Source organism: Acomys minous (genome assembly GCF_964271855.1).
Source record: "Acomys minous genome assembly, chromosome: 17".
Taxonomy (NCBI): Eukaryota; Metazoa; Chordata; class Mammalia; order Rodentia; family Muridae; genus Acomys; species Acomys minous.
Window position 1 is genome coordinate 58,649,882 of NC_140500.1, and position 60,948 is coordinate 58,710,829.

The window sequence follows — 60,948 nt, forward strand, 5'->3', positions numbered from 1 at the left end:
CACACACAGACACCAACTTTTGTGCCTAGACACTTTTTTTGAGCTGTTTGGCCAGCAGAACTCAAAAGTGAAGGCTTGATCCTTTACTTCAATTCATCGCCCCAATTTCCTGGCCCTGAGAACACACTAGCTTCATGTCATAATCGCCCTCCTTAAGATAGAAGTCATCCCATGAAAGGACAGCTGCAGGAAGGAGGGCGACAGAGGAGGTTGGCAGCACAGGCTATGGTAAGTCTCACCGGGGAAGTCCTGTCCTTTCTCAGAGAACAGGCTCTTTCTAGATCCACATTTATGATGACCTTAAAGTCTTTTCCACGTGCCTTTTTCCATTATTACGCTGAAGAGAATGGGATCTGACTCTTGTCTCGAGCCCTTGCATGGCGTCCTGATTTCTGAACTACAGGGAAGATCCTAAGACAAAGAGCTCAGAGGCTGCTTTCTGCTAAAACAGGGACACATTGGCTCCCTTCCTTATGAGACCATCCAGTGTGTCTGTCTGTCAGTCCTCTGAACAGGAGTCCACATGACCTGAACTCTACTTGGAAAGTAAAGAGATGAACAGAAAAGGGAATCCTTGAGGGACTTGCAAGGGCGGGCAGCAGGCAGTGTGATCAGGGGAATGTGTTCAACCTTCTCCTTTACATTGAGGAAATGTCACTGTGAGATTACATATGTTGTTAGTTAATATACTCTAATACATGTTTTTAAATTGTGATAATGAAAGAAAATCAAAGTGGATTGAGATAAAGATTACAAGAATAAAAATGGGAGATTGTAAACAAAAACAAAAGTAACCACAATCAAACCTGAAACCAAGAAATGAGGAAATAAAAGCAAAAGCCAGATAACCAACAGCCTCCCAAGGAAACTCACTCTGCTGAGGTTCAAGGCTCTAGAAGTCCTAGTGGAGCTTAGAAGTATAGCGATTCGCCAACTCTCCAACCGTCCAAACAATCTACCCACAGCTCCCACAGTTAAAGGACAAAACCTAGCCCCAGTGAGTTCTATTTATAGCCAGGTATCCATCATTCCTCACAATGGCTCCTTGTGATGTCATGGCAAGAAAAGAACCAACCATGTCTCCGCACCAACCACACTGATCTCCTCAGTTTCTGCCTTAAAGGTAGCCCGCAAGTAGGGACCTGAGCCAGTTAGTTGTTCCCATTTTTCCTTGCTGCCTAGGACCCACTTCCTCCTGTAAGGCCCCACTCCCTAAGGTCCACACCCTCCCCACACTGTGCCAATGCTGGGGCCCAATGTTCAAACACATGATTGGGTGACATGTACCATCTAAAGCAACACGTTCCAAGGTGTTGTCCGTTAGTTGGATGTGGACACTGACCGGCACACGTTAGGGGTGGAGAGCGAGCTTCCCTTTCCACCTGCTCCCTAACACTAATGACTTTCTCCTTCCACAGCTCGTCATATAGACACTCAAGGACATCCATTCCCTTCTCAGGTTAAGGAGAAGTGCATGGTGGCCTTGGGCTGACCTTAGGATGCTGAGATGGCTACTCTGTTATCAGCGAGTACATTAGGAGGTGACTGGGGGGGTGGTTCCCAGCAGTCTACGGGGGTGACCCTAGCTGAGATTCCTAGCAATGGGGCATATGGAGCCTGAAATAGCCACCTCCTACACCAGACGGGACTTCCAGTGGAGGGAAAGGGACACCAACCCACCCACAAAGCCTTCAACCCCAAATTTGTCCTGCCTACTAGAATTGCAGGGAGGAAGATGGAGTATAGAGTGACGGATTGGCCAACCAATGCCTGGCCCAGCCTGAGACCCACCCCATGGGAGGAGCCAACTCCTCTCACTACTGACACTCTGCTATGCTTGCAGACAGCAGCCTAGCTTAACTGTCTTCTGAGGGCCTTCAACCAGCAGAAGAGGGAAACAGATGCAGATACCCAGAGCCAAACAACAGGCCATGCTCGGGGTCTCTTGTGGAAGAATGCAGGAAAGGATAGAGGGAGCTGGAGGGGTCAAGGACACCACAAGAAGACCTACCGAGTCAACTCACCTAGGCCCATGGGGGCTCACAGTGACTGAACCACCAACCCAAAGCATGCGAGGGCTGGACCTAGACCTCCTACATATATGTAGTAGAGGTGCATGCTTGTTCTTCCTGGGTGTCCCCTAACAAGTGAAGTGAGGGCTGTCTCTGACTCTGTAGCCTGCCTTTGGATCCCTTCCCCCTAAATGGGCTTCCATGTCTGGCCTCAGTGGGGGAGGATACACTTAGTCCTGCTGTGACTTGATGTACCAGGGTGGCTTGGTACCCATGGGGGACCCCCTTTCTCTGAGAAGAATGGGAAAGGGAGTGGGGTAGGTGGTGTGAGGGAGGGAATGGGCAGAGAGATGGGAGGGGCCTGTGATCAGGCTGTAAAATGAGTAAATAAAAAATGGATAATTCTTAACTCAGCATTAACTGAAGCCCAGGAGGTTGGGCGCACATGAGAGGGATTTTCCTTGCTTGAACTATTTGAAGTGGAGACTCACCCTAAATCTGGATCATTTGAGTCAGAAGATCCACCCTAATGAGCCACGGCTTCAGCTGGCAGCCTACATAGAGACACACAAGAAGGAATCTTGTGCTTTTCTGTCTGCTTGCCCTCCCTCTCACTGACCAGTTCCTGGATTCTCAGCCCTCTCCTAGCTGGTGTTAGCACCCACTCCTGGATTCCAGTGTGGACTGAAAACTGGTGGCTCTCTAGGACCTCCCTGGGATTCCAGCACCAGGATGGTGCTGCTGAGTCACCCAGTGTCTTAGTCATTGTCCTGTTGCTGTGAAGAGACTCTATGTGCACAGCAGTGCATAGAAGAGCAGAATTGAACTGAGGGCTGCTCACAGCTTCAGAGGGTGAGTGCATGATCATCATGGCAGGGAGCATGGCAGCAGGTATGCATGGCACTGGAGCAGGAGCTGAGAGCTTACATCTAGATCTGCAGGGGAAGGAGAGGCAGGGAGGGAGGGAGGGGCAGAGAGAGGGAGGGAGGAGAGAGAGACAGAGAGAGAGAGACAGAGAGAGAGAGAGAGAGAGAGAGAGAGAGAGAGAGAGAGAGAGAGAAAGAGAGAGAGAGAGAGAACGCACCTGGCCTGTACTTTTTGAAACCTCAATGCCCACCCCAGTAACAACATTCTGAACAAGGTCACTGTTACTAATCCTTCCTAAAGCCTAACTGGGAACCAAATACTCAAACTCAAAATATATGAGCCCCCAATGGGCGCCTGCAGTCTCATGCATATAATCCTTCTCAGTATCCCTGAAGAATTGAGTTAATATATTGAAAACGAGCAAGAAAAAGAATTGAGCAATGATGGCAAAGGCCCTTAATCCCAACCTGTGGGAGGCAGAGGCAGGTAGATCTCTGAGTTCAAGGCCAGCCTGGTCTGCAGAACAATCCAGGACAGCCAGGTCAACATGGAGGAAACCCTGTCTCGAAAGCACAACGACAAAAACAAAACAAAAAGGCAGCCTGGATTGTCTACACAGCAAATCATCCTTCTCGTGGCTGCAGGTGAAGGGGCTACACATTCCAAAGTCCATGCATTCCCCTAGCTTTTCTCACCTCCTCCCCAACATAAAGTCCTTCCAGCTGATGGGCTTCCTTCCACTGCACTAGTGATTCTCATAATCCTGCTATTTTGGCTACTCTGTATCTCTCTCTCTCTCTCTCTCTCTCTCTCTCTCTCTCTCTCTCTCTCTCTCTCTCTCTCTCTCTCTCTCTCTCTCTGTGTGTGTGTGTGTATGGGTGTCTGTTCTGTTCCTATTTCTATCCCAGACAGGTCAGTCTGTTGGCCATATTCAGTCTACTACTTCCTCTCTTTGGTCTGATCTCTCTCAGATGCCTCTGGATGTTCTCTCCCTACGGGTCAGTAAACAGTTTTCCCTTAACTGTATCATGTACTGGTCTGCATGTATGTATGCTGTACACCATGTGCATGCCTGGCGCCTGTGAAGGGCAGAGGAGAGTGCTCGACTCTGTGAGGCTAGAGTACAGATGGTTGGGAGCCATCATGTGGATTCTGGGACTTGCACCTGGGTTCTGTGCAAAAGCAGCAAGTGCACTTGACTGCAGAGCCATCTCTCCAGTCCCATTGCACTGGATGTTTCAATACAAGGTTTGGGGCCTCCCAGCACCCTGTGACTTACTAGTTTTAAATAGTAACGATTCTTTTCAGGCCAGTTGTGTTGGCACACACCTTTATTTTGTTTTATTTGTTTTTACTTTTTGCAATATTACCATTTGGTTTTTTCTTCCCTTTTTGAAGTAATTTGCTCAGATTACATCCCGATTGTTATCCCTCACTTGTATCTTCCCATTTCCCCCTCTCCCTTTTTCCTCTTATTCATGTCCCCTAGACATGTGACAGAAGGAAACCTCCTCCCCCACCATGTGGTGTCAGCCTATCAGGTCTCATCAGGATAGCCTAATTCCACTTCCTCTGCTTGCCACCAGGCCTCCCCAGCAAGGGGAAGTAGTCAACTAGGGGCACCAGAGTTCATGTCAGAGGCAGGTCCTGCTCTCCCCACAACCATGGAGAATGAGCTGTTCATTGGGAAGATAGGAATAGAGGGTCTAGGTTCACTGTGTGCATTGTCCTTGGTTGGCACAGGAGTTTGTGCAGCCCGCATGGGTCTCTATCTACAGCCTTGATGGTCTTCTTGTGGGGTTCCTGGAACCTCTGGGTCCTTCTGTCTCCCCATTCTTCCATAGCTATCTCACCTGGAGTCCAATAATCCCAGCACTCAGGAGGCAGAGGTAGGCTGATCACTGTGAGTTCAAGGCCATCCTTGTCTACAAAGAGAGTTCCAGGACAGCCAAGGCTACTACACAGAGTAACCCTGACATGAAAACCAAAAACAAACAAACAAACAAACAAACAACAACAACTTTTCAAATTTAATAGAAAAAAAGCATTTAGAGAGATATCAGAAGAAATGTCCAGTAGTCACCCTTGCCGTGAAAGAAGCTGACACATGACAGACACCCAACCTTTCAAGGAAGGAATCTCTGGGCTTGAGAGGTGGCTTAGAGGTTAAGAGCAGTAACAGCTCTTCAGGTGGTCCTCAGTTCAACTCTGGCAACCACATGGTGGTTCACAACATCTATAAGGAGATCTGATGCCCTCCTCTGGCGTGTAGATGTACATTCACATAGCCGTGCATATAATAAATAAATAAATAAATAAATAAATAAATAAATAGATCATTTTTTTAAAGAGAGGAATCTCTGAGCTCAGCAGTTTAGTGATGATTCAAAATATGAGATCAAGTTATAAGTAGAGTTGCTGTGTTCTTGATTGACAGGCAGCAGATCTTATTGTATTGCCCTGTGTCAGGGTTATCACACAGGAAGAGTTTAGCTGCTTAGTGAAGTGACAACACAAGTTGTAAGTAGATGACTCTGGTTGCCTTGATCCTGGGATGGTGGAAGGTGGGGAGGAGTGTGGCTAACACCTCTGTAGCTGCAGACCCAGCACTTACCGAGGAATTTCCATGTGTTCAGCATCTGGCTGCTCCCCTAGTAAACCGTCCTTTTGGGTTTTATGGAGGCTTTATCACATTGGTGTCATTCACTAAATCATTGTTTGCTAAAGATCAACTTGTCTTTAGCCTTTTGCCTCCTCCCCTGGGATTCGCTGAAAGTCCTGACTCTGATTTACCTGGAGCAGCACCATCCTGGAGGTACATGGGGCTGCCCGCCCTCAGGTAAGAAGCACACCAGAAGACACATCTCTACAGATTCTAGGAAATGGAGCAGTAATTAGAGCAGAGAAATATTTGGTAATTTCAGAAAGTACTTTGAATCTGTAGAAGGAAAAAGGGGCAGCCTTGAGAAGGTCAGATACTGGAAATGATGAGAAGATGAGCTGACTTCTCAACTTTTTCACAGTTTGACAAAATTCAGGAGGGGGATGCTTCCCCCCCCCCCCTTTTTAATCCCCTGTGTTTCGCAGTTTAGATGGATAAGTCCGAGATTCCAGGCGGTTTGTTAGAGGCGCAAAGTGCTGAGTGGAGCTTATAACTGTATGGGACAGAAGTCAGGCTGAGACAGAGAAAGGTTTCCCCCACATGGGAAGAGATTCTGAGGGAGGAATGGACTCTCCATATTCAAATCCTGGAGCTTTTGTCAGGCCACCACAGAGCCCAAGACAACAGGGGTGATGTCAGTGTGGCTGGAGACTCAGGGACCAGGCATAGCAGCAGGTGACATCACCACCCGGGAGACCCAGTGAGGTCAGACTCTAAGGAGGCCTCTTCATAGTCCCCAGCCATGGTGGAGCCGCAAACCCAGCAAGAAGGCGCAGAGTTCCCTTCAGGTTCAGCTTGTGTTCTTCCCAGTGCCTCCTGCCTGCACAGGTCCTTCCCAGTGTGTGAGGAGAGCCTGAAGAAAGGGGGTTGATGAAGCAGGAAGTCTAGACCTTGGGGAAAGACACATGTCCCTGTTTATTTGTCATCTCCTAAAGGAGCACCTCTGCCTAGAGGCTGTATGTGACTAAGTGACTGACTCTGGAGACCTGACTTGGGCCAACTGAGTTCACCAGCAACGCCCACTCCCAAGCCCCTCTTGCCCCTCCTACTCGCTCTCCTCCGTCCCCTACCCACACAGCTAACTTCAGGAAAGCAACTTGGGGAAGAAAAGATGTATCTGGCTTCTGCTTCCAGATCATTGTTTGTCATAGAAGGAAGCCAGGGTAGGAAAGCAAACCAACAAGGCAGGAACCTGGACCAGGGGCTGATGTAGAGGCCATGAAGAGTGTAGCTTACCAGCTTGCTCCTGACAGCTCGCTCAACCTGCTTGCTTACAGCACCCAGACCAGTAGCCCAGGGGTGGCATCAACCACAGTGGGCTTGGCCATCTCACACCAATCAGAAGAACATGCCCTACAGGTTTGTCTACAGCCCAGTCTTATGGAGGCATATTAGGTTCGCTCCTCTCAGAGGACTTTAGCTTGCCTCAAGATGACATAAAAGTAGCCTGCACACCCAGTTTTTGCCATAGGTCCTTTAAAGGCCTCTAGATGACTGAATTGACTTTACCTTATTTCCTGAATCCCCTCTGTGGGGGTTTGAACAGTTATGGGCTCCATGGAACTCATTCATTTGAATGCTGGGCCCAGAGGGAGTGGCACTATTTGGAAGTGTGGCCTTAGTGGAGTAGGTGTGGTCTTGTTGGAGGAAGTGCATCACGGTGGGGTGGGCTTTGAGGTCTCAGAAGCTCAAATCAGTCTTCTGCTGCTTGTGGATCAAGATGTGGAACCTTCAGCTCCTTCTCCAGCACCGTGCCTGCCCGCAGGCTGGCATGTTTTCTGCCATAACAGTAATGAAACAACAACCCGAAACTATAAGCGAGCTCCAATTAAATATTTTCCTTAATAAGAGTTGCTGTGGTCATGGCGTCTCCTCAGAGCAACAGAACACTGACTAAGACATCCTCCTACTCTACTGTAGCTCTGGCTTTGCTCTCTTTCTCCTGGCTTCCTGCAGCCTCCCTGTTTAAATGCCAACCTATCAAATTATAACAAACGCCTCTCTAAACTTCTTCCTCTGTGGTCCATAAGGTTCATAATTGGTAATTTTTTTTTGATCTAGGGTTTCTGTGCACCCCTGGCTGTCTTGGAATTCCTCAGTAGACCAGGTTGGTGTAACTCTCAGAGACCCAGCCTCTGCCTCCCTAGTGCTCAGATTAAAAGCTACCACTGCCTGGTTGTCAAGAAACAAGACAAGAATCTAGTAGAATCGACCCCAGGATCTGTGCTCTCAGCTCCTCTGCAGGAAAGGACAGAGCAGACCTAAGGGGTGAGACAGGAAAAATGTCACACAGGAGCTCCTGGGTTACCCAAGAGGCTGAGCCAAGAGGGAAACTGAGATCATAGGAAAAGACCCACAGACGGGGTGACTCTGGAGATGGAGGATAGAATGAACAGCAGCAAAGCAGCGTCAAGAGTAAAGGCTGAGGCTGGCCAGGTGGCTCAGCGGTTAAGAACATCCTCTGCTCTTGCAGAGGACCCCAGTAGGTCCCTCCAGCCACATGGGATGGCTCACAGCTGGCTGTGACATCAGCTCCCGGGAAAGAAGACTGGAAGGCTGCCATTGGATGCACTCTTAAGGTCATCTTGGCAATCTCGGGAGTGATTTTTTTTCTCTTATCACTGGATATTGAACAGTATTTTGGTCTGCTAAATGCACTATACCACCAAGTTATGACTCTCACTCATTATTTCTAATTCTTAAAGCTACCCAAGCTATTGGTGCAGGTGTTTGAGAATGATGACACTTTTCTCAACTCAGACGTGAAAGACTTAGGAAGCTCTACATTCGGTGGTCATTGCTTGGGGTCTCAAATCAACCTGTGAGGAATGGCTACCTGAGGTGTCTATTCACCAGCAGGGAGGAGGCTGGTCTCCAGTCTTTCTCAGCCTGGCAAGTGCTTATTACAGAGCCCTGGCTCCTCTCAGCACTTCTCACCCCCACCCTACCCCACCCCACACTCCAAACCTCTCCAGCCTGTGATCTTTGCTCCCCTTTCCCCACTCTCTGATGCCTACATAGTGCAGCCCTATGGCCTATGTGTTCTCTTGGTCCTCGGCGCCTTTCTTTGTCCCTTTGCTGTCTCTCCTTTTCCCTCTCTCTTCTCTTCCTCTCTAAGTCTCTCATCTTCTTCTCTCATGGCCCAGTTCAGTGAGCTGGCCGTGTCCAGTCTGGACTCTTGCAGATCTCTGGCTGTTCTCTCCCTCAGATCTACAATGAAAACCTCCTCCTCCACCAACCCTAGGAGCAGTGAGGTCACTTTCATTCAGTCACTAGAAGTGAGCCTGAGACAGGGACTCCTGAACTCGTTGATTCATGTGGATGAAGATTAAAGATGTCACCTGGAGTTAGGCAAAGTGAGTGCAAAGCCTTTGTTTGGTTGTTTGTTCATTTGTTTTGTTTTGTTTGTTTTGTTATTTTTCCAAGATGACTTCTCTTTGTAGCTTTGTCTGTTCTGGAACTTGTTCTGTAGACCAGGCTGGCCTTGAACCCATAGACATCCTCCTGCCTCTGCCTCTCAGGTGATGGGAGTAAAGGTGTGCACTGCTGCCTCAGCAGCCACCACCATTGCCTTGCTGGATTTTAATCCTATTTGGTATAAGTATATGCAGCAGCAGTGTCCTACCCAAACTGGCTAGTGGGAGGCCATGATGACAGAAAGCAAAGTCTACTAGATGCCATAACAGTTGTAGGGGGGACAGAATTAATGTGCAGATCCATAGGGAGACAGAAGAGAGAATGAGTGACCTGACAGTTTTGTGTTCCTGTGGGTAGATGTTTATAGCAGGTTCTGAGTGTTGGGAGTATTTGAGTGTTGTTTAGTAAGGTAAAACGTCTGCTCATGAACACACTGAGTACCCAGCAGGAGCAACCTGGGCAAGGCAAAAGGGTCAGTGCAGTGTTTTGTTTGTTTGTTTGCTTGTTCGTTTGTTTGTTTTATTGAACCTGACTTAAACTAGGGTCATTTGGAAAGAGGGAACCTTAATTTAGAAATTTCCTTCATCAGACTGATTGTAGAGAGCCCCCTTTGCCCCCCACTCTCTCTGGCTTTTTGAGACAGAGGTTTTCTGTGTAGTCTTGGCATTTCTGGATTCACTTTGTGGACCAGGCTGGCCTAGAACTCACAGAGATCCACCTGCCTTTGGTTCATGGAGTGCTGGGATTACAGGCATGGGCCAACATGCCCTGCTTCCTTTTCTTAATTAATGATTAGTGTGGTCTCAGAACCACCTGCAACTCCAGCTGTAGGGGTTCTGACAGTCTCTTCCAGCCTCTGCAGACACCTCCACACATGGGGCACATATACATACACACACTTACACATACAAAGGCACACACACACACACACACACACACACACACACACACACACACACCTACACATATAAATGAAATACATCTTTAAAATGAAGGAATTTATAAAAGGCAAATTAATTGTTTGAAATTTCCAGGTGTGTCTGACATTGCTGCCTGTTGGAGCAGTGGAAACTTTAAAGTGAAATACAAGTTCCCTCCAACTTACATTTTCATTCGCCACACTAATAAATGTCAGAGCAGGAGAGCGGGGAGAAGTGCTGGGAAATGCTGCCTACCCGACATGACAGGGCCATGGAACTGAACTCCCTGAAGCTGTACTAACCCACACACGATCAAGCCAACAGTATATACAGGTGGACATTGCAATAGGCAGCATGAAGTGGGCACTGTAGGTTATCCACAAAAGGGAAAAGGAGAGGATGGGAAGGGTGGAAGGGGGCAGGCTGGAAATGCCTGGGGGGCAACGAGGTAGTTGGGAGTGCATGTTATCAAGACCCATGGCTTATATGTATGAACTTGTCAGAGAATAAACAAGGCTAGTCTATTTAAGAAAGACAATGTAGTGGCACATATTTGGCAGAAGCAGGGAGTTCCTTATGAATTTGTGTCAGCTTGGGCTATAGAGTCAGATATTTATTTTATAATTTCTACAAATATGTAAAACATCATTTGTCTATGTATCTAGGACTGTACCTATCACCTATCTCTTTATGCATTTAGCCACATGGAGCTCAGGCTGGCCTTTGGCTTCATACAGAGTGGAGGGTGTCTTTGAACTCCTAATCCTCCTCCCCTACCTCCTGAATCCTGGGCTTAAGGCTTGTGGCAGCATCCACAGTGTGGTGGTGTGGAGGAGAATGGGCCCCAGAGCCTCATCTCTTTGAGTGCTTAGGCCTCAGGGAGTGAGTTGCACTGGGATGGCCTTGGAGTCTCAAAAAGCCCATTCTAAGCCCAGACTCTGTTTTCAAGGATGTAGAACTCAGCTACTTCTTCAGTAACATGACTGTATGCATACAGCCATGCTCCCCACCCTAATGATGGGCTACACCCCTTAAACTATAGGCAAGGACCAATTAATTGTTTTTTTTCTTTTTTAGAAGAGTTGCTGTGTTCAAGAGGTCTCCACAGCAATAGAACATTGACTAAGACACCCAGTTTCTGTGGTGACGGGAACTGCGTCCATGTGTTTATGCATCCTGGGTAGGTAAGACTCTACCAAATTAAGTACCTTCTAGTCCTGTCTTTATTTTAAACATTTTAAGTGAATCCTCCCACGTCTCTTTCTCTTTTTCTTTCTCACTCTCTTGTACTACAAAAGATTGAACTCAGGACTTCATGCTTATTAGGCAGTGTCCTACATCTGAGATAAATCCTAGCAACAATTAATTTGTTTAAGTTTGGCGTGGTGGCACAGGCCTTTTTAATGCCAGCACTCAGAGCAGAAGCACGTGGATCTCTGTGAGTTCATATCCAGTCTGGGCTACATAGGGAGTGTTGTGACATTGAAATCTACAGAGTAAAACCATGTCTCAAAAAGAAAAAGAAAGAAGGAGGAGGAGGAGGAGGAGGAGGAGGAGGAGGAGGAGGAGGAGGAGGTACCCCCTGGGTGTGTCTGTGGGGCATTATCCTGTTAGGTAAAGAGAGGGGAGACCCTGGGACTGCATAAGGAGGAAGGAGCTGGGCCCAGGCAGTCATCACTCTTGCCTGCTGGCTGCCCCCATGGCTGTAGGCACACTGTGAGCCCAGCCCCTGCTCTGTGACTCCCTGCCATGGCAGTCTAGAGCTCTGAGCCAAAACAAACCCGTTTCGCTTATTTTTGTCAGATGTTTTAGCAATATGAAAAGTAAGACACTGTGTGAAAATTCTGTGCTTCTCAAAAGTCCACTAATTTGATCTCTCCCCTAATTTGTGTGCTCTCTCTCTACTCCTCTCTCTCTCCTATCTCTCTCTCTCTCTCTCTCTCTCTCTCTCTCTCTCTCTCTCTCTCTCTCTCTCTCACACACACACACACACACACAGGGGAGGAGAGGAGAGGAGAGGGTGCTGTGAGCACCTGGGACCCACACGGGACCTCAGGTCCAAGCCCATTTTACGACACCATTCGAAGATTGTGTTTTTGACTTAGTTCTTGCTGTTGACATCCCTGGAGCTATACTACTGTTTTCTTATTTGAATGAGAGAGAAATCTGGAATGATTTGATACTGTCCCTGAACCACCCACAGTGTGCCCCTTGATGCCCCTGTGCTGTGCCTTGCGCCACATGCTGCATCTGATGTCAGCTCCTTGCTTCCGGAGACCCAGACAGAACCGAGAATCCAACAGGACTCCCCTAGAGCCTGTGCTGCCAATTGACTCCTGCGCAGGGGAGATTACTCGAGCTGAGGCAAGATGGCCTGTGAGGCAGCCATGGTTCACCCTGAGCCCAGCCAACAGCCAGGCAACCTGGCTCAAGGGAGCTTGAGACACCTAGTAAGATGCTGAGCCTGCGCAGGGTCTAAGTTCAAAAGCATCCCATTTGTCCTTGATCTACTAGGATTTCTCTACAGCACCCCATGCTGCCAATTGTTTTATCTTTTTCTTTCTTTCTTTTCTTCTCTTTTTTCCCCTTTTTCTTTTTACTACTTTTGTGCCATGACTTCCTGGAGATTTCTTCTCCAGTAGAGAAAACTTGCAGTAGAGTCCCCTCCTCTACAATGACACAGGGAGACAAAGTAACAAATATATACAGACCCTGGAGAGCTTGAGAAAAGTGGATTAAGGCGGGCATGGCGATGAGCACCTATAATGCCATTGCTTGGGGAAGTGGAGGCAGGAAAATCAGAAATTCAAGGTCATCCTCTGTTACAACAAGAGTGCAAGTCAGTGCATGTCCCATGAGGCCCTATCTTAAAGGAAAGAGGAGGTGGAGGGAGATGAGGAGGAGAAGAGGGTTATGTAGATATAAAAAGCCATTGTATTAAAGCCAAGGGGACCACAGAACTGAGTGTGTCCTTCATCTTCAAAACCTCCTGAGCATCGGCCCATTTCAGTGGTCAAGAAGGCAATTATGGTATGTTTGAGCTGTGCTGTTACAACTGAGTTATAACTGTTGTAGCTGAGACTAAAGAACTGGTCACAACAGCATCCGCAGTGTGCCAAGCGCTTTGGTCATCCTCTTCACAAAGATGGTACCATTGAAAGAGCAGAGTCCAGGGAGACTTCATGGTTCTCATGATTCCCATGATTACCCAGCCCCTACAAATCCAATAACTCCCAAATATGTCTCCTCCATACCTACAGGAACGAGGCACAGGCACAGAGCACAGGGTTGACGGTAGATGTCCGTGACATCAGGATTCACTACTTTTGCTGATGACACCCACCCTCCATTTTTCCCAGACCTGCTCTCTGAAAGGTAGAGTACCTATTCTCCCTTCCCTGGTCAAGAACGATGGGCCCCCACTTAGCTAACAACTCTCGCCTGTGGTCACAGTCCAAGCATTGGGCTCACAGTTCCAACCAGGCTAACTGGATTTTCCTTCTAGAGCTGTGAACTGAAACTGGGGCAGAGATGCCTCTCCAGTTCACAAGGGTGACTAACTCATAAGCTGGGGGCTTCCTGGGGCCAGTCTGCCTTAGAGAGGAAGATCACTCAAAAAAGTCTTGTCTGCTGTGGTGAAGAACCTGTAAGCAAGTTCCAAGCCACGCAGACTTCCATGGTGACGGCTGTGTCAGAAAACTAAAGCAAAACTAGAAGCCATAATGTGTGTGTGTGTGTGTGTGTGTGTGTGTGTGTGTGTGTGTGTGTGTGTGCGTGTGTGTGTAAGAGGGGGGGTGGACAGAGGGATGGAGGGAGGCAGACAGACAGAGAATGTTTAATGCATAACTTCAGGTTCTATATCTAGCCATTCCTGAGGTTGACCCCATCTACTTTTTTCTTATGCCACTGAATATCAATCGGTATATCTGCTTCCTTTTAAAATTTTTAATTTTGAGTCAATAATGACCTGTTATTTTGATGTTGGTGGCTGTAGTGTATTTGTCTGTTTCTCTTCTTTTGGTTTTATTGCAGTGACATTATTTGTTTCCTACATTTTCTTGGGTGTAGTTGTTTTTCTTCTAGTATCTTTTGCAATGGTGGGTTTGTGCATAGATATTGCTTAAATTTGATTTTATCATGGACTATTTTTTCTTTGTCTATGGTGATTGGAAATTTTGCTGGGTACAGTAGTCTGAGTTGACATCTCTAGTCTCTTAGGGTCTGCAAGGTGTCTGCCCATGCCCTTCTGGAATTTAAAGTTGAGAAGTCAGGGCTGATTCTAATAGCTTTGCCTTTAACCCTTACATGGAATTTCCCCTGCATCTTTTACTACTTTTTTCTTTGCTCTGTACATTTAGTGTTTGATTATGCGGTACGAGGATTTTGTTTTCTGGTCTAATCTATTTAGTGTTCTGTGTTTATATGGATCTCTTTGGTTGGGAAATTTTTCTTCTATGATTTTGTTGAAAATATTTTCTGGGCCTTAGAGCTGGGAATCTTCTATTGCTATTTTTCTTATGTTTGATCTTTTCATAGTTTCTTGATTTCCTGGATGTTTTGTGGCAGGGATATTTTAGATTTAACATTTTCTTTGACAAATGTACCAACTTCTTTGACTGTACTGTCTACACCCTTTCCTCTAGTTCTTGTATTCTGTTGGCCATGCTTACCTCTGTAGTTTCTATTATCTCCCCTAAGTTTTCCATCTCCAGAATGTCCTGTTTATGTTCTTATTATTGTTTCCACTTCCATTTTCAGGTATTGAACCATTTTATTCATTTACTTCACTTCTTTGTATTTTCCTATATTTGAACAATTCGCTCATTTTCTCTTTATTAAGGGTTTCTATCTGTTTGGTTGTATATTCCTGTGTTACAGGGATTTATCCATTTTCTCTTTCAATGCCTCTATCATCTACACAAGCATATATTTAAGTCAATTTTTGTTCATTGCAGTTGTTAGGGTATCCTAGGCTGCTTGCAGTGGGATAGCTGAATTCTGGAGGTGCCATATTGTCCTTTCTTTCGTGGTCTGTGTTCTTATGCTAGGAATGTCTGGTTGTTCCTGGGACAGCCCTCCTGGGGATGATGAGTGAGGCTGTGGACAGGCTGCTGGATATTATGGAATAGCCTGCATTCTCCTCAGGTGGCTGTATTCCTAATAGATGCACAGTCAGGGGGTTGGAGTGCCAATGTCTAGTCTGTGTGCTTTTGAGGACCAGCAGGTCTCTTCAGGGACCCAGCAGCCATCTTCTCACTGGTGAATCAACCAGCACCAGCAGCCCTGCCTCTCTCTCCCTTGCTCCATGGTCTCTGAGCTGAAGCTGTTCTTATGGGACGAGATCTGTATGCTTCTGAGGTCTGGCTGGTCTCTTCAGGGAAGGCCGACAGAGCCATCCATCTGAGTCTGCAACCATTTCCTTAGATAGGGTGGCCCGAGGTTGGGACCCAGCATCTGTGAACCCGGGAGCTTTCCCCTGGGCTACAGGAATAGCCAAATGGCCAGAGACTAGCACTGCTAGTTCTTAATCACTTTGCAGTCACTTTTGGCCTGCTTCTCAGGAGCCAAGTGCACTGGGTACGGCCATCTTGGATCTCCCCGGTGGTGAGTTTGTAATCCCAGGCCACCTGTCCTCTGGTAGTGCAGTTGTCTCAAGATTAACCTTTTCTCTCAAAATGGGCTGCTTTCTTTAACCCTGTCACCATGCATGGCCTCCCCCCTCCTCTTGGCCACCCTCCTTGCTCCCCCATCCGACCCAGGAGATTGAAACCACAAGTGTGTGGTGCTATGTGGATCTGAGATCTGCCTTCTACCCAGGTTTAAATATTTCATTCTGCTGGAAGCTCCTGCTTTCTTGCTCAGTCCTCGAGTCTGAGCTTTGTATTTCTTTCTTTTTGGATGCTTTTGGCTTTATCCAAGTGATTCCATTTCTAACCCCAACCTCTCCAGTTGCATAACAAAATTCTACAAGCCTTTCAGAAAGGAGAGAATAGAGTCTCCTTTTGGCTTAACCTTTTCATTCATATTTGGTTCTCAGATGCCCTTCCTATCCACTTAAATTTTTACAACCTGCTCAACCATTACCCCAAAATTTTTGAAACAGAATATAGGAAAAAGAAGAGGAGAAAATAGAAAATCCTCTCTGGGAGCAAAGTAAGAAGGAACCCAGTATCAGGAGCCACAATAAATGGTTTTGCTGATGTCTTGAAGCAGAATAGTCATTGCTTCTTCCCTTGTGGCAATAGAAACCAAGCTTTCCATTTTGCCTAGCTGCACTATGTAACAGGGCATCTGAGCTACTTTACTGGATTCTTGTATCCACTATCTTTCTCCACCACAATTCCTTCCAACCTCACAAACACTAGATAGTCAAGAAAGGTTAGAGATGGAGGTGGGGCATAGATCTCTGTAGACTCCTTCCTGCTGATTAGGGGCACCGAGTTCCTTGGGGAAAGTCCAATCTCCATCATTACAAAATCTCCAATCAGCAATGTAGCTGTCTAGCAATCCATCCAGCAGGAACAGCAGGGACCAGCAGCTGCAGGGGAAGCAGCAGCCACCAGTAGCCCTCTTAGGGCTCCCCCGTTTTCCCCTCTCACCTACCCAGAACTCTAAAGGCAATGTATCTACAGATGCCAACAATTATGCCCCTCCTACAGAATGAGATTGTAGCTAGTGGTTGTGGAGAATCTGAGGCAGCCCCATTTCTCATAGAAGGGGTTAAAACAAAAACATATTCTTATAACTGGATATTTACAGAACCCAAAATTCTCACTAAAATAGCACACCTATGATCCCAGTCACTGAGGAAACTGAGGCAGACTGCCTCAGCTTTCAGGCCGGCACAGGCTACACAGTAGCAGACCAGCCAACGCAGAGATGCACATAAAAGACCCTGTATGAAAATTGCAAAAAGCCAATTTACCAATGTTATTTTATTTCCAACATAAAAGACATCTTGCAAAGATTTGGGCATTGGGGGCACGGGGTTACTGGTTACTGTCAGGAGAACTCATCCGTATGTCCTGTTCTCTTTTGTCCAGGATCATCTGCCTTGGCTTCTGACAGGTGACGGGTCCCATGCTGCAGAGAGGTAAGACATCCAGGTGACTCAGTGCTAACAATCTGGGATCACCTTGACAGACCACAAACTAAATCTAGTGAGCATTAATAAGGTTGCCGAAAGCTTGGCCTAGTGGGCTCGGTCAACAACCCAGCATCCTTAGCAGAGCACCCTAGTGTCCTTGGCCACAACCGCATGTCATATTCTCCTACATCTTGACCACCATGATGCAGAAAGGAGGTCAGGCCTTCCAAAGGGCTCCCTGGAGCTTGAACTGACTTATGCATACTTATCACTATTTTTGCCTAGTGTGTATACAGACACATGTACTTATGTGTTTACTTGTATGCTTATGCATGTGTGATTTGGTATACATGCACATGTGTGTTCAAATTTAAGCATGTGTGGTACATGTGTTCAGTCTCAAATGTCACTTCCCAGGCTCTCTACACCTTCTGTTTCGGGCAGAGACAGTCTCAAGACCATGGAGGTTGAGACACACCTATCTGACTAGGTGGTGGGGACATGTGCCTTCAATCAGGAGGCAGAAGATTGACATCTTGGTGAGTTCTAGGACAGCCTGGTCTATACCGTGAATTCTAGGATAGTCAAGGCTAACTAGAGAAACTCTGTCTGAAAAAAACCAACAAAAACGTAAAAAAGGAGATGCACCTACCTCCATCTCCATGTGCTGGGTGACAGGCTTCATTCAGGCAGCGTGCCAGCTCTTCTCCTTACAATCTGGAGAATTAACTCACCTATCACACGGGATGGCGGCACGGGATGTTCAGACTGGCCGAGTCATCCTCCCAGCCCGCCTGTGTTTCTAAATCTTACCCAGGGTGTGGAGTTCACACTATGACTTGCAGCCCAGCCATCTCTCGTTATGGAGAGCAGGGGCAGGGACAGCAGAGAGTATCAATGCATCTTCTTCCAGGGACATGCCGCTGGCAGCCTAAGTATGAAAGGAACCATCTTCCTTCATATTGGTCTGGATGAGAAACAGGAAGGAAGGAAAGACAACAAATCCTATTAGATGGGGAAACAGAACAAGCTCCTCCCCAGCCCCTCTTGTTGTCATGAATTGAAGCAGGGACTCCAGCAAAGCAGGTGCACTGACACAGTGCTGCTCTAGAAAGGCCCCAGGGGGAGGTACCACCTCAGGGTTTGTGAGAGGGTGCTGGGCCAGCAGCTTTCCTGCCTTCCTTATTGGGCTAGGTGGGGGTCTCCATGCTCTGCAAACCTTCCTCCCCACTGCCTCCCACAAGATCATCAGGGAGTACTGTCTGCACAGCTCCCCACTGCCTCCCACAAGGCCATCATGGAGCATTGTCTGCACAGCTCCCCACTGCCTCCCACAGGGCCAGCAGGGAGCAGTGTCTGCACAGCTCCCCACTGCCTCCCACAGGGCCAGCAGGGAACACTGTTTGCACAGCTCCCACTGCCTCCCACAGGGCCAGCAGGGAACACTGTCTGTACAGCTCCCCACTGCCTCCCACAGGACAAGCAGGGGGTACCTACTGAGCATCTCACCTCTGAGCAGTAGGGAACAACTCAATGCTCAGGCCAATTCCAGACGTGAGCCCAGGAAAGCATTATTGCAAATCTGGACACCCAGTTTTCTTCTCTCCGTCCTGTAAGACTTTGGTCCACAAAGAACATCTGGTTGTCATAGCCACTATGTCACTCATTTCTAAGATTTGGGTGGTGCTGGTGCTTGTTTTTCAATAGAGTGCTATGCATCCTAGACTGACCTTAAACTCTGTGCTGGAAGATGACCTCGACTGCCTGATCCTCTTGTCTCTGCCCCTAATTCCAGGATTTGGGGCATGCATCACCTCAGTTTGTGTTATGGTGGTCCAGAAAGAACCAGGGCCTCCGGCATGCTAGGCACACCACACCGAGCTATAGCACTAGGCCGGTTGCTCACTTGTTGTTTTAGAGTAGGGGTCTCACACTCCCATCAAAGCTAGACTACAGCTCCCTATATAGCCCAGGCTGACCTTGAACTTATGGCTAGTCTCCTGTCTAAGCCTCCAGAGTCCTGGGATTCCAGGCATACAGCTTCACCCTAGCTCTAGCATCTAGTCCTAAGAAATATCCACCACCTCCCTAGAACTGGCTAAATGTGAGGGGATGTGATCGCCCAAGGGCTGAGGGGACTAGACCTTCAAACAGCAGAGGGGATGCTCAGTCTTCCTGGGTTTGTCAGGGCTTCTTAGTGGCTTCTGCCTTCTTTTCTCTCCGATGCTGCTACATAGAGGAATCCAATGAGATTAACTTAAGGGCTGCTAGTCAGAACACACAAAGGACATAGTCCTGAAAACGGGGCACACCGACCTGAGATTTCTTGATAGGACATGGCACTGGGAAAGCCTCTTTCCCTTCTTCCCATCAAGCTCACAGCTCACAATCTTCGGAAGAGGGAAGTCTGGCTAGACCTCATATATGTAGTGCTTCGTAATACTCCAAGTAGGAAAAAACAGGTAATCTAGAAAGGAAGAAAGAGGCCGGGCAGTGGTGGCACATGCCTTTAATCCTGCTACTTGGGAGGCAGAGACCGGCAGATAGCTCTGAGTTCGAGGCCAGCCTGGTCTACAAAGAGAGTTCAGGACAGTCAAGGCTACACAGAGAACCCCTGTCTTGAAGAAACGACAACAACAACAACAACAACAGCAAAAACCAAATGAAGAAGAAGAAGAAGGAAGGAAGGAAGAAAATAAAAAAGAATGAAAACACAAGGCCAGTGGAGCAGAGCTGTAATTCCATAGAAGGAATATAGAAGCAGGAGGATCAAGAATTCGCGGTCTTCCTCAGCTCCATAGGAAGCCCCAGGCTAGCCTGAGCTACAGGAGTAGTCAGACTACTAGCTGGGACAGCTCTTGTCCAGTGTGCAGGAAGGCCTGGCTTTGTTCCCCAGGACCAAGAAACAAGGCTTGGTGGGTAAATCCTGTAACCCCTACATTTGATAGCTGAAGACATAAGAGTTAAAAATTCAAGGTCATCCACAACTACATAGATGATTAAAAAAAACAATCAAAAAGGCTAGGAACACAGTTATATCTCTGAGGATCAGTAGGCTGAAGGCAGGAGGATCAGCAGCCCTTGGCAGCCTGGATTGTACACAGAATACTGGAGTAAATTCAACTGAAGGGGAAGAAAAGGCTATCTCACTGGAAGGTAATGACAGGTCACCTTGGGAACCAAGTTATGTGGTTTGACAAAAAAAGAAAAAAGGGAAATGAATATAAAGTATAGACATTAGTGAGAAGGAAAGGGTAAGGCCAGGTTAGAAAACTTTAAAAGGAATATGTGTATTTGTGCATGGTCCAGGCATGACCACAGAGGTGAGGTGTGTGTGTGTGTGTGTGTGTGTGTGTGTGTGTGTGTGTGTGTGTATCCTCACACTGAGCACACACCTAGGCCAGGAATATTCATCAAATGCTTTCTCACCATATTTTTTGAGACAGTGTATCTTAGTCACCTCAGGCTGCAAGCTTCCACATCTACCTCTCTTCACTAGCAGGCCTAAGAAGACAAGGATGCTGGCATGTCAGCTTTTCACAAGGTCCTTTCCTTGCACTCTTCCACTTTACCTACATCTCCCTCACCCCGGGGTCCAGATCGGATGCTTCCAAATATTTATAATTTGCATATTTTTCTACATTCCACTCAGCCTGGACTTATTCTTGCCTACACTGGCCTTGAGCTTTTCATGCTTGACAGGACAGAGTGGTTGAAATCTGGAATGTTTGCCATTGGAAATTAGAGAGAGGCAGATGAGGATCCTGCTCAAGAGCATCTTTGGCTACAAGGTGGAGTGCCTGAGCTATGAGACCCTGACTGAAAGCCAAATGCTGACAGTGTTCCAGTGCTCCTAAGGGGAAACTGAGGGAGCAGGGTCCTCAGGAAGGAAAAGCCAGCCTGGTCTACATTGATGTCATTTCAGCCCAAGTTATTGATTGAGACTGTGTGAAACTTAAAACCAGTAAAGAAAACAATTCCCAGTAATACTGTTCTTCCTAAGGAAGGAGAAAGAACCAATGTCAGAAAGGAAAAGGGAAATGTGCACGTGACACCTTAGCAGCACTGTCAAGGAATAGAAGCCCACTTGGATCTCTTGTAGGTGGAATGTGTTCTTGTCGCTGGCATCTGTGAGTCTGTTATTCAGAGTGAGTTATTCAATGCATTATGTTTTAATTTTGTGTGTCTATTTCTACCACTTGTGATTTGTATTTTCTGTTTGCATTGTGGGTTCGTCACTTAAGGTCATCTTCAGTGTTAGGGTATTCCCTTTGGGTCCTGTTTAAGAAAGTGGAGCTTGCTGGCCAATGGTGGTGCAAGCCTTTAATGCTAGCACTCAGGAGGCAGAGGCAGGCTGGTCTCTGAGTTTAATGCCAGTCTGATCTACAGAGGGAGTTCCAGGACAGCCAGCCCTACACAGAGAAACACTGCCTCAAAAACCCAAAAACAAAAAAAGAAAAAGAAAGAAAATGATAAAGAAGGAAGGAAAGAAGGAAGGAAAGAAGGGCTAAAGAGATGGCTCAGAGGCTAGGAGGACCGAGTGCTCTTCCTGAGGTGCTGAGTTCAATTCTCAGCAACCACATAGTGGTTACCACCATCTATAATGTGATGATGCCCTCCTCTGGCCTGCATGTGTACATGCAGGTAGGCCAGTGTAGACATAATAAATACATCTAAAAAAAAGAAAAGAAAAGAAAAGAAAATGCAAAAAAGAAAGAAATGCTAGAGCAGCTGAGATATGCCAGGAAGTTGCTTATGTACACGAAGAGACAGAAACAGAGACAGACTGACCAGGACGCTCCATATTCTGTGCACGGAGGGCAGGGAGCAGTCCAGTTGTTTTAGGGGATCGAGATGCCTGGCCAGCTCTCCTTCCAGGCTGAAGGAGTCTCCTAGATGTTCCCCTGGATTTTGGGTGAGAAGCTCATCCTGGTCCAGTGGCTGAGGCCAGCAAAGAATCCTGTGGAATGGACTTCCCATAGGTGTGCATGGTGGGTTGGGAAGCATGAGACCCTGAGGTGCAATCCCCACCCCAGAGTGTAGTAAGATACCCCTCTCTTCTCTGATTAGGCTAGTGAAATATCCATCCTGTGAGCTTTGCATCACTCAGAGGACAGAGCAGATTAGAAACATGGTTGGGTTTTCACAGTAGGAACACTATCTGGACATGTTGAATCTAGAAAACCCCATAGGACAACTATGCCAGGACCCTTGTTGCCCTGGGACACTTTGACAGATGCACCATCCATGTCAGTTACACAGACTTCTTTGTCACTCCCACAGTGACCAATTCCAGCACTGGCTAGGGAGAACGGCACAGAAGATAAAATCTGGCCAATGTGACAGTGGGATGGACAGGGAAGGCTTTCCAGAGCTCTCTCAAAGGCTGTGCAGTGTTGCTTACCTGTGCAATCCTATGCAACCTGCCAAGTCTCAAGAAATTCAAGCAACTTTGTGCATTTGTCCAGCTGATTGCAGGCTCCAGGTGGAGCCCTGAAGCTGGTGTGAGGCAGGGCTCACAGCAGGGTCCTGCTCCGTCACAAGGGTCTCTAGTTCAACCCTGGTGACAACCTCTCCCACAGCTTCATGCTGTGGCACGTGTTGGTGAGTGTGGGATGGAGTTTCCAGTGTGACTGGTGGTCCTGAAGGAGCAAGCACAGAGAGGCAGGATGTGAGGAACTAGAGGACAGACTTGATGGCAAGAGAGGGCACAAGTGCCCTTGATGTCACTCCACAGCTGTGAATTTCCCAAGCTTCCTTCTGAGTCGCGTCCGAGGACTCAATGAAACCTGTAATGGCTTAGGGGTGTGTGGGAGTCTCTGGCTAAAGGACAGCGTGAGGCTGCCCTCTAAAGGAGTCCCATAGGGGCCCTGGTAGGCCTCATCCTCAACCTGGAAACCCATCTTGGGCAGGTGGGACAGGCTGACTAGGAACTACCTGTGTGGGGAGAGAAGTCTCACCTGGTGGAAAAGATCATGTTTCCTGCCAAGAAACAGGGAGCAAAGGACAAGTCACTACCCTAGGGAAATCCCTGACTTTTACAAAGAGTCAGGGACAAGGCAAGGGGTAATGTTGCACATACAGCTTTAGGGTACCTCTGCACCCCATCCTCCTCTCTGGGCAAGACCCAGTGGCAAGCCAACTCCTGCTGCTGGGGATTTTACCTGCACAGATCTGCGCTGGGGTGGACAGCTCTCCCTGTGCATCCGGGATCCCTGAGCACACTGGCTCCTGGACATCTGGCCTGGCTTCCCCGCAGGGCGTTCCGAATCTCAGCCAGGCCGATCCCTAACCCATGGCTCACAAGCCATGGAGCTGGGGCTTGTCCTCTTCAGGACTTCAAAGCAGAAAGACATGGGTAGGAGACTCTTAGTGACTTAGAAACACACAGGACTTACTGCACTGGCCCTGCAGCACCCCACCGCCTCTCCAAGGAACCTTTGCTTCCTGTGGCCATGTCCCCGCCTCCTCCTCTCCCTGCTTTGGTCAGCATCTGTGCTGTCCACTTTCTGCTCAACAAGCCTGAGGTCACACTTGATGGGTTTCTATGGGATTGGTCTTTCTGAATAACCAATGATTAAGTGGACAAGTGGGCACAGTCTTCATGTGTCCCAGAGGCCAGGTAGGAAAAGGTATGGAGAACATGAAATGAATGAAGGCACCCACCTGGTTCTGTGGGTGACTCCACGATCTTTTTCCTCTGGAGTCCTATTCTTAGAAGAGGCATGCCTTCTCTCAGTAGGGGGCAAACAGCAGCACAGCCGCCTGAGGCCATTCACGATTGTCTTCTTCACCCTTTTCCAGCGGCGACGCCGGGGCCTGGAGGAAGCTGCCTCGCTATCCTGAGGCTGGCCATGAGTGATGACCTCTTCCTCCGTTATGGTCTCTTCATGGGTGATGATCTCATCTTGGATGGTGTTCCTTCCCTGGAGGATGTCCTTTTCCAGGCAGACTATCCTTTCCTCAATGAAGGCCTCTACCTGCTTGAATGCCTCTTTCGTGGTCATAACACCTTTGGGAGTGATGGCCTGTTCCTCCATGGGGGCCTCTTCACAGGTGGTATATAATTCCTGTTCCTTCTTGGGGGCCTCTTCACAGGTGGTATATAATTCCTGCTCCTCCTTGGGGGCCTCCTCACAGGTGGTATATGATTCCTGCTCCTGCTTGGGGGCCTCTTCACAGATGGTATATAATTCCTGTTCCTGTTTCGGGGCCTCCTCACAGGGGGTGTACGATTCCTGCTCCTGCTTCGGGGCCTCTTCACAGGTAAAGTATGATTCCCACTTGATATTATCTTCCTGTGTGAGGGTTTTTGACTCCATGCAGGTCATGTTCAGCCATTTGACCCCAGAGGAGGCAGGTGAGACTTTTGTACTGGCATCTTCTATCATGTCGCAGAGTTTCTCGCGGATACTGCAGGAGGGCATACAGTTCTCTGTGTGAGCTATAGACTCATTCTGGTCTGGTCTACCAGAGTTGGTTTTTAGACATAGCGAGGCCTGGGAACTTGCGTTCAGGCTTCCACATAAGCCAATCATGGAGTGTGACAAATTCTCCTTTATTTGGGAATTAGTCACAGAGCAGCCCAGGTGGGATACATGGCGATGGTGGGTCCTCTTTGGCTGGGAGCACAGGGTGGCAGGTATGGTATGGCTTCTGCCACCCTGCCTGGAATAATTCTCCTCCTTTTTCTCCTGGGCCTTAGATGGGCCAGGCTCAGGCTCAGTAGCTCTCCTTAGGAAACCTGGGACAGTGTGAAGATCTCCCCCTTGATAGACAGTGCCTGGCTGCCTGGGTTTCATGGGGTTGGCCTGATGGTGGCAACAGTGTTCCCCAGGTGACTGGGGTTGCAGTATCGGGCAAGTTGCAATCACCTCAATGTGTTGTTCTTGGTCTCCTCTAGACTGGATGCCTTCTTCAGGCTCATACAACGTATCTCTCAAAGGCCCGCCAGTCCTCGGGCTTGTGGTGCCCAGGAGACTGTGAGCCTCTCTGCCCCTGAGCATGAAGCACCCCATGATTTGGTCGATGGTGGGCCTCCTGGCGGGATCGACCACGAGCAGGTGGACAATGACATTGTAAATATATCTTGAAACATGCCGAGGAACGGTGAACATGGCAGAGCTGACCTGCTCCCTCAAGATTTCGAAAGAGCTATCTTCAAAGGGAAAGCACCCAGCCACCATGAGGAAGAGCAGAACCCCTAAGCTCCATATGTCGGTGGGGAATGGGTCATATTCCTCCACTCCAAAGAGTTCCGGAGCGCAGTAGACTGGAGTGCCGCAGAACCCCAGAAGCTTCTGTCCAGGACTGATGTGACGGGCCAGGCCGAAATCGCTCAGCTTGGCATTCCCCCTGCTGTCGATGAGAACGTTCTTGGCTGTTATGTCTCTATGGCAAATGTAATTGTCTTGGCAGTGCTGAACCGCCTGCAGTATCTGCGAAAAGAGTCTCCATGCCTCGCTCTCCTCTAAAGACCCCCGGAGGAGGATGTGCTCCATCAGCTCTCCCAGTACGGCAACCTCCATCACAAGGTAGGTGGTCTTTTGCGTCTGGACGACATGCAACAGCTTTACAATATTTGGATGCGAAATCAATTTCATAGTGCTGATTTCATTTGCAATGAGAGGTGCTGTCTTCCTGGTATTTCTAAGAATTTTTACGGCCACACAGGTCCTTGTGTCATGGTGTATGGCCAGTTTGACCTTGGCAAAATGCCCTTGTCCCAGGGTTGTAATCATTTTATAATCTCTCATAAAGGTCTTTTCCGTGGAGTTGCAGGCCTCCATTCCCTGCTTTATCAGGCCCTCCTTGATACGGCTAGAACCAAACTTGCAATGAGAAAGTTGAAACAGTCAAAATGGGGCCCAGGGAGATGTTTATAACTATGATTTCTAGATCCAAAAGGCAAAAATGAAAATAAAACGGGGGTCGGGGAAGAGGGAAAAGTGTCGCAAACATTTCAGATGACCTAAGAGGCACTCAGAATGCCTAGGACGACAGGGACAGAGCATGTTCAAAGCAGCAGACAGCAAAGCCCGCCATAGATCGGGTTGATAGGGATCAACTGCACACTGCAAGGACAAAACAAAGGACCCTAGAAACTGAGAGCTGCTTATTGGAAAGGACCCTGAGCTCAACACACCCTGGGAAATAAGGCACTGGTAAAGTCAGATTCAAGAGGAATTGATAAGAAACAGACACCCAGAAACCCAGCGAGTCAGGCCTAGGCAGTTTGCTCTGCAGCCCAGAAGCTGTGCTACTCCCGCAGAGGCCTTGGATTTGGTTCTCAGGACCAATGTCAGGTGCTTCTAACTGCCCTAATTCCAACTCTAAGGCATCCTAGATCTCTGGTCTCCTAGGAGACTCATACACGGGTGCCCACACACACAAACACACACACACACACACACACACACACACACACACACACACACACACACAAGTGCAATCACAGGTACTACATGTCACTTAATATAGTGATACAATTCTTTATAACTTGATTTATATAAACATGAAGGTTAGAAGTGGGCCTGGAAGTGTAACTACAGGTAGTTATGATCTGGCATGGGAGTGCTGGGTGTAGGACTAGGTTCTCTCCAAGAAGATTACATGCTCCTAAGTGCTGGACCATCTCTCCAGACCACATCACTCCTAAATAAATACGATTTTTAAAACCCAGGGTGTCCCTTTCATGAATTCGATAATGCAGATGAAATGGAGAAATTACTAGATATAATTTCACCTAGAGAAGACATTAAAGTGCAAGGAGAAGGTAAGAAGATTGAACTGTTTATGAAAACGAATCTTCATTAGATAGCACAGGACCAGGCAAATTTCGTTGGACCATTCCAGGCCCTTGAAGAACAATGTCAGACCTCCTAAAATTCCACAAAGGAGAAAGGAACTTAACAGTTCCCAAATCTTCATGCCATAAAGAGGGGGGAAAAAAACCAAAAGCCTAGCCAAAAAAATAAAATAAAATAAAATAAAATAAAATAAAATAAAATAAAATGCTACTTCACAATGAACATGGATGAGAAAATCCTTAGTTGTGCATAATATTTCTCCTAAATCAACAACATCAAAGTATGCCATCCTTTATGGAGCAGATATGCTCACAGCATCCTGTGAAGGAGTGCTCTGCATGCCCAGACAGACAAACAACAGAGAATAGGAACAGAATCAGGGGCAAGCATCCCACAGTCCTGGGCAGCCATAGGGAAGGACAAAAGTGTGGGATCTATGGACCTAACACAGCAGATTGCTTTACAGAGAAAGTAACTGTTCCTCGTTTTTTTCCTCATATGTGGAATTTGGGGGAAGGAAGCGGTCCTGAAGATAGAAGGGGCTACTGTGAATGTGGAGGAGGAAGTGGGAGAAGAAAGCACCACAGCACGGTTTGTCACGTGATTAGTGTGAGCAAAGGGCATTGCAGGTGTTCCTGTGTTTGTCATAACTCAATTGCTTATATGGTACAGTTATTCCATGCCTGGAAAAGGCTTAGAATATGAAGGGAAATAGACCACAATAAAGTAAAATAAGATAAAGAGTGAGGTAAGAATTCAAACCCATGGCACAAGCCAGTGAGGGCATATTCCTTCATCTCACCCCTCGGGAGGCAGAGGCAGGTGGATCTCTGTGAGGTCGAGGCCAGCCTGCTCTACAGAGTGAGTCCAGATGGCCAGGATACAGAGAAACCTTGTCCCGAAAAACTAAAGGGGGAAAAAAAGAAGAAAAAACAGATGGGAGATGATTTAGCACTTGAGACCACTGCCAGCTCTTCCAGAGAACCCAGGTTCGATGCCCAACAAGCACATGGTGGCTCACAAACACCTGTCCTTCCAGGTGCTGGAAATCTGACTCCCTCTTCTGAGCTCCAGGGAAGATACCAGGCAAGTGGTGCACAGACATCCATGAAGACAAAATACTCATTCACATAAACTAAAAACAGTCAAATGTTCTTTACCTTAGAAAAGAGAAGAGAGATACTCACTACGAGGAATTCCTGTCAGCTTCTGAAAGTGCAAGGAACAGCCCTCAGCAGCGCAGAAGTCCAGTCTCTCGCCAACTCCTCACCACCTTCTGCTGTGGAAGACAGGAGGCAGCCTCAGCCAGAGCCTTCAGTGGGCAGTGCCTATCATTCCTCACAATGGCTCTTTGTGAGGTGAGTGCAAGAAATGGACCGAGGAGGGCTGGGCACATCCCCCAACCCCCAGATTTCCTAACTTTCTGGACCCAAGACAGGAAGGCTGGTCTTGGGCAGTGGGGCAGTAGGGCCCTGAGGAAGCTGGTTTCACTCAAATGGCTGCCCCCAGTGTTGCCCAAGGACCCAATTCTTCCTGCCAGGCCCACTGACCAAGGCCCACATTTCCCCCAAATGGTGCCACCTTGGGGTAACAACTTTCCAACACTTGGTCCTTTGTGAGAGTTTTGACAGCCAGACTTTAAGAAGCACCCTTTTCACTTTAACAATCCATTGAGGAATCACAGGATTGGCAACAGGCTCCAGATCATTGGCCCTCTTCAGTTATGAGCTCTGATATCTCCTCTTAGTAAATGGACAGTGTTTTGCCTTTCACTTGGACCCCGGCCTTCACGACCACGTTGTCTACGATCATCATGTCTACGCTCAAAGTATTCCGTTTCACTTTCTCTAAACTCAGATTGATGTGTGTGCTGATGGGTGGTAGCTCCTGGCTATACTCGGAGTTGTGACAAAATACTGTTTCTCATGCTACCCCAGGGCCTGGGACTAACCTCTGTGGGGCTGAGAGAAAGATGATGTTATTATTCATCACATGATCCCCATTAGGCCTGAGACTTCTACCAAAGCCCAGGATACCAGAAGACAGTGAGCAGGGATGTTCAAAATAACCATGAAAACACCCATCAGCCAGAGAACTCTGTAGACAACAGATGTGGAGATGGAGCCATATCCTGGCCCTTCTGCTCTCAGACAAATTGCCTTAGTTCTGTCACTTCAATACAACAGAAATTGATGGCCCATGTATCTGGATGTTGGGGAGGCAAGATCCAGAACCCAGCTGATCGAGTGTGTAACATGCCTGCTTTAGAGCTCTATCCAGTGCTTTGTATGTTCCTGCATGGTCAAGGAGAAGCAGGACCTCAATTCTTAATATTGTAGCATTGGGATTGAAGTTCCAGGATAGCCTTGGTAGGACACACACACACACACACACACACACACACACACACACACACACACACCCCAACTTTTGTGCCTAGACACTTTTTTTGAGCTGTTTGGCCAGCAGAACTCAAGAGTGAAGGCTTGATCCTTTACTTCCAATTCATCGCCCCAATTTCCTGGCCCTGAGAACACACTAGCTTCATGTTATAATCGCCCTCCATAAGATAGAAGTTATCCCATGAAAGGACAGCTACAGGAAGGAGGGCGACAGAGGAGGTTGGCGGCACAGGCTATGGTAAGTCTCACCGGGGAAGTCCTGTCCTTTCTCAGAGAACAGGCTCTTTCTAGATCCACATTTATTATGACCTTGAAGTCTTTTCAGTTGCCTTCTTCCATTACTACGCTGAAGAGAATGGGATCTGACTCTTGTCTCCAGCCCTTGCATGGCGTCCTGGCTTCTGAACTACCAGGAAGATCCTAAGGCAAACAGCTCGGAGGCTGCTTTCTGCTAAAACAGGGACACATTGGCTCCCTTCCTTATGAGACCATCCAGTGTGTCTGTCAGTCCTCTGAACAGGAGTCCACATGACTTGGACTCTACTTGGAAAGTAAAAAGATGAACAGAAAAGGGAATCCTTGAGGGACTTGGAAGGGCAGGCAGCAGGCAATGAGATCAGGGGAATGTGTTCAACCTTCTTCTTTATATGTGTGGAAATGTCCCTGTGAGATTGCGCATGTTGTTAGTTAATACACTCTAATACATGTTTTTAAATTGTGATAGTGAAAGAAAATCAAAGTGGATTGAGATAAAGATTACAAGAATAAAAATGGGAGATTGTAAACAAAAACAAAAGTAACCACAATCAAACCTGAAACCAAGAAATGAGGAAATAAAAGCAAAAGCCAGATAACCAACAGCCTCCCAAGGAAACTCACTCTGCTGAGGTTCAAGGCTCTAGAAGTCCTAGTGGAGCTCAGAAGTATAGCGATTGCCAACTCTCCAACCGTCCATACAATCTACCCACAGCTACCACAGTTAAAGGACAAAACCTGGCCCCAGTGAGTTCTATTTATAGCCAGGTATCCATCATTCCTCACAATGGCTCCTTGTGATGTCATGGCAAGAAAAGAACCAACCATGTCTCCGCACCAACCACACTGATCTCCTCAGTTTCTGCCTTAAAGGTAGCCCGCAAGTAGGGACCTGAGCCAGTTAGTTGTACCCATTTTTCCTTGCTGCCTAGGACCCACTTCCTCCTGTAAGGCCCCACTCCCTAAGGTCCACACCCTCCCCACACTGTGCCAATGCTGGGGCCCAATGTTCAAACACATGATTGGGTGACATGTACCATCTAAAGCAACAGGCTCCAAGGTGTTGTCTGTTAGTGGGATGTGGACACTGACAGGCACCCATTAGGGGTGGAGAGCGTGCTTCCCTTTCCACCTGCTCCCTAACGCTAATGACTTTCTCCTTCCACAGCTCATCATATAGACACTCAAGGACACCCATTCCCTTCTCAGGTTAAGGAGAAGTGTATGGTGGCCTTGGGCTGACCTTAGGATGCTGAGATGGCTACTCTGTTATGAGCGAGTACATTAGGAGGTGACTGAGGGGGTGGTTCCCAGCAGTCTACGGGGGTGACCCTAGCTGAGATTCCTAGCAATGGGGCATATGGAGCCTGAAATAGCCACCTCCTACACCAGAGGGGACTTCCAGTGGAGGGAAAGGGACACCAACCCACCCACAAAGCCTTCAACCCCAAATTTGTCCTGCCTACTAGAATTGCCGGGAGGAAGATGGAGTATAGATTGATGGATTGGCCAACCAATGCCTGGCCCAGCCTGAGACCCACCCCATGGGAGGAGCCAACTCCTCTCACTACTGACACTCTGCTATGCTTGCAGACAGCAGCCTAGCTTAACTGTCTTCTGAGGGCCTTCAACCAGCAGAAGAGGGAAACAGATGCAGATACCCAGAGCCAAACAACAGGCCATGCTCGGGGAGTCTTGTGGAAGAATGCAGGAAAGGATAGAGGGAGCTGGAGGGGTCAAGGACACCACAAGAAGACCTACCGAGTCAACTCACCTAGGCTAATGGGGGCTCACAGTGACTGAACCAGCAACCCAAAGCATGCGAGGGCTGGACCTAGACCTCCTACATATATGTAGTAGAGGTGCATGCTTGTTCTTCCTGGGTGTCCCCTAACAAGTGAAGTGAGGGCTGTCTCTGACTCTGTAGCCTGCCTTTGGATTGCTTCCCCCTAAATGGGCTTCCATGTCTGGTGTCAGTGGGGGAGGATACACTTAGTTCTGCTGTGACATGATGCACCAGGGTGGCTTGGTACCCATGGGGGACCCCCTTTCTCTGAGAAGAATGGGAAAGGGAGTGGGGTAGGTGGTGTGAGGGAGGGAATGGGCAGAGAGATGGGAGGGGCCTGTGATCAGGCTGTAAAATGAGTAAATAAAAAATGGATAATTCTTAACTCAGCATTAACTGAAGCCCAGGAGGTTGGGCGCACCTGAGAGGGATTTTCCTTGGTTGAACTATTTGAAGTGGAGACTCACCCTAAATCTGGATCATTTGAGTCAGAAGATCCACCCTAATGAGCCACGCCTTCAGCTGGCAGCCTACATAGAGACACACAAGAAGGAATCTTGTGCTTTTCTGTCTGCTTGCCCTCCCTCTCACTGGCCAGTTCCTGGATTCTCAGCCCTCTCCTAGCTGGTGTTAGCACCCACTCCTGGATTCCAGTGTGGACTGAAAACTGGTGGCTCTCTAGGGCCTCCCTGGGATTCCAGCACCAGAGTGGTGCTGCTGAGTCACCCAGTGTCTTAGTCATTGTCCTGTTGCTGTGAAGAGACTCTATGTGCACAGCAGTGCAGGGAAGAGCAGAATTGAACTGAGGGCTGCTCACAGCTTCAGAGGGTGAGTGCATGATCATCATGGCAGGGAGCATGGCAGCAGGTATGCATGGCACTGGAGCAGGAGCTGAGAGCTTACATCTAGATCTGCAGGGGGAAGGAGAGGCAGGGAGGGAGGAAGAGGCAGAGAGAGCGAGGCAGGAGAGAGAGAGAGAGAGAGAGAGAGAGAGAGAGAGAGAGAGAGAGAGAGAGAGAGAAAGAGAGAGAGAGAGAGAGAGAGAGAGAACACACCTGGCCTGTACTTTTTGAAACCTCAATGCCCACCCCAGTGACAACATTCTGAACAAGGTCACTGTTACTAATCCTTCCTAAAGCCTAACTGGGAACCAAATACTCAAACTCAAAATATATGAGCCCCCAATGGCCCCCTGCAGTCTCATGCATATAGTCCTTCTCAGTATCCCTGAAGAATTGAGTTAATATACTGAAAATGAGCAAGAAAAAGAATTGAGCGATGATGGCAAAGGCCTTTAATCCCAACCTGTGGGAGGCAGAGGCAGGTAGATCTCTGAGTTCAAGGCCAGCCTGGTCTGCAGAACAATCCAGGACAGCCAGGTCGACATGGAGGATACCCTGTCTCGAAAGCACAAAGACAAAAACAAAACAAAAAGGCAGCCTGAATTGTCTACACAGCAAATCATCCTTCTCATGGCTGCAGGTGAAGGGGCCACACCCAGGTATTTTGTTTTATTCCTGACCTCTAAAAATGCCTCAGTGTTGATACATACACACAGACACACACACACACACACACACACACACACACACACATATATGTTGTTTACTTGTGTTTCAGAAGGTTGCCATGTCCAGATGATGACATCAGCAGATTCTGTTTGGCATGAGAGTCACCTACTCCAGCTTGTATCGTTCTAAGTTGTGTTTTCCTGTATAGATGAGAGAGCAATTCTATTTGTTCCTTCAATCTCTTTGTAAAACTGTGTCTTATAGCTCTTCAAAAATTACCCTTCCATCCCATTTTACACCCATCAGATATCTAGGAGAAGAAACTCAAGAGGCAGCACCTGCTGACAAAGATTAAGAGAAAGGGAAAGGCTCCTCCATTGCTGGTGGAAGTGCAAACTTGTACAACCACCTTGGAAATCTTTCTGGCGCTTTCTCAGAAAATTGGCAATAGCTTTATCTCAAGACCCAGCTATAGCACTCTTGGGAATATTCCTAAAAGATGCTCCCCCATACAACAAGGACATTTGTTCAACTGTTCATAGCAGCTTCAGAAACTGGAACAACCGACATGGCCCTCATCCAAAGAATTAATATAGACAATATAGTACTTTTTAACAATGGGATACTACTTAGCTATTAAAATCAAAGACGTCGCTGGGCATGGTGGTATATGCCTTTTATCCCAACACTTGTGAGGCCGAGGCAGGTGGATCGCTGTGAGTTAGAGGCCAGCCAGGTCTACAAAGTGAGTCCAGGACAGCGAAGGCTAACATAGCCTGTCTCGAAAAACCAAACGAAACAAACACACAAAGAAACAAACACCAAGGAAATCAAGCAATTTGCAGGCAAATGGATGGAACTAGAAAATATCATTCTGAGGTTGGTAATTCAGACACAGAAACACACACAGGGTGTGTACTCACTTTAGCCATATATATAGTACAGGAAAACCATACTACCATTCACAGACCCAAAGAAGCTAAGAAGACCCAAGGAGGCTGCTTGAATCTCACTGAGAAAGGGAATAGGATAGACAGTGGAAGTGGATGAAGAGGGGAAACAGCATGGCAGCTAAATGTATATCCCTGTAGAAGGAATCAGAGGACGAGCCATTCGATGGAACCCCAGAAACTGACTCAGGCCATGGACCTCCTAAAACAAACCTATCCCTGTAAACTAGCCTTGGCAACCCTGCTTCTGCTTGTGCGTGAGTGAGAGGGACTAGCCCTGGCAGCGTATTATTGTAATTCATTTTTATGTTTAAAAAAAGATGTGTTTATCATTATGTGTATAGTGTTCTGCCTGCAAGTACAGCTGAGGGCCAGAAGAGGGCACCAGCTCTTATTATAGAGGTTCCTGTGAATTGAGTTCAGGACCTCTGGAGGAGCAGTCAGTGCTCTCAGCCTCCAAGCTATCTCTCCAGCCCCCATGTTATTTTTATCTTATGTGTGTGAGTTGTCATGTCAAAGGGAAACTGTATTCCCCTGCCTTCCAGAAAGGACAAATGGCTCCCTGCAGTGCCTATTAGCACAGCAAAGTGCATGTTGGCCTTTAGGGTCCTTCAGTATCACAAGTACCTGCTACACATTTCAAAGTCCATGCATCCCCTAGCTTTTCTCACCTCCTCCCCAACATAAAGTCCTTCCAGCTGATGGGCTTCCTTCCACTCCACTAGTGATTCTCATAATCCTGCTATTTTGGCTACTCTGTATCTCTCTCTCTCTCTCTCTCTCTCTCTCTTTCTCTCTCTCTCTCTCTGTGTGTGTATGTGTGTGTGTGTGTGTGTGTGTGTGTGTGTGTGTGTGTGTGTGTGTGTGTATGGGTGTGTGTTCTGTTCCTATTTCTATCCCAGAGAGGTCAGTCTGTTGGCCACATTCAGTCTACTACTTCCTCTCTCTGTTCTGATCTCTCTCAGATGCCTCTGGATGTTCTCTCTCTCTGGGTCAGAAACACTTTTCCCTTAACTGTATCATGTACTGGTCTGCATGTATGTATGCTGTACACCATGTGCATGCCTGGCACCTGTGAAGGGCAGCGGAGAGTGCTAGACTCTGTGAGGCTAGAGTACAGATGGTTGGGAGCCATCATGTGGATTCTGGGACTTGCACCTGGGTTCTGTGCAAAAGCAGCAAGTGCACTTGACTGCAGAGCCATCTCTCCAGTCCCATTGCACTGGATGTTTCAATACAAGGTTTGGGGCCTCCCAGCACCCTGTGACTTTTTGTTTTTAAATAGTAAAGATTCTTTTCAGGCCAGTTGTGTTGGCACACACCTTTATTTTGTTTTATTTGTTTTTACTTTTTGCAATATTAACCTTTGGTTTTTTTCTTCCCTTTTTGAAGTAATTTGCTCAGATTACATCCCGATTGTTATCCCTCGCTTGTATCCTCCCATTTCCCCCTCTCCCTTTTTCCTCTTTTTCACGTTCCCTAGACATGTGACAGAAGGAAACCTCCTCCCCCACCATGTGATCTCAGCCTATCAGGTCTCATCAGGATAGCCTGATTCCACTTCCTCTGCTTGCCACCAGGCCTCCCCACCAAGGGGAAGTAGTCAACTAGGGGCACCAGAGTTCATGTCAGAGGCAGTTCCTGCTCTCCCCACAACCATGGAGAATGAGCTGTTCATTGGGTAGATAGGAATAGAGGGTCTAGGTTCACTGCGTGCATTGTCCTTGGTTGGCACAGGAGTTTGTGCAGCCCCCATGGGTCTCTATCTACAGCCTTGATGGTCTTCTTGTGGGGTTCCTGGACCCTCTGGGTGCTTCTGTCTCCCCATTCTTCCATAGCTATCTCACCTGGAGTCTAATAATTCCAGCACTCAGGAGGCAGAGGTAGGCTGATCGCTGTGAGTTCGAGGCCATCCTTGTCTACAAAGAGAGTTCCAGGACAGCCAAGGCTACTACACAGAGTAACCCTGTCATGAAAACCAAAACAAACAAACAAACAAACAAACAAACAAAAAACCAACAACAACTTTTCAAATTTAATAGAAAAGGAGCATTAAGACAGATTTCAGAAGAAATGTCCAGTAGTCATCCTTGCAGTGAAAGAAGCTGACACATGACAGACAGCCAACCTTTCAAGGAAGGAATCTCTGGGCTTGAGAGGTGGCTTAGAGGTTAAGAGCAGTAACAGCTTTTCAAGTGCTCTTCAGTTCAACTCCTGGCAACCACATGATGGCTCACAACATCTATAAGGAGATCTGATGCCCTCTTCTGGCGTGTAGATGCACATTCACATAGACGAGCATATAATAAATAAATAAAGAAATAAATAAATAGATCATTTTTTTAAAGAGAAGAATCTCTGAGCTCAGCAGTTTAGTGATGATTCAAAATATGAGATCAAGTTATAAGTAGAGTTGCTGTGTTCTTGATTGACAGGCAGCTGATCTTACTGTATTGCCCTGTGTCAGGGTTATCACGCAATAGGAGTTTAGCTGCTTAGTGAAGTGACAACACAAGTTATAAGTAGATGACTCTGGTTGCCTTGATCCAGGGATGATGGAAGGTGGGGAGGAGTGTGGCTAACACCTCTGTAGCTGCAGACCCAGCACTTACCGAGGAATTTCCATGTGTTCAGCATCTGGCTGCTCCCATAGTAAACCGTCCTTTGGGGTTTTATGGAGGCTTTATCACATCGGTGTCATTCACTAAATCATTGTTTACTAAAGATCGACTTGTCTTTAGCCTTTTGCCTCCTCCCCTGGGATTCAATGAAAGTCCTGACTCTGATTTACCTGGAGCAGCACCATCCTGGAGGTACATGGGGCTGCCAGCCCTCAGGTGAGAAGCACACCAGAAGACACATCTCTACAGATTCTAGGAAATGGAGCAGTAATTAGAGCAGAGAAATATTTGGTAATTTCAGAAAGCAGTATGAATCTGCAGAAGGAAAAAGGGGCAGCCTTGAGAAGGTCAGATACTGGAAACGTTGAGAAGATGGGCTGATATCTCAACTTTCTCACAGTCTGGCAAAATTCAGGAGGGGGATGCTTCCTCCACCCCCTTTTTTAAATCCCCTGTGTTTCCCAGTTTAGATGGATAAATCAGAGATTACAGGCAATGTGTTAGAGGCGCAAAGTGCTGAGTGGAGCTTATAACTGTAGGGGACAGAAGTCAGGCTGAGACAGAGAAAGGTTTCCCCCACATAAGAAGAGATTCTGAGGGAGGAATGGACTCTCCATATTCAAATCCTGGAGCTTTTGTCAGGCCACCACAGAGCCCAAGACAACAGGGGTGATGTCAGTGTGGCTGGAGACTCAGGGACCAGGCATAGCAGCAGGTGACATCACCACCCAGGAGACCCAGTGAGGTCAGACTCTAGGGAGGCCTCTTCATAGTCCCCAGCCATGGTGGAGCCGCAAACCCAGCAAGAAGGCGCAGAGTTCCCTTCAGGTTCAGCTTGTGTTCTTCCCAGTGCCTCCTGCCTGCACAGGCCCTTCCCAGTGTGTGAGGAGAGCCTGAAGAAAGGGGGTTGATGAAGCAGGAAGTCTAGACCTTGGGGAAAGACACATGTCCCTGTTTATTTGCATCTCCTAAAGGAGCACCTCTGCCTAGAGGCTGTATGTGACTAAGTGACTGACTCTGGAGACCTGATTTGGGCCAACTGAGTTTACCAGCAACGCCCACTCCCAAGCCCCTCTTGCCCCTCCTACTCGCTCTCCTCCGTCCCCTACCCACACAGCTAACTTCAGGAAAGCAACTTGGGGAAGAAAAGATGTATCTGGCTTCTGCTTCCAGATCATTGTTTGTCATAGAAGGAAGCCAGGGTAGGAAAGCAAACCAACAAGGCAGGAACCTGGACCAGGGGCTGATGTAGAGGCCATGAAGAGTGTAGCTTACCAGCTTGCTCCTGACAGCTCGCTCAACCTGCTTTCTTACAGCACCCAGACCAGTAGCCCAGGGGTGGCATCAACCACAGTGGGCTTGGCCATCCCACACCAATCAGAAGAAAATGCCCTACAGGTTTGTCTACAGCCCAGTCTTATGGAAGCATATTAGGTTCGCTCCTCTCAGAGGACTTTAGCTTGCCTCAAGATGACATAAAGGAGCCTGTTTTTGCCATAGGTCCTTTAAAGGCCTCTAGATGACTGAATTGACTTTACCTTATTTCCTGAATCCCCTCTGTGGTGGTTTGAATAGTTATGGGCTCCATGGAACTCATTCATTTGAATGCTGGGCCCAGAGGGAGTGGCACTATTGGGAGGTGTGGCCTTAGTGGAGTAGGTGTGGTCTTGTTGGAGGAAGTGCATCACGGTGGGGGTGGGCTTTGAGGTCTCAGAAGCTCAAATCAGTCTTCTGCTGCTTGTGGATCAAGATGTGGAACCTTCAGCTCCTTCTCCAGCACCGTGTCTGCCCGCAGGCTGGCATGTTTTCTGCCATAACAGTAATGAAACAACAACCCGAAACTATAAGCGAGCCCCAATTAGATATTTTCCTTAATAAGGGTTGCTGTGCTCATGGCGTCTCCTCAGAGCAACAGAACACTGACTAAGACGTCTTCCTACTCTACTGTAGCTCTGGCTTTGCTCTCTTTCTCCTCGCTTCCTACAGCCTCCCTGTTTAAATCCCAACCTATCAAATTATAACAAACGCCTCTCTAAACTTCTTCCTCTGTGGTCCATAAGGTTCATAATTGGTAATTTTTTTTTGATCTAGGGTTTCTGTGCACCCCTGGCTGTCTTGGAATTCCTCAGTAGACCAGGTTGGTGTAACTCTCAGAGAGCCAGCCTCTGCCTCCCTAGTGCTCAGATTAAAAGCTACCCCTGCCTGGTTGTCAAGAAACAAGACAAGAATCTAGTAGAATTGGCCCCAGGATCTGCGCTCTCAGCTCCTCTGCAGGAAAGGACAGAGCAGACCTAAGGGGTGAGACAGGAAAAATGTCACGCAGGAGCTTCTGGGTTACCCAAGAGGCTGAGCCAAGAGGGAAAATGAGATCATAGGAAAAGACCCGCGGAGGGGGTGACTCTGGAGATGGAGGATAGAATGAACAGCAGCAAAGCAGGGTCAAGAGTAAAGGCTGAGGCTGGCCAGGTGGCTCAGCGGTTAAGAACATCCTCTGCTCTTGCAGAGGACCCCAGTAGGTCCCTCCAGCCACATGGGATGGCTCACAGCTGGCTGTGACATCAGCGCTTGGGAATGAAGACTGGAAGCCCGCCTTTGGATGCATTCTTAAGGTCATCTTGGCACTCATGGGTGTGAATTTTTTTTTCTCTTTTCACTGGATATTGAACAGTATTTTGGTCTGCTAAATGCACTATACCACTATGTTATGACTTTCAGTCATTATTTCTAATTCTTAAAGCTACCCAAGCTATTGGTGCAGGTGTTTGAGAATGATGACACTTTTCTCAACTCAGACGTGAAAGACTTAGGAAGCTCTACATTCGGTGGTCATTGTTTGGGGTCTCAAATCAACCTGGGATGAATGGCTAACTGAGGTGCCAATTCACCAGCAGGGAGGAGGCTGGTCTCCAGTCTTTCTCAGCCTGGCAAGTGCTTATTACAGAGCCCTGGCTCCTCTCAGCCCTTCTCACCCCCACCCTACCCTACCCCACACTCCAAACCTCTCCAGCCTGTGAGTTTGCTCCCCTTTCCCCACTCTCTGATGCCTACATAGTGCAGCCCTTTGGCCTATGTGCTCTCTTGGTCCTCGGCTCCTTTCTTTGTCCCTTTGCTGTCTCTCCTTTTCCCTCTCTCTTCTCTTCCTCTCTAAGTCTCTCATCTCCTTCTCTCATGGCCCGGTTCAGTGAGCTGGCCGTGTTCAGTCTGGACTCTTGCAGATCTCTGGCTGTTCTCTCCCTCAGATCTACAATGAAACCCTTTTCCTCCACCATCCCTAGGAGCAGTGAGGTCACTTTCATTCAGTCACTAGAAGTGAGGCTGAGACAGGGACTCCTGAACTCGTTGATTCATGTGGATGAAGATTAAAGATGTCACCTGGAGTTAGGCAAAGTGAGTGCAAAGCCTTTGTTTGGTTGTTTGTTCATTTGTTTTGTTTTGTTATTTTTCCAAGATGACTTCTCTTTGTAGCTTTGGCTGTTCTGGAACTTGCTCTGTAGACCAGGCTGGCCTTGAACTCATAGACATCCTCCTGCCTCTGCCTCTCAGGTGCTGGGATTAAACGTGTGCACTGCTGCCTCAGCAGCCACCACCATTGCCTTGCTGGATTTTAATCCTATTTGGCATAAGTGTATACTGCAGCAGTGTCCTACCCAAACTGGCTAGTGGGTGGCCATGATGACAGAAAGCAAAGTCTACTAGATGCCCTAACAGTTGTAGGGAGGACAGAATTAATGTGCAGATCCATAGGGATTAGACAGAGGCACAGGGAGACAGAAGAGAGAATGAGTGTGACTTGACAGTTTTGTGTTCCTGTGTGTAGATGTTTATAGCAGTTTTTGAGTGTTGGGAGTATTTGAGTGTTGGTTAGTAAGGTAAAACGTCTGCTCATGAACACACTGAGTACCCAGCAGGAGCAACCTGGGCAAGGCAAAAGGGTCAGTGCAGTGTTTTGTTTGTTTGTTTGTTTTATTGAACCTGACTGAAACTGGGGTCATTTGGAAAGAGGGAACCTTAATTTAGGAATAGCCTTCATCAGACTGCTTGTAGAGAGCCCCCTCTCCCTCCCACTCTCTCTGGCTTTTTGAGACAGGGGTTCTGTGTGTAGTCTTGGCTTTTCTGGATTCACTTTGTAGACCAGGCTGGCCTAGAACTCACAGAGATCCACCTGCTTCTGCCTCCTGGAGTGCTGGGATTGCACCTCTGCTTCCTTTTCTTAATGATTGGTGTGGTGTCACAACCACCTGCAACTCCAGCTGTAGGGGCTTGACAGTCTCTTCCAGCCTCTGCAGACACCTCCACGCATGGGGCACATATACATACACACACTTGCACATACAAAGGCACACACACACACACACACACACACACACACACACACACACGCACACCTACACATATAAATGAAATACATCTTTAAAATGAAGGAATTTATAAAAGGGAAATTAATTGTTTGAAATTTCCAGGTGTGTCTGACATTGCTGCCTGTTGGATCAGTGGAAACTTTAAATTGAAATACAAGTTCCCTCCAACTTACATTTTCATTCGCTACACTAATAATTGTCAGAGCAGGAGAGGGGAGAGAAGTGCTGGGAAATGCTGCCTACCCTACATGACAGGGCCAGGGAACTGAACTCCCTGAAGCTGTATTAACCCATACATGATCAAGCCAACAGTATATAGAGGTCGACATTGCAATAGGCAGCATGAAGTGGGCGCCGTAGGTTATCCACATGAGGGAAAAGGGGACGATGGGAAGGGTGGAAGGGGACAGGCTGGAAATACCTGGGGGGCAACAAGGTAGTTGGGAGTGCATGTTATCAAGACCCATGGCTTATATGTATGAACTTGTCAGAGAATAAACAAATGCTAGTGTAATTAAGAAAGACAATGTAGTGGCACATATTTGTCAGAAGCAGGGAGTTCATTCAGAATTTGTGTCAGCTTGGACTATAGAGTCAGAAATTTTATAATTTCTACAAATATTTAAAACATCATTTGTCTATGTATCTAGGACTGTACCTATCACCTATCTCTTTATGCATTTAGCCACATGGAGCTCAGGCTGGCCTTTGACTTCATACAGAGTGGAGGGTGTCTTTGAACTCCTAATCCTCCTCCCCTACCTCCTGAATCCTGGGCTTAAGGCTTCTGGCAGCATCCACAGTGTGGTGGTGTGGAGGAGAATGGGCCCCATAGCCTCATCTATTTGAAATCTTAGTCCTCAGGGAGTGAGTGGCCCTGGGATGGCCTTGGAGTCTTCAAAAAGCCCATTCTAAGCCCAGAGTCTGTTTTCAAGGATGTAGAACTCAGCTACTTCTTCAGTAACATGACTGTATGCATACAGCCATGCTCCCCACCCTAATGATGGGCTACACCTCTTAAACTATAGGCAAGGACCAATTAAATGTTTTCTTTTTTAGAAGAGTTGCTGTGATCATGAGGTCTCCACAGCAATATAACATTGAGTAAGACACCAGTTTCTGTGGTGACGGGAACTGAGTCCATGTGTTTACGCATCCTGGGTAGGTAAGACTCTACCAAATTAAGGACCTTCTAGTCCTGTCTTTAAAATAAAACATTTTAAGTGAATCCTCCCCCGTCTCTTTCTCTTTTTCGTTCTCTCTCTCTTTCTCTCTCACTTGTACTACAAAAGATTGAACTCAGGACTTCAAGCTTATTAGGCAGTGTCCTACATCTGAGATAAATCCTAGCAACAATTAATTTGTTTAAGTTTGGCGTGGTGGCACAGGCCTTTTTAATGCCAGCACTCAGAGCAGAAGCACGTGGATCTCTGTGAGTTCATATCCAGTCTGGGCTACATAGGGAGTGTTGTGACATTGAAATCTACAGAGTAAAACCATGTCTCAAAAAGAAAAAGAAAGAAGGAGGAGGAGGAGGAGGAGGAGGAGGAGGAGGAGGAGGAGGTAGCCCCTGGGTGTGTCTATGGGACATTATCCTGTTAGGTGAATAGAGGGGAGACCCGGGGACTGCATAAGGAGGAAGGAGCTGGGCACAGGCAGTCATCACTCTTGCCTGCTGGCTGCCCCCATGGCTGTAGGCACACTGTGAGCCCAGCCCCTGCTCTGTAACTCCCTGCCATGGTAGACTGGAGCTCTGAGCCAAAACAAACCCTTTTCACTTATTTTTGTCAGGTGTTTTAGCAATAGGAAAAGTAAGACACTGTGTGAAAATCTGTGCTTCTCAAAAACTTAACTAATTTGATCTCTCCCCTAAATTGTGCGCTCTCTCTCTCCTCCTCCTCCTCCTTCTCTCTCTCTCTCTCTCTCTCTTCTCTCTCTCTCTCTCTCTCTCTCTCTCTCTCACACACACACACACACACACACACACACAGGAGAGGAGAGAGATAGAGAGAGAGAGAGAGAGAGAGAGAGAGAGAGAGAGAGAGAGAGAGAGAGAGAGAGAGAGGAGAAATAGAAATTTAAGGAAACACAAAAGAGAGAGCTGCTGACAGGCATTTTGTAAAGTGGCTGACCCCCTGCGTTCAGGATTTTTACTTTAGCGAAATAAAAACACGCTTGCTGATTGCATGTGTGAGTGCTGGTCTCCTGGTGGTGACTTTCAGACCGTAACAGCTTCACCTTCAAACCACCACAAACACAATGACTTGGCTATCTGCCTTGTATAGGAACAACGGAAGGAAGTTCTGATGCCCAGAGAACCTCGCATCCCACTGTCTTCCAGCAGAGAAAAGAGTGGATAGAGGTGCATTAACCTCTGTCCCACAGCACTGCCCAGCGGGTGCTGTCTGACCAGGCTCTTTCCTGGATCTTCACACCATGCTCCTGGCCCTACAGAGGCCCTTGTCTTCAAAGTTGGCTGCCTCACCGGTCTGGGTCTTTCCAGCCCTGTGGTGGGCTGTGCCCAGGGCTGGGGTCGGTCAGTGTGGACACACAAATGGGCTGTGGTGGACATCCAGTAGAGAACTGAGCATCTCTGCATTGCCCTGTTAGAAGACCGAAGGGTGCTGTGAGCACCTGGGACCCACACGGGACTTCAGGTCCAAGTCCATTTTACGACACCATTCTAAGATTGTGTTTTTGACTTAGTTCTTGCTGTTGACACCCCTGGAGCTATACTACTGTTTTCTTAGACGAATGAGAGAGGAATCTGGAATGATTTGATACTGTCCCTGAACCACCCACAGTGTGCCCCTTGATGCCCCTGTGCTGTGCCTTGCGCCACAGGCTGCATCTCATGTCAGCTCCTTGCTTCCAGCGACCAGGCAGAGCCAGTCACCCAGTGGGACTCCCCTAGAGCCTGTGCTGCCAATTGGCTCCTGCGCAGGGGAGATTACTCGAGCTGAGGCAAGATGGCCTGTGAGGCAGCCATGGTTCACCCTGAGCCCAGCCAACAGCCAGGCAACCTGGCCCAAGGGAGCTTGAGACACCAGTAAGATGCTGAGCCTGCGCAGGGTGTAAGTTCAAAAGCATCCCAGTTTGTCCTTGATCTACTAGGATTTCTCTACAGCACCCCGTGCTGCCAATTGTTTTTTCTTTTTCTTTCTTTCTTTTTTTTTTCCTTTTGCTTTTTACTACTTTTGTGCCATGACTTCCTGGAGATTTCTTCTCCAGTAGAGAAGACTTCCAGTGGAGTCCCCTCCTCTACAATGACACAGTGAGACAGAGTAACAAATATATACAGACCCTGGAGAGCTTGAGAAAAGTGGATTAAGGCGGGCATGGCGATGAGCACCTATAATGCCTTGCTTGGGGAAGTGGAGGCAGGAAAATCAGAAATTCGAGGTCATCCTCTGTTACAACAAGAGTGCAAGACAGTGCATGTCGGAAGATGCCCTATCTCAAAGGAAAGAGGAGGTGGAGGGAGATGAGGAGGAGAAGAGGGTTATGTAGATATAAAAAGCCATTGTATTAAAGCCAAGGGGACCACAGAACTGAGTGTGTCCTTCATCTTCAAAACCTCCTGACCATCGGCCCATTTCAGTGGTCAAGAAGCCAATTGTGGTATGTTTGAGCTGTGCTGTTACAAGTGAGTTATAACTGTTGTAGCTGAGACTAAAGAACTGGTCACAACAGCATCTGCAGTGTGCCAAGCGCTTTGGCCATCCTCTTCACAAAGATGGTACCATTGAAAGAGCAGAGTCCAGGGAGACTTCAGCCATTCCCATGGTTACCCAGCCACTACAAATCCAATAACTCCAAAATATGTCTCCTCCATACCTACAGGAACGAGGCACGGGCACAGAGCACAGCGTTGAAGGTGGATGTCCGTGACATCAGGATTCACTACTTTTGCTGATGACACCCACCCTCCATTTTTCCCAGATCTGCTCTCTGAAAGGTAGAGTACCTATTCTCCCTTCCCTGGTCAAGAACGATGGGTCAAGATCTTGTATGCTTCTGAGGTCTGGCTGGTCTCTTCAGGGGAGGCTGACAGAGCCATCTATCTGAGTCAGTAGAGAAGACTTGCAGTAGAGTCCCCTCCTCTACAATGACACAGTGAGACAAAGTAGCAAATATATACAGACCCTGGAAAGCTTGAGAAAAGTGGATTAAGGTGGGCACCTATAATGCCATTGCTTGGGGAAGTGGAGGCAGGAAATTCAGAAATTCAAGGTCATCCTCTGTTACAACAAGAGTGCAAGACAGTGCATGTCCCATGAGGCCCTATCTCAAAGGAAAGAGGAGGTGGAGGGAGATGAGGAGGAGAAGAGGGTTATGTAGATGCAAAAAGCCATTGTATTAAAGCCAAGAGGACCTGCATTCCCCTCAGGTGGCTGTATCCCTAATAGTTACACAGTCAGGGGGTTGGAGTGCGAATGTCCAGTCTGTGTGCTTTTGAGGCCCAGCAGGTCTCTTCAGGGACCCAGCAGCCATCTTCTCACTGGTGAATCAACTAGCACCAGCAGCCCTGCCACTCGCTCCCTTGCTCCATGGTCTCTGAGCTGAAGCTGTCCTTATGGGATAAGATCTTGTATGCTTCTGAGGGCTGGCTGGTCTCTTCAGGAGAGGCTGACGGAGCCATGCATCTGAGTCTGCAACCATTTCCTTAGATAGGGTGGCCAGAGGTTGGGACCCAGCATCCATGAACCCGGGAGCTTTCCCTGGGCTGCAGGAATAGCCAAGTGGCCAGAGGCTGGCACTGCTTGTTCTTAATCACTGCAATCACTTTGGGCCTGCTTCTCAGAAGCCAAGTGCACTGGGTACGGCCATCTTGGATCTCCCCGGTGGTGAGTTTGTAATCCCAGGTCACCTGTCCTCTGGTAGTGCAGTTGTCTCAAGATTAACCTTTTCTCTCAAAATGGGCTGCTTTCTTTAACCCTGTCACCATGCATGGCCTCCCCCCTCCTATTGGCCACCCTCCTTGCTCCTCCATCCAACCCAGGAGATTGAAACCACAAGTGTGTGGTGCTATGTGGATCTGAGATCTGCCTTCTACACAGGTTTAAATATTTCATTCTGCTGGAAGCTCCTGCTCTCTAGCCCAGTCCTCGGGTCTGAGCTTTGTATTTCTCCCTTTTTTTTTATGCCTTTCTCTTTATCCAAGTGATTCCATTTCTAACCCCAACCTCTCCAGTTGCATAACAAAATTCTACAAGCCTTTCAGAAAGGAGAGAATAGAGTCTCCTTTTGGCTTTCCCTTTTCATTCATTTTTGGTTCTCAGATGCCCTTCCTATCCACTTAAATTTTTACAACCTGCTCAACCATTACCCCAAAATTTTTGAAACAGAATATAGGAAAAAGAAGAGGAGAAAATAGAAAATCCTCTCTAGGAGCAAAGTAAGAAGGAACCCAGTATCAGGAGCCACAATAAATGGTTTTGCTGATGTCTTGAAGCAGAATATTCATTGCTTCTTCCCTTGTGGCAATATAAACCAAGCTTTCCATTTTGCCTAGCTGCACTATGTAACTGGGCATCTGAGCTACTTTACTGGATTCTTATCTCCACCATCTTTCTCCACCACAAACACTAGCCAGTCAAGAAAGGTTAGAGATGGGGGTGGGGCATAGATCAATGTGGACTCCTTCTTTCTGATTAAGGGCACTGAGTTCCTTGGGGAAAGTCCAATCTCTATCATTACAATATCTCCAATCAGCAATGTAGCCGTCTAGCAATCCATCCAGCAGCAACAGCAGGGACCAGCAGCTGCAGGGGAAGCAGCAGCCACCAGTAGCCCTCTTAGGGCTCCCCCGTTTTTCCCTCTCACGTACCTAGAACTCTAAAGGCAATGTATCTCCAGATGCCAACAATTATGCCCCTCCTACAGCATGAGATTGTAGCTAGTGGTTGTGGAGAATCTGAGGCAGCCCCATTTCTCATAGAAGGGATTAAAACAAAAACATATTCATATAACTGGATCTTTACAGAACCCAAAATTCTCACTAAAATAGCACACCTATGATCCCAGTCACTGAGGAAACTGAGGCAGACTGCCTCAGCTTTCAGGCTGGCACAGGCTACACATTAGCAGACCAGCTAATGCAGAGATGCACATAAAAGACCCTGTCTGAAAACTACAAAAGCCAATTTACCAATGTTATTTTATTTCCAACAAAAAAGACATATTGCAAACACTTGGGCATTGGGGCACGGGGTTATTGGTTACTGTCAGGAGAACTCATCCGTATGTCCTGTTCTCTTTTGTCCAGGACCATCTGCCTCGGCTTCTGACAGGTGATGGGTCCCATGCTGCAGAGAGGTGAGACATCCAGGTGACTCAGTGCTAACAATCTGGGATCACCTTGTCAGACCACAAACTAAATCTAGTGAGCATTAATAAGGTTGCCCAAAGCTTGGCATGGCGGGCTCTGTCAACAACCCAGCATCCTTAGCAGAGCACCCTAGTGTCCTTGGCAACACCTCATGTCACATTCTCCTACATCTTGACCACCATGATGCAGAAAGGAGGTCAGGCCTTCCAAAGGGCTCCCTGGAGCTTGAACTGACTTATGCATACTTATCACTATTTTTGCTTAGTGTGTATACAGACACATGTACTTATGTGTTTACTTGTGTGCTTGTGCATGTGTGATTTTGTATACATGCACATGTGTGTTCAAACTTACGCATGTGTGGTACATGTGTTCAGTCTCAAATGTCACTTCCCAGGCTCTCTACACCTTCTGTTTCAGGCAGAGACAGTCTCAAGACCATGGAGGTTGAGACACACCTATCTGACTAGGTGGTGGGGACATGTGCCTTCAATCAGGAGGCAGAAGATTGGCATCTTGGTGACTTCTAGGACAGCATGGTCTATACAGTGAGTTCTAGGATAGTCAGGGCTAACTAGAGAAACTCTGTCTGAAAAAAACAAACAAATACGTAAAAAAGGAGATGCATCTACCTCCATCTCCAAGTGCTGGGTGAGAGGCTTCATTCAGGCAGCGTGCCAGCTCTTCTCCTTGCAATCTGGAGAATTAACTCACCTATCACATGGGATGGCGGCACTGTTCAGACTGGCCGAGTCATCCTCCCAGCCCGCCTGTGTTTCTAAATCTTACCCAGGGTGTGGAGTTCACACTATGTCTTGCAGCCCAGCCATCTCTCGTTATGGAGAGCAGGGGCAGGGACAGCAGAGAGTATCAATGCATCTTCTTCCAGGGACATGCCGTTGGCAGCCGAGGTATGAAAGGAACTTTCTTCCTTCATATTGGTCTGGATGAGAAACAGGAAGGAAGGAAGGACAACAAATCCTATTAGATGGGGAAACAGAACAAGCTCCTCCCCAGCCCCTCTTGTTGTCATGAGTTGAAGCAGGGACTCCAGCAAAGCAGGTGCACTGACACAGTGCTGCCCTAGAAAGGCCCCAGGGGGAGGTACAAACCTCAGGATTTGTGAGAAGGTGCTGGGCCAGCAGCCTTCCTTATTGGGCCAGGTGGGGGTCTCCATGCTCTGCAAACCTTCCTCCCCCCTCCCTCCCACAAGATCATCAGGGGGCAGTGTCTGCACAGCTCCCCACTGTCTCCCACAGGGCCAGCAGGGAACACTGTCTGCACAGCTCCCCACTGCTTCCCACAAGGCCAGCAGAGAGCACTGTCTGCACAGATCCCCACTGTCTCCCACAGGGCCAGCAGGGAGCACTGTCTGAACAGCTCCCCACTGCATTCCACAGGGCCAGCAGGGGGCACTGTCTGAACAGATCCCCACTGTCTCCCACAGGGCCAGCAGGGAGCATGTCTGAACAGCTCCCCACTGCCTTCCACATGCCCAGCAGGGAACACTGTCTGCACAGCTCCCCACTGTCTCCCAAGGGCCAGCAGGGAGCACTGTCTGTACAGCTCCCCACTGCCTTCCACAGGCCCAGCAGGGAACACTGTCTGTACAGCTCCCCACTGCCTCCCACAGGACCAGCAGGGGGCCCTGTCTGCATAGCTCCCCACTGCCTCCCACAGGACCAGCAGGGGGTACCTAATGAGCATCTCACCTCTGAGCAGTGGGGAACAACTCAATGCTCAGGCCAATTCCAGACGTGAGCCCAGGAAAGCATTATTGCAAATCTGGACGCCCAGTTTTCTTCTCTCCGTCCTGTAAGACTTTGGTCCACAAAGAACATCTGGTTGTCATAGCCACTATGTCACTCATTTCTAAGATTTGGGTGGTGCTGGTGCTTGTTTTTCAATAGAGTGCTATGCATCTTAGACTGACCTTAAACTCTGTGCTGGAAGATGACCTCGACTGCCTGATCCTCTTGTCTCTGCCCCTAATTCCGGGATTCGGGGCATGCATCACCTCAGTTTGTGTTATGCTGGGCCAGAAAGAACCAGGGCCTCCGGCATGCTAGGCACACCACACCGAGATATAGCACTAGGCCGGTTGCTCACTTGTTGTTTGAGAGTAGGGGTCTCACACTGCCATCAAAGTTAGACTACAGCTCCCTATATAGCCCAGGCTGGCCTTGAACTTATGGCTAGTCTCCTGTCTAAGCCTCCAGAGTTCTAGGGTTCCAGGCATACAGCTTCATCCTAGCTCTAGCATCTAGTCCTAAGAAATATCCACCACCTCCCTAGAACTGGCTAAATGTGAGGGGATGTGATCGCCCAAGGGCTGAGGGGACTAGACCTTCAAACAGCAGAGGGGATGCTCAGTCTTCCTGGGTTTGTCAGGGCTTCTTAGTGGCTTCTGCCTTCTTTTCTCTCCGATGCTGCTACATAGAGGAATCCAATGAGATCAACTTAAGGGCTGCTAGTCAGAACACAGAAAGGACATAGTCCTGAAAACTGGGCACACCAACCTGAGATTTCTTGATAGGACATGGCACTGGGACAGCCTCTTTCCCTTCTTCCCAAGAAGCTCACAGCTCACAATCTTCGGAAGGGGGAAGTCTGGCTAGACCTCATGTTTGTAGTGCTTCGTAATACTCCAAGTAGGAAAAAATAGGTAATCTAGAAAGGAAGTAAGAGGCCGGGCGGTGGTGGCACATGCCTTTAATCCCACTACTTGGGAGGCAGAGACAGGCAGATCTCTCTGAGTTCGAGGCCAGCCTGGTCTACAAAGAGAGTTCAGGACAGTCAAGGCTACACAGAGAACCCCTGTCTTGAAGAATCGACAACAACAACAAAATGAAGAAGAAGAAGAAGGAAGGAAGGAAGAACATAAAAAAGAATGAAAACACAAGGCCAGTGGAGCAGAGCTGTAACTCCATAGAAGGAATATAGAAGCAGGAGGATCAAGAATTCGCGGTCTTCCTCAGCTCCATAGGAAGCCCCAGGCTAGCCTGAGCTACAGGAGTAGTCAGACTACTAGCTGGGACAGCTCTTGTCCAGTGTGCAGGAAGGCCTGGCTTTGTTCCCCAGGACCAAGAAACAAGGCTTGGTGGGTAAATCCTGTAACCCCTACATTTGATAGCTGAAGACAGAAGAGGTAAAAATTCAAGGTCATCCACAACTACATAGATGATTAAAAAAAAAAAACAATCACAAAGGCGAGGAACACAGTTATATCTCTGAGGATCAGTTGGCTGAAGGCAGGAGGATCAGCAGCCCTTGGCAGCCTGGACTGTACACAGAATACTGGAGTAAAATCAATTGAAGGGGAAGAAAAGGCTATCTCATTGAAAGGAAATGATAGGTCACCTTGGGAACCAAGTTATGTGATTTGATAAAAAAAGGAAAAAGGGAAATGAGTATAAAGTATAGACATTAGTGAGAAGGAAAGGGTAAGGCCAGGTTAGAAAACTTTAAAAGGAATATGTGTATTTGTGCATGGTCCAGCCATGACCACAGAGGTGAGGTGCGGGTGTGTGTGTATGTGTGTGTGTGTGTGTGTGTGTATCCTCACACTGAGCACACACCTAGGCCAGGAATATTCATCAAATGCTTTCTCACCATATTTATTGAGACAGTGTATCTTAGTCACCTCAGGCTGCAAGCTTCCACATCTACCTCTCTTCACTAGCAGGCCTAAGAAGACAAGGATGCTGGCATGTCAGCTTTTCACAAGGTCCTTTCCTTGCACTCTTCCACTTTACCTACATCTCCCTCACCCCGGGGTCCAGATCGGATGCTTCCAAATATTTATAATTTGCATATTTTTCTACATTCCACTCAGCCTGGACTTATTCTTGCCTACACTGGCCTTGAGCTTTTCATGCTTGACAGGACAGAGTGGTTGAAATCTGGAATGTTTGCCATTGGAAATTAGAGAGAGGCAGATGAGGATCCTGCTCAAGAGCATCTTTGGCTACAAGGTGGAGTGCCTGAGATATGAGACCCTGACTGAAAGCCAAATGCTGACAGTGTTCCAGTGCTCCTAAGGGGAAACTGAGGGAGCAGGGTCCTCAGGAAGGAAAAGCCAGCCTGGTCTACATTGATGTCATTTCACCCCAAGTTATTGATTGAGACTGTGTGAAACTTAAAACCAGTAAACAAAACAATTCCCAGTAATACTGTTCTTCCTAAGGAAGGAGAAAGAACCAATGTCAGAAAGGAAAAGGGAAATGTGCACGTGACACCTTAGCAGCACTGTCAAGGAACAGAAGCCCACTTGGATCTCTTGTAGGTGGAATGTGTTCTTGTCGCTGGCATCTGTGAGTCTGTTATTCAGAGTGAGTTATTCAATGCATTATGTTTTAATTTTGTGTGTCTATTTCTACCACTTGTGATTTGTATTTTCTGTTTGCATTGTGGGTTTGTCACTTAAGGTCATCTTCAGTGTTAGGGGATTCCCTGTGGGTCCTGTTTAAGAAAGTGGAGCTTGCTGGCCAATGGTGGTGCAAGCCTTTAATGCTAGCACTCAGGAGGCAGAGGCAGGCTGGTCTCTGAGTTTAATGCCAGTCTGATCTACAGAGGGAGTTCCAGGACAGCCAGCCCTACACAGAGAAACACTGCCTCAAAAACCCAAAAACAAAAAAAGAAAAAGAAAGAAAAGGATAAAGGAAGGAAGGAAAGAAGGAAGGAAAGAAGGGCTAAAGAGATGGCTCAGAGGCTAGGAGGACCGAGTGCTCTTCCTGAGGTGCTGAGTTCAATTCTCAGCAACCACATAGTGGCTACCACCATCTATAATGTGATGATGCCCTCCTCTGGCCTGCATGTGTACATGCAGGTAGGACAGTGTACACATAATAAATACATCTTTAAAAAAAGGAAAAGAAAAAGCAAAAAAGAAAGAAATGCTAGAGCAGCTGAGATATGCCAGGAAATTGCTTATGTACATGAAGAGACAGAAACAGAGACAGACTGACCAGGACGCTCCATATTCTGTGCACGGAGGGCAGGGAGCAGTCCAGGTGTTTTAGGGGATCGAGATGCCTGGCCAGCTCTCCTTCCAGGCTGAAGGAGTCGCCAAGATGTTCCCCTGGATTTTGGGTGAGAAGCTCAGCCTGGTCCAGTGGCTGAGGCCAGCAAAGAATCCTATGGAATGGACTTCCCATAGGTGTGCATGGTGGGGTGGGGAGCATGAGACCCTGGGGTGCAATCCTCACCCCAGAGTGTAGTATGATACCCCTCTCTTCTCCGATTAGGCAAGTGAAATATCCATCCTGTGAGCTTCCCATCACTCAGAGAACAGACCAAATTAGAAACATGGTTGGGTTTTCACAGTAGTTACACTATCTGGACATGTTGAATCTAGAAAACCCCGTAGGACTACTATGCCAGGACCCTTGTTGCCCTGGGACACTTTGACAGATGCACCATCCATGTCAGTTACACAGACTTCTTTGTCACTCCCACAGTGACCAATGCCAGCACAGTCTAGGGAGAACGGCACAGAAGATAAAATCTGGCCAATGTGACAGTGGGATGGACAGGGAAGGCTTTCCAGAGCTCTCTCAAGGTGTGCAGTGTTGCTTACCTGTGCAATCCTATGCAACCTGCCAAGTCTCAAGAAATTCAAGCAACTTTGTGCATTTGTCCAGCTGATTGCAGGCTCCCGGTGGAGCCCTGAAGCTGGTGTGAGGCAGGGCTCACAGCAGGGTCCTGCTCCGTCACAAGGGTCTCTAGTTGAACCCTGGTGACAACCTCTCCCACAGCTTCATGCTGTGGCACGTGTTGGTGAGTGTGGGATGGAGCTTCCAGTGTGACTGGTGGTCCTGAAGGAGCAAGCACAGAGAGGCAGGATGTGAGGAACTAGAGGACAGACTTGATGGCAAGAGAGGGCACAAGTGCCCTTGATGTCACTCCACAGCTGTGAATTTCCCAAGCTTCCTTCTGAGTCGGGTCCGAGGACTCAATGAAACCTGTAATGGCTTAGGGGTGTGTGGGAGTCTCTGGCTAAAGGACAGCATGAGGCTGCCCTCTAAAGGAGTCCCATAGGGGCCCTGGTAGGCCTCATCCTCAACCTGGAAACCCATCTTGGGCAGGTGGGACAGGCTGACTAGGAACTACCTGTGTGGGGAGAGAAGTCTCACCTGGTGGAAAAGATCATGTTTCCTGCCAAGAAACAGGGAGCAAAGGACAAGTCACTACCCTAGGGAAATCCCTGATGTTTACAAAGAGTCAGGGACAAGGCAAGGGGTAATGTTGCACATACAGCTTTAGGGTACCTCTGCACCCCATCCTCCTCTCTGGGCAAGACCCAGTGGCAAGCCAACTCCTGCTGCTGGGGATTTTACCTGCAGAGATCTGCGCTGGGGTGGACAGCTCTCCCTGTGCATCCGGGATCCCTGAGCACACTGGCTCCTGCACATCTGGCCTGGCTTCCCCGCAGGGCGTTCCGAATCTCAGCCAGGCCGATCCCCAACCCATGGCTCACAAGCCATGGAGCTGGGGCTTGTCCTCTTCAGGACTTCAAAGCAGAAAGACATGGGTAGGAGACTCTTAGTGACTCTTAGTGACTCTTAGTGACTTACTGCACTGGCCCTCCAGCACCCCACCGCCTCTCCAAGGAACCTTTGCTTCCTGTGGCCATGTCCCCGCCTCCTCCTCTCCCTGCTTTGGTCAGCATCTGTGCTGTCCACTTTCTGTTCAACAAGCCTGAGGTCACACTTGATGGGTTTCTATGGGATTGGTCTTTCTGAATAACCAATGATTTAGTGACAAGTGGGCACAGTCTTCCTGTGTCCCAGAGGCCAGGAGGGAAAAATATGGAGAACATGAAATGAATGAATGCACCCACCTGGTTCTGTGGGTGACTCCACGATCTTTTTCCTCTGGAGTCCTATTCTTAGAAGAGGCATGCCTTCTCTCCGTAGGGGGCAAACAGCAGCACAGCCGCCTGAGGCCATTCACGATTGTCTTCTTCACCCTTTTCCAGCGGCGACGCCGGGGCCTGGAGGAAGCTGCCTCGCTATCCTGAGGCTGGCCATGTGTGATGACCTCTTCCTCCGTTGTGGCCTCTTCATGGGTGATGATCTCATCTTGGATGGTGTTCCTTCCCTGGAGGACGTCCTTTTCCAGGCAGACTATCCTTTCCTCAATGAAGGCCTCTACCTGCTTGAATGCCTCTTCCACGGTCATAACACCTTTGGGAGTGATGGCCTGTTCCTCCATGGGGGCCTCTTCACAGGTGGTATATAATTCCTGTTCCTCCTTGGGGGTCTCTTCACAGATGGTATATAATTCCTGCTCCTCCTTGGGGCTCTCTTCACAGGTGGTATATGATTCCTGTTCCTGCTTTGGGGCCTCCTCACAGGTGGTGTATAATTCCTGTTCCTGTTTCGGGGCCTCCTCACAGGTGGTGTACAATTCCTGCTCCTGCTTCGGGGCCTCTTCACAGGTAAAGTATGATTCCCACTTGATATTATCTTCCTGTGTGAGGGTTTTTGACTCCATGCAGGTCATGTTCAGCCATTTGACACCAGAGGAGGCAGGAGAGACTTTCGTACTGGCATCTTCTATCATGTCGCAGAGTTTCTCGCGGATACTGCAGGAGGGCATATAGTTCTCTGTGTGAGCTATAGACTCATTCTGGTCTGGTCTACCAGAGTTGGTTTTTAGACATAACAAGGCCTGGGAACTTGCGTTCAGGCTTCCACATAAGCCAATCATGGAGTGTGACAAATTCTCCTTTATTTGGGAATTAGTCACAGAGCAGCCCAGGTGGGATACATGGCGATGGTGGGTCCTCTTTGGCTGGGAGCACAGGGTGGCAGGTATGGTATGGCTTCTGCCACCCTGCCTGGAATAATTCTCCTCCTTTTTCTCCTGGGCCTTAGATGGGCCAGGCTCAGGCTCAGTAGCTCTCCTTAGGAAACCTGGGACGGTGTGAATATCTCCTCCCTGATAGACAGTGCCTGGCTGCCTGGGTTTCACGGGGTTGGCCTGATGGTGGCAACAGTGTTCCCCAGGTGACTGGGGTTGCAGTATCGGGCAAGTTGCAATCACCTCAATGTGTTCTTGGTCTCCTCTAGACTGGATGCCTTCTTCAGGCTCATACAACGTATCTCTCAAAGGCCCGCCAGTCCTCGGGCTTGTGGTGCCCAGGAGACTGTGAGCCTCTCTGCCCCTGAGCATGAAGCACCCCATGATTTGGTCGATGGTGGGCCTCCTGGCGGGATCGACCACGAGCAGGTGGACAATGACATTGTAAATATTTCTTGAAACATGCCGAGGAACGGTGAAGATGGCAGAGCTGACCTGCTCCCTCAAGATTTCGAAAGAGCTATCTTCAAAGGGAAAGCACCCAGCCACCATGAGGAAGAGCAGAACCCCTAAGCTCCAGATGTCTGTGGGGAATGGGTCATATTCCTCCACTCCAAAGAGTTCCGGAGCGCAGTAGACCGGAGTGCCGCAGAACCCCAGAAGCTTCTGTCCAGGACTGATGTGACGGGCCAGGCCGAAATCGCTCAGCTTGGCATTCCCCCTGCTGTCGATGAGAACGTTTTTGGCTGTTATGTCTCTATGGCAAATGTAATTGTCTTGGCAGTGCTGAACCGCCTGCAGTATCTGCGAAAAGAGTCTCCACGCCTCGCTCTCCTCTAAAGACCCCCGTAGGAGGATGTGCTCCATCAGCTCTCCCAGTACGGCAACCTCCATCACAAGGTAGGTGGTCTTTTGCGTCTGGACGACATGCAACAGCTTTACAATATTTGGATGCGAAATCAATTTCATAGTGCTGATTTCATTCGCAATGAGAGGTGCTGTCTTCCTGGTATTTCTAAGAATTTTTACGGCCACACAGGTCCTTGTGTCATGGTGTATGGCCAGTTTGACCTTGGCAAAATGCCCTTGTCCCAGGGTTGTGATCATTTTATAATCTCTCATAAAGGTCTTTTCCGTGGAGTTGCAGGCCTCCATTCCCTGCTTTATCAGGCCCTCCTTGATATGGCTAGAACCAAACTTGCAATGAGAAAGTTGAAACAGTCAAAATGGGGCCCAGGGAGATGTTTATAACTATGATTTCTAGATCCAAAAGGCAAAAATGAAAATAAAACGGGGGTTGGGGAAGAGGGAAAAGTGTCGCAAACATTTCAGATGACCTAAGAGGCACTCAGAATGCCTAGGAGGACAGGGACAGAGCATGTTCAAAGCAGCAGACAGCAAAGCCCACCATAGATCGGGTTGATAGGGATCAACTGCACACTGCAAGGACAAAACAAAGGATCCTAGAAACTGAGAGCTGCTTATTGGAAAGGACCCTGGGAAGCTCAACACACCCTGGGAAATAAGGCACTGGTAAAGTCAGATTCAAGAGGAATTGATAAGAAACAGACACCCAGAACCCCAGCGGGTCAGGCCTAGGCAGTTTGCTCTGCAGCCCAGCAGCGCGAGTCAGGCCTAGGCAGTTTGCTCTGCAGCCCAGCAGGTGTGCTACTCCAGCAGAGGCCTTGGATTTGGTTCTCAGGACCAATGTCAGGTGCTTCTAACTGCCCTAATTCCAACTCTAAGGCATCCTAGATCTCTGGTCTCCTAGGAGACTCATACACGTGCGCTTGTGTGCCCAGGCATACACACACACAAACACACACACACACACACACACACACACACACACACAAATACACAAGTGCAGTCACTGGTACTACATGTCACTTAATATAGTGATACAATTCTTTATACCTTGATTTATATAAACATGAAGGTTAGAAGTGGGCCTGGAAGTGTAACTACAGGTAGTTATGATCTGGCATGGGAGTGCTGGGTGTAGAACTAGGTTCTCTCCAAGAAGATTACATGCTCCTAAGTGCTGGACCATCTCTCCAGACCACATCACTCCTAAATAAATACGATTTTTAAAACCCAGGGTGTCCCTTTCATGAATTCAATAATGCAGATGAAATGGAGAAATTACTAGATATAATTTCACCTAGAGAAGACATTAAAGTGCAAGGAGAAAGTAAGAAGATTGAACTGTTTATGAAAACGAATCTTCATTAGATAGCACAGGACCAGGCAAATTTCGTTGGACCATTCCAGGCCCTTGAAGAACAATGTCAGACCTCCTAAAATTCCACAAAGGAGAAATGGACTTAACAGTTCCCAAATCTTCATGCCACAAACAGGGGGAAAAAAAATCAAAAGCCTAGCCAAAAAAAAAAAAAAATAAATAAATAAATAAATAAAATAAAATGCTACTTCACAATGAACATGGATGAGAAAATCCTTAGTTGTGCATAATACTTCTCCTAAATCAACATCATCAAAGCATGCCATCCTTTATGGGGAAGATATGCTCACAGCATCCTGTGAAGGAGTGCTCTGCATGCCCAGACAGACAAACAACAGAGAATAGCAACAGAATCAGGGGCAAGCATCCCACAGTCCTGGGCAGCCATAAGGAAGGACAAAAGTGTGGGATCTATGGACCTAACACAGCAGATTGCTTTACAGAGAAAGTAACTGTTCCTGGTTTTTTCCTCATATGTGGAATTTGGGGGAAGGAAGCGGTCCTGAAGATAGAAGGGGCTACTGTGAATGTGGAGGAGGAAGTGGGAGAAGAAAGCACCACAGCACGGTTAGTCACGTGATTAGTGTGAGCAAAGGGCATTGCAGGTGTTCCTGTGTTTGTCATAACTCAATTGCTTATATGGTACAGTTATTCCATGCCTAGAAAAGGCTTAGAATATGAAGGGAAATAGACCACAATAAAGTAAAATAAGATAAAGAGTGAGGTAAGAATTCAAAACCATGGCACAAGCCAGTGTGAGCATATTCCTTCATCTCACCCCTCGGGAGGCAGAGGCAGGTGGATCTCTGTGAGGTCGAGGCCAGCCTGCTCTACAGAGTGAGTCCAGATGGCCAGGATACAGAGAAACCTTGTCCCGAGAAACTAAAGGGGGAAAAAAAGAAGAAAAAACAGATGGGAGATGATTTAGCACTTGAGACCACTGCCAGCTCTTCCAGAGAACCCAGGTTCGATGCCCAACAAGCACATGGTGGCTCACAAACACCTGTCCTTCCAGGTCCTGGAACTCTGACTCCCTCTTCTGAGCTCCAGGGAAGATACCAGGCAAGTGGTGCACAGACATCCATGAAGACAAAATACTCATTCACATAAACTAAAAACAGTCAAATGTTCTTTACCTTAGAAAAGAGAAGAGAGATACTCACTATGAGGAATTCCTGTCAGCTTCTGAAAGTGCAAGGGACAGCTCTCAGCAGCGCAGAAGTCCAGCCTCTCGCCAACTCCTCACCACCTTCTGCTGTGGAAGACAGGAGGCAGCCTCAGCCAGAGCCTTCAGTGGGCAGTGCCTATCATTCCTCACAATGGCTCTTTGTGAGGTAAGTGCAAGAAATGGACCAAGGAGGGCTGGGCACATCCCCCAACCCCCAGATTTCCTAACTTTCTGGACCCAAGACAGGAAGGCTGGTCTTGGGCAGTGGGGCAGTAGGGCCCTGAGGAAGCTGGTTTCACTCAAATGGCTGCCCCCAGTGTTGCCCAAGGACCCAATTCATCCTGCCAGGCCCACTGACCAAGGCCCACATTTCCCCCTAATGGTGCCACCTTGGGGAATCAACTTTCCAGCACTTGGTCCTTTGTGAGAGTTTTGACACCCAGACTTTAAGAAGCACCCTTTTCACTTTAACAATCCATTGAGGAGTCACAGGAATGGCAACAGGCTCCAGATCATTGGCCCTCTTCAGTTATGAGCTCTGATATCTCCTGTTAGTAAATGGACAGTGTTTTGCCTTTCACTTGGACCCCGGCCTTCACGACCACGTTGTCTACGATCATCATGTCTACGCTCAAAGTATTCCGTTTCACTTTCTCTAAACTCAGATCGATGTGTGTGCTGATGGATGGTAGCTCCTGGCTACACTCGGAGTTGTGACAAAATACTGTTTCTCATGCTACCCCAGGGCCTGGGACTAACCTCTGTGGGGCTGAGAGAAAGATGATGTTATTATTCATCACATGATCCCCATTAGGCCTGAGACTTCTACCAAAGCCCAGGATACCAGAAGACAGTGAGCAGGGATGTTCAAAATAACCATCAAAACACCCATCAGCCAGAGAACTCTGTAGACAACAGATGTGGAGATGGAGCCATATCCTGGCCCTTCTGCTCTCAGACAAATTGCCTTAGTTCTGTCCCTTCAATACAACAGAAATTGATGGCCCATGTATCTGGATGTTGGGGAGGCAAGATCCAGAACCCAGCAGATCGAGTGTGTAACATGCCTGCTTTAGAGCTCTATCCAGTGCTTTGTATGTTCCTGCATGGTCAAGGAGAAGCAGGACCTCAATTCTTAATATTGTAGCATTGGGATTGAAGTTCCAGGATAGCCTTGGTAGGACACACACACACACACACACACACACACACACACACACACCAACTTTTGTGCCTAGACACTTTTTTTGAGCTGTTTGGCCAGCAGAACTCAAGAGTGAAGGCTTGATCCTTTACTTCCAATTCATCGCCCCAATTTCCTGGCCCTGAGAACACACTAGCTTCATGTCATAATCGCCCTCCTTAAGATAGAAGTCATCCCATGAAAGGACAGCTACAGGAAGGGGGCGACAGAGGAGGTTGGCGGCACAGGCTATGGTAAGTCTCATAGGGGAACTCCTGTCCTTTCTCAGAGAACAGGCTCTTTCTAGATCCACATTTATGATGACCTTGAAGTCTTTTCCAGGTGCCTTCTTCCATTACTACACTGAAGAGAATGGGATCTGACTCTTGTCTCCAGCCCTTGCATGGAGTCCTGATTTCTGAACTACCAGGAAGATCCTAAGGCAAACAGGTCGGAGGCTGCTTTGTGCTAAAACAGGGACACATTGGCTCCCTTCCTTATGAGACCATCCAGTGTGTCTGTCAGTCCTCTGAACAGGAGTCCACATGATCTGGACTCTACTTGGAAAGTAAAGAGATGAACAGAAAAGGGAATCCTTGAGGGACTTGGAAGGGCGGGCAGCAGGCAGTGAGATCAGGGGAATGTGTTCAACCTTCTCCTTTACATGTGAGGAAATGTCCCTGTGAGATTACATATGTTGTTAGTTAATATACTCTTATACATGTTTTTAAATTGTGGTAATGAAAGAAAATCAAAGTGGATTGAGATAAAGATTACAAGAATAAAAATGGGAGATTGTAAACAAAAACAAAAGTAACCACAATCAAACCTGAAACCAAGAAATGAGGAAATAAAAGCAAAAGCCAGATAACCAACAGCCTCCCAAGGAAACTCACTCTGCTGAGGTTCAAGGCTCTAGAAGTCCTAGTGGAGCTCAGAAGTATAGCGATTCGCCAACTCCTCAACCGTCCAAACAATCTACCCACAGCTCCCACAGTTAAAGGACAAAACCTAGCGCCAGTGAGTTCTATTTATAGCCAGGTATCCATCATTCCTCACAATGGCTCCTTGTGATGTCATGGAAAGAAAAGAACCAACCATGTCTCCACACCAACCACACTGATCTCCTCAGTTTCTGCCTTAAAGGTAGCCCGCAAGTAGGGACCTGAGCCAGTTAGTTGTACCCATTTTTCCTTGCTGCCTAGGACCCACTTCCTCCTGTAAGGCCCCACTCCCTAAGGTCCACACCCTCCCCACACTGTGCCAATGCTGGGGCCCAATGTTCAAACACATGATTGGGTGACATGTACCATCTAAAGCAACAAGTTCCAGGTGTTGTCCGTTAGTTGGATGTGGACACTGACCGGCACCCATTAGGGGCGGAGAGCGAGCTTCCCTTTCCACCTGCTCCCTAACATTAATGACTTTCTCCTTCCACAGCTCACCATATAGACACTCAAGGACATCCATTCCCTTCTCAGGTTAAGGAGAAGTGCATGGTGGCCTTGGGCTGACCTTAGGATGCTGAGATGGCTACTCTGTTATCAGCGAGTACATT

At 47.9% G+C, this 60,948-nt stretch overlaps 3 long non-coding RNA genes across 3 annotated transcripts; 1 reads left to right on the plus strand and 2 right to left on the minus strand.

The window, feature by feature from the left end:
* Positions 1–13,143: 13,143 nt before the first annotated feature.
* LOC311587934 lies at positions 13,144–25,158 on the plus strand. Its single transcript, XR_014776022.1, has 3 exons — positions 13,144–13,253; positions 16,922–16,971; positions 24,869–25,158. It is a non-coding gene; the product is annotated as an uncharacterized lncRNA (long non-coding RNA).
* On the minus strand, positions 16,811–49,418 carry LOC311587923. The gene is made up of 4 exons (XR_014776012.1): positions 48,701–49,418; positions 47,778–47,931; positions 47,621–47,702; positions 16,811–16,961 (listed from the first exon to the last, which is right to left on the minus strand). It is a non-coding gene; the product is annotated as an uncharacterized lncRNA (long non-coding RNA).
* Positions 49,419–55,796: 6,378 nt separating this feature from the next.
* LOC311587922 lies at positions 55,797–60,380 on the minus strand. The gene is made up of 3 exons (XR_014776011.1): positions 60,287–60,380; positions 58,203–58,294; positions 55,797–55,991 (listed from the first exon to the last, which is right to left on the minus strand). It is a non-coding gene; the product is annotated as an uncharacterized lncRNA (long non-coding RNA).
* Between the last annotated feature and the right edge of the window lie 568 nt (positions 60,381–60,948).